A 60,883-nucleotide genomic window follows, 5' to 3' on the forward strand; every position below is an offset into this window, starting at 1 on the left:
ATTTCAACTTTCTTTAGAAAATTTGCTAATATTTCTTGCCAGGAATTTCATGAAAAAAATTAAACAACAATAACAGGATTATGTTTCCCATTATAATGAAAAATATCAGTCTTAACTTAGTAGTAAGCACTCGTAAATAACATTAACAAGGAACAAAATAACACTTTGCAAGACTAAATAAAACTAATATTGTTAAAGTTAGTCTGTCCAGCATGAAATCCATAATTACAACATGAAATTTAGAAATTGACTTGAGAGTTATTAAATAAATCAAGACTTATCCAAAAAAAATCAAGAAAGGATATTTTTGTTTCTTGATAACCGACTTAATAACTGCCACAACTAACATTTGCAAGTAACAAAATAAAAAATACTGTTATAAATAGCAATCCGTTGTAAATCATTTGTTAGTTCCAAGAATTCTCTGTTTAATGTCCTACAAAATCATCACTTCATTATTAAATCATTTGATCCAAGAATTCTGAAATAGCAATCATCCTTTCAAGGGGAGGAAGCCCCAGTTTCTCACCGTGAGAAACGAATTCGTTTCTCATGGGGGCATTTTTGTGAATAAATCAACGACTTTTTCAACTTTATTCAACTGTGGAGCCCATAATATTGAAAAAGTTGTTGATTTATTCACGAAAATGCCCTCATGAAAAACAAATTTTGTTTCTCACCATGAGAAACAGGGAATTTCCCCTTTCAAGTGTTCTGTTTTTACTAAACTACTTTCATCAATTTTAATCGTAAGAGATCTTTCTTGGGTTCTTCAACTCTTTGTTCTCTCAAAAAAAAAAAAAAAAAACTCTTTGTTGCTGTTAATAATAATGGCTTCCAGTTCACGAATAATAGAAACTAAAGGTCCGATTTCACTGGGAAAGAATCCTGATATTATTGAAGTGGGTTCGAGTTCACGAGCCAATTCACGTACAGTTAAGGAGAGAAGTCCGTCAAGGCAATTCATAAGGTACAATGTAATCATAGGAAAAGGGACCTCGAAGGTAGTTTTCGAGGGATTGGATACATTCAATGGTGTACTAGTTGCTTGGAACAAGATTATGGTGACAAATGCAGACTTAAAGAAAAATGGAAGCGTTGAAAATTGTTGTGGAGAACCTAAATTGTTGCAAACGTTACACCACGAGAATATAATCAAGTGTTATTGTTACTGAATCAGTAAAGATCGAAGATTCATTAACATGATTACTGATCTTGCTTCTTCTAAGAGTCTTAGTAATTACAGAAGGTCACATGAAATTGTTGGTAATGTTACTGCAATGAGTGCAATCAAGGGTTGGTGCAGGCAGATTCTAAGCGCGTTAGAGTATCTTCACAACCGTACTCCCATGATTATACACCGCGATGTTAAGGGTGAAAACATCTTAATTGATGGGGTCTCGGGCAAGATTAAGCTAGCAGATTTTGGTGTCGCGGTACCTTATGAAGGCGAAACTGATAATGTTGCTGGTACACTATCGTACATGTCAGCAGAGGATTTGGACGGTGAACAGAGTGAGAAGAGTGATATATACTCGTTCGGGATGTGCGTGCTACAGATGATGACTAAGGAAGCTGTGTACAGCGAATACAGATCAGAATATGAACTTTTTGCAAAGATTAAGTCGGGTGTTAAGCCGGCTGCTCTGTACTTTGTGCAAGACAAAATGGTTAAGAAGTTCATTGAAAAGTGTCTGGCTAAGGCGTCTAAGAGGCCCTCGGCAACTGATCTCTTGAAGCACCCTTTTCTTGCAGAGATGATGAAACCAGCATGGTTGAGGTCCTTACGGAGGCTGTCATTGACTCGAAGGAGCAGTTCCTAATAGGTTCAATGATTCGATACTTTACATTAGTATGAACTTAAGAATTTAGTCTTGATTTTCTTTTGTTTATGTCTAGATTACAAATTGTGTCTTTAATTCAAGGTATGTTAGTGAAGATTCTTAGTATTAAGTATTGATTGTGCCAGTGTGTATTAATTTGCATTACTTAATTAGCTTGTTATAAGTGTGTGTAAGTGATTGTTGTTCTAAGCATTTATTGCTTAGTTATCTTGTTATATGTGTTTGAATGAAAGAACAGTGCTGAGTTTTAGTTGATTATAAATATGGAGTAATTGATTTTCATCATTTGTTTCACATTTTTTTCTCTCGTGTTATAATTGCAAAAAAAGCAAGATTTTTTTCCCCTAGATTAATACAATTGAAACAAATTGATGGCATTGTAACAAATTCATAGGAGACATAAGGATTTTACTAGTAGATAATTAGAGCACTCAAACTTGTACAGCTTATGAGCAAATATATATAATCGCAATTAGGACCTAAATCTAAGTAGTAAACGCCAAATATTCCTTAAGTGTAAGTGTGTAACTGCTAGTCTTCCAAAAAAGAAAACAAATTAAAATACTAATCAAGTATATTATTATTTCCTTCAAAAAAAAAAAAAAAAAAGCAGCAAATTATATTAGTCTAGTTGCCACCTTCACATTAATATTATTAATGTTATTATGTGGTGATTGTGTCATCTTGATTAAGTAAAGCCTAGTAATATATTTTCCTTCCATTTAAAATAGTATCAATGTTATGATATGAACTAATTTTAAGGTAAAATTTTAACGTGAGGTCTACTTATGTTTTAAGGTAAAATGATTGTATCATTAACTCACAAGAGTAAACCTAAGGCACAATTCGATTAAATTATCCCTAAAGTTTACCTTTCAATCTATAACTTAAATACAGTAAATTAAAGTTACTCTAAAGTAGGTTCAAAGTTACCATAAACTCTTTAAAAGGTATCCTACAATTTATATACGGCCGATGTAAAGTAAAATTAGTATAAACGGTATACTGAAAAGCTTTTATATTTTTTTTTTAAAAATAATTGTTTTCATCCATGAATAAAATCTTTGACTTTTAAATAAATGGTTAATGCTAATATTATTTATAACAATATTTTAATACTACCTTAGTTTAGAACTTGTTATATACATCCGGGTGTACAATTAAGCTCTCACCTCAATTACTCTCACTCACTTACCTTTTATTAACTTATTATATAAATTAAAGTCAACTAAACTACCTAAAATTGTATATATATGACACTTAAAATGTAACCCAAAAAAGGGAGTAATGTTAATAGTTACTATGTATAATTTTTTTAAAAAAATAAATGTATAAAAATATTATATAAACATATTATAATTGATTTTCACATGAAAGATAATTGGCTTCGTGTCAAAGGAAAAAAAAAAAAAAAAAGTAATCGGCTTAAATTGTTCTAAGAATGGATGAAGTCATTTGATATTTTCCAAAACATTTTCAAGAAATTAATAATAAAAAAAATTGTATAAAATAAAAAATAAAAAAAATAAAAATCAAGAAAGGGTATTTATGTTTCTTGAACCGACTTACTTTAACTACAACTAACCAAATAAATCCGTTAGGATAGAACTACAAGTAACAGCCAAAAACTACTAGTGACCCTTATATAAGTAACAACCATACCATTCTCCATTTATTCCAAGAATTCTCTGTTTTTTCATCAACAAATAAAATCATTCTCTGATTTTTTCTACAAAACCATTTCTTCATCATCATACCATTAGAAAAATTAAACAACCTTAGTCATCATCTATTCAATCCCGATTCTTTTGTTTGTTTAACTAATCAGTAATGGCTGCTTCGAGTTCATCAGAACCACTACCAACAGACGAATACAGAGTTGAGGAGGTGTGTCCAGAAGGGCGATACGTAAGGTACAACAAAATCATAGCAAGAAGTGGCACCAGAACAGTTTATCTTGGGTTCGATAAGTTTGATGGTAAGGAGATTGCTTGGTGTAAGACGACTGAGTTGACAGACGAATTTAATCGAATAGCATCTCTGTTGATTTTAGATACTTCTCAAGATGAAAATATACTCAAATTCTACCATTCTTGGACACCCAATGAATCCCCTGAAATCCGAAACACGATTACAGAGCTTTTTACTTCAGGGAATCTATTAGAGTTTGGTTTGATTTGTTATATTTATGTTAATATTGTATATTTGGCAAGTCTATCTTGTTAGGAGTTTTAGGCAAGTTAGGTATTCCTTTGTATTCAGTATATATTTGTGATTAATGGAATATACAAGGCTAAGCCGTTTTCTCCCATCGTTCTTGAGTTTATCATGGTATCAGAGCCTCTCTAATTTCTAAAGATTTTTTTCGATCCTTGGTTTAGTGGACCAACTCAACCAAAAGCTTAAGCTGATGGTTGAAGCCCAGGAATATGTTTTATAAACTATCACTCCCCCTCACATGAAAGGCCCTTTGGGCTTGAAATGTGGATGCAACACAGGCCCACCCATACCTGGTGCAAATTAATTCCACTTTGAAGGAGGGGCGGATGAGATTCGAACCCGTGACCTTTGTATCACGCTGGCTCCGATACCATGTTAGTGGACCAACTCAACCAAAAGCTTAAGCTGATGGTTGAAGCCCAGGAATATGTTTTATACTCTATCAAAGTTGCCTAAGTATTTTTGCGGAGAGTGTGTTATGACAGCTGTTCATTTGATTAACAGGACTCCGACTCCTGTACTCAAGGGTAAGACCCCCCATGAATTATTGTTTGGTCAAGTTCCATCTTTTGATAGTCTGCGTGTATTTGGTTGTCTTGCTTATGCCGCAAATCGTCCTCGGATTAAAGACAAGTTTAATTCGCGTTCCCGAAAGTGTATTTTTGTGGGGTATCCTCACGGAAAAAAAGGGTTGGCGTCTTTATGATTTAGAGACGAATGAATTTTTTGTGAGTAGAGATGTTCAGTTTTTCGAAGATAAGTTTCCGTATCTTGAGTCGCTTCCCGATGAGCGAAGATTATTGTGGGAAAAATATTTTTCAAATCCCCCGGTGTGGGATGATGATGACGATGTGCTCGGGACGCAAATTGGTGTACAAGGAGGGGGGAATGCGCCCGAAACAGTCCACCCCGCAACCGGGTTGCGGGAGCAGCTGCCCAGCCACAACCAGGATGCGGAGCAGCCTGCTCACCTCGGTTCTACCCCCCTGGCAGACCTGCCCGCAGGCAGGCTGCGGCAGCCAGCCCCCAGCCGCGACCAGGCTGCGGAACATGCTGGTAAAACAGCAGCCCCGCAGCAGCAGGCCGCGGGTAGGCTGCGGCAGCAAGTCCTCCAGCCACGGGGAGGTCGTGGAGGTTGCTGCCCCCTCTTCTTCTTCGCCGGCTTCTTCTTCTTCTTCGCCTCATGACGCAGATTGCCTTCAAGCTTCGGGTTGTGTGCCTCATACACAAAGTACTCTAGTTTGTTCTAGTAGTGTTCCGGAGCGTGAGATAGTTGATGAAAATATTTTAAATAATCCGGACTTGAGGGGGAGTTTGTCGGATAATTTGGGTCGTGGTCATCGTGAAAAACGGCCTCCTTCGTGGCATCGGAACTATGTCACTCATACTATCATCTCTGAAACTATAGACCCCTCTACATCAACTGTCGACCCTCCTCAATCACATTCCTCATGTAAACCTTTCCCTATAGCTTGTCATGTTGAATATAATCGTTTTTCTAACAGACACAGGTGTTTTTTGGCGACGATCACTAAGGGAAAGAAACTGTCTTCATTCAAAGAGGCGGTTAAAGACGTCGGTTGGCGTAAGGCTATGCAAGATGAGATTGATGCTCTAGAACGCAATGGCACATGGACCATTGTGGATCTTCCTCCAGGCAAGAGGGCCATTAGTTGTGGTTGGGTGTACAAAATCAAGTACACAGACAAGTCAAAGGTCGAACGTCTCAAGGCTCGTTTGGTTGTTCGTGGCAACCGTTAGGTTGAAGGTGTTGATTATAATAAGACGTTCACTCCAGTTGCAAAGATGACTACGGTACGTGTTTTGTTGTCTGTTGCAGTTTCTTTGAATTGGGAGTTACATCAGATGGATGTTCATAATGCTTTTCTTCATGGTGATTTGGAAGAAGAAGTATATATGCAATTACCTCCAGCGTACGGTACTTCGACACCTGGCAAAGTTTGCAGGTTGGATAAATCTTTATACGGCTTGAAACAAGCCCCGAGACAGTGGTTTGCTAAACTGTCAAGTGCTCTGCGAGGTTTTGGGTTTAAAAACTCATATGCTGATTACTCTCTATTTAGCTATGTACAGGGCAGTGTCTCTTTACATGTTCTTGTCTATGTCGATGATTTGATTATTGCAGGCAACTCTCATGATGCCATTGTTCGTTTTAAAGCCTATTTGAGCAAATGCTTCTATATGAAGGATTTGGGTTTGCTTAAGTATTTCTTAGGCATTGAGGTTTCTCGGAGTCCCGATGGCATCTTTCTTTCACAACGAAAATATGCTCTTGATATTTTGAGTGAGGCAGGAATGTTGGGTTGTAAACCCATTGATGCTCCGATGGAGCAGAATCATCGTCTTGCACATGCTTCCGGTGAGCCGTTTGCTCATCCGGAACAGTATCGTCGTTTGGTTGGTCGTTTGGTTTACTTATCGGTCACTCGACCGGAGTTGAGTTATTCAGTGCATGTTTTGGCACAATTTTTGAGTGTTCCACAGGTTTCTCATTGGGATGCGGCCATTCGTGTCTTGCACTATCTTAAGGGTAGTTCGGGACAAGGTATTTTGTTGCGACCTACGACAGATTTACGCTTGACGGTGTTTTGTGATAGTGATTGGGCGGCATGCCCGTTGAGTCGGCGTTCCTTGTTAGGTTATTTTGTTTTCTTAGGTCGCTCCCCTGTTTCGTGGAAGACTAAGAAACAGCCCACTGTAGCCACATCCTCATCTGAAGCCGAATACAGGTCTATGTCACTCACTTCTCGTGAGTTAAAATGGTTGAAAATGTTGTTGTTTATTCTTGGTGTTAAGCATTCAAAGCCTATGCAGTTATTTTGTGATAATCAGTCGGCTTTGCATATAGCCAAGAATCCGGTATTTCATGAGCGTACGAAGCATATAGAGGTAGATTGTCATTTTGTTCGTGATGAGTTGATAAACGGTAATATTTCTACCTCATATGTTCCGACAGGTCATCAGTTGGCAGATATTCTCACCAAGGCTCTTGGACGGCAACAGTTTGGTTTCCTTTTACGCAAGTTGGGTATTCGTGATTTACATGCTCCAACTTGAGGGGGAGTATTAGAGTTTGGTTTGATTTGTTATAGTTATGTTAATATTGTATATTTGGCAAGTCTATCTTGTTAGGAGTTTTAGGCAAGTTAGGTATTCCTTTGTATTCGGTATATATTTGTGATTAATGGAATATACAAGGCTAAGCCGTTTTCTCCCATCGTTCTTGAGTTTATCAGAATCTGAGAGAATACATCAGCTAACATACTCTTGGTAGAAGAAGTACCGCGATCAAGAAATGGTGTCGACAGATTCTAAGGGCGTTGCATTATCTTCACAAGCAGCATGACATATCAGTAATTCAAGGGATACCGGTAATTCATCGTGATGTGAAGATTGAAAACATCTTTGTTAATGGAAATATGGGCATAGTTAAGCTCGGATATTTTGGTTTCGTTTTGCAACTTAAAGATGGAAGAAGGTATACTGGCTATGATGGTATTCCAGAAACACTGTCGAAGGAAATTATAGAGGACGAAGATTATGATGAGAAGGTTGGTATATTCTCTTTTGGGCTGACCCTATTACAGCTAGTGTCTAAGGAAGTGCTGTACAGCGAATACAAAAACAAGGAGCTCATTATCGAAAGTATTCAGAACTGTCAACTGCCTAATGTGCTACACAGAGGGAAAAAGTCCAAGATTAAGAAATTCATTGAGAGGTGTCTGCTTCCTGAATCAGAAAGACCTTCGGCAATTGAGCTTCTGAATGATCCGTTTCTTGCAGTCGACGATGTTCCTGAAATATCGACAGCAGGTAGTAGTACTAGTGCTGCTAGTATTCAGACTCTGAGAGAGACTGTGCGTGGTATGAGAGTCAATAATAAATTTCACAAGATGTACATCAATCCTACGCGCACAATTAATTTTAATTAAACAACAAGCCGTGAAATTTAACATGTATGGTATGAGAGTCGTAGACTCGTAGTCAATAATAAAGTTGTGAAAAGTGATTGTTCAACATGTCGCGTCTAAAATGATTGTACATTACTAGCTATTTCGACTCTATACAATTCTCAAGTTCATTTAAGAGGGGAATCTATTGGATAATTTACGAATGAATTGGACTTGATCCCTTTTTATTTCTTCCTATCTAATTTACGCATCTCCAAAAGTATTCCTCAATATGTATTCTACAGTCTTCAAATCAAATTACAATTGTATTAATGTGTAATCATGATACAAAAATATACACCTTCCGTTTCTAGATATCTTATACACTTTGATTTTTATTACATCTTTGATTTTATTAAATTTAGTTTTGTATTAATAAAAATTATAAAAATTTGATGTACCACATACTTTGTCAAAAAAAAAAAAGAAAAATTATATACCATATACATCCAATATCATCAAAAACTATAGGGCTTATTGTGTATAATTGGTTGAATTTCGCAACATTATTTCTCCTACAAAACCTCCATCCAATTAACCCTCATCTATCTAACAATGATGGAACTATAAATGGAAGTGTTAATCTCGAGTTTTAATACTACATATTTTTTTCATAATTTTTCATTTTGTTTTAGGTTTAATTTGATATCTAAGGGAATGAGGAACCATAGATTAGGAAAAAAAATGTTGGTTTATGATCAGGAATTTAAAAAAGAGGAAATACACGTTAATCTTTATGATTAACATAATATGTTAATTATAAGGGTAAATTTGACACTTTAATGAATTAATTGGGATATGTTTGTAATTTTGCTAAGCTAGGATGTATGTTAGTTTAGCTTCTTCCTTCCTTTTCCTCTTTTCTATTATTTCTCTCTCCTCGCTCCTCTAACTCACATCAACAATGGTACTTCAACTCCAAAATTTACTTCCTCATTTCTTCACCACCACAACCACCATCACAACCACTGACATTTGCTATCTCATCTCCTTTTATCGCTGACATCGCTTTTTTCTACATTTTCAAAAATCAAGCTCAATTGATGGTTCTTCAATGAAGGACATATTCACCCCTACTCTTTGGGGTTGACCATGCCCTTAATTTCACATTTCATTCATAGTGTTTTCGTCTGAAATCGGGGAAGGTGGGTGGAGATTGGGGAAGCTTCAATGGTGGTCGAGGTCGGGGAAGCTTTAATTTAATGGTGGTTAAGGCCGGGAATCTTCAATGGTGGTCGAGGTCGGGGAAGCTTTAATGGAGGAAGAATCAGGAAGCTTTTCAATGGAGGGAATTTAATGGTGGTGTTGGTGAAGTAACGACAAACGGTCATTAAATCAGCATTATCTTCACTCATGAGGTGGCATGGAAATTACTCTTTAATATTACAATTATGCCATTAGATTGACGAATTTCGTCAATCATAAAGATTAACCGGGGCTGGCTCTTTAAAGTATATATTCAAATTTATTTCTCTGTATTGTAAGAAAAAAAATAAAATTATGGCTTTAATTTATGAATGAACAAATTTAATTTGCTCATTTGCCAAAAAAAAATCCTGTATGCAAATTCACTTTGTGAGGGGGGCTAAGTAATTTTTACCCCCATTTTTAGGGGAACATATTACCCTCTAAAAATATTACTCCCTGTCTTAACAATTTAATATAAAAATCTTAATTTTGTCTCCCATAGCTTTTATAATTTTTTTTTTCTCATTAAGGTTAAGTGGCTAACCACTATAGTATCTTTATCGATTAATCTATTTTGTCATTTGAGTTAAGGGTGACATATTAGCTAGTCCCATCTCATTCCATCTTTTTTTTTTTTTTTTGAAACATTTTATTCCATCTTAAATTAAAACAATCTTTTAATTAAAAGTTTAACAAAAAAATCAAGAAAGCGTTTTCCATTTTAAAAAAAATAATAAAAAAATAAAATAAATCAAGAAAGCTTATTTCCGTTTCTTGATAACCGTCATAACTAACTAAAACTAACGGGCCCAGTAAGAAGGATAAATCTGTATTAACCAACTAACTACTTATAATTACACCTATAAATATGGATGTACCGTTACATAAATCATTTTATACTCCAAAACTACTTTCACAAGTATTCTGTTTTTTCATAATCTTAGGAGCAGTCAATTCTAAAAATACTAGTTCCTCAACACTAATCATAAGCAATCTTTCTCTGGTTCATCTTTCCTTTTGAATTACCAATGGCGGCTTCTTCGTGTTCACAGGGAGGTAACAACAATGATCATAGGATTGTCGAGAGTGATTCGAGTGAACGATACGTTAGGTACGATGAGATGATTGGAGAAGGTACACCCATTCTTGATTTTGGTGGGCGATACTCAAGGGTCAATAAGATCATTGCCGTAGAAGGTAGTTCGAGTTTTGACTCTATTGACACGGGTGGCACACACGTATGGTTCAATGGAAAATCGAAATGTAGTACGCAGAAAGTATACAAGGGATTCGATAGCATAGCTGGTATCGAAATTAATTGGACTAAGACAGAGCTAACAGAGAATTTGTTAAAGAATGACGAAATTCTTGAGATGTTATGTGCAGAAGCTGGTCTAATGAAGTTTTTAGATCATGAAAATATAGTGAAATGCTACGATTCTTGGATTAATTACAAGGCGAAAACCATAAACATGATTACTGAGTATTTTCCTTCAGGAAACTTGTTACAGTATCTCAGAAATCATAAGATATCAGGTCATAATGCAATCAAGAAATGGTCAAGACAGATTCTGAGTGGAATTGCTTATCTTCACAGTCAAACACCGCTGTTGAGCAATTAGGTTTTGATGATTATAAACTAATGATGATTATCTATCTAACGTGTATGTTAAGTTGTGCATAGAAAGAACAAGTTATGCTTGGAACAGGATACAAGGAACCTGAGTAATGACAGGTATATATGTAAGGAACTTGAACAATATAGGATAAGCAATAGAGGAACAAGAACAACGATAAGTATTATGGTTGATAAGCATGATGATGGCTAAGGAACCATGAAGGTAACTATGTAAACATGTGTTTGCATATGTTAGCTTCATAAGGTAAGTATCCTATACATATATAGGTCATGTATGTGTAGGAGTCTTTTAATTTAGTTTAGTTTTCTTTATTGTTTTTATAAATGAAAAAAAACTAACCTTCTGAGTTACTTTGTTATCCTCAGAAGTTTGCTCGGTTTGTCATCATTAAAAAGGGGCAACTTGTTGACCCTTATGAGGTTTTGATGATGATGTTAAGAATTGAGCAAACTTCCATTTAATAAAGATTTTCTAGTGTTGTGATGTTTGCAGGTTCAGTAAGCGTTGAGGGCTGAAGTAGGAACTGAAACAGAGGAACTTTAGAAGATCCATGAGGATACAAGTAAAGTTAGAAGAAGAGTTCCAGAAAAGGAACTTCCAGAAGTTTCTTAACAGGAACTTCGAAACGGGTTGTAACGACCTGGTTCCGGTGTAATGCTGGGGCAAACCCTAAGATCCATAATATATCAAGACTACAAGATTCCAGAACAAGAGTTTTAGAGAAGCAACATGAAGACAGAGAAATAGAAGTATATTGCTCTAGGATTCATGTAAGTATGTTGGACATAAAAGTCGATCTGGAACAAGTCTATATAAAACCAAGGTGAACTCCAAACAGTTAATGAAATTAGAGTGACTGACTTGTCAGGAACTCAGAGACTGTCAGAGTTCAGGAACCTAATAGGAACTTAAGTATGCACGTCGTTAAAAGTCGGTTTTAATGATATATATATTTATCTAATACGTGCATATCTTTTAGGGATTTGGTTTTACTGAATAAAGATATTTATCTTCTAATAAATCCCTTTTGGAAAAAGATAAAATTTGTTTAAAAAGTATTTTTAAACTAAAAGATAAGATTGGAATAAAATCTGATTTTATGTTAAGTTTATCTTATTATTATTGACAGATTTTATTCTTAACAAAAAGATATATTTTCGGAAAACTTGTTTTTAGAAAATATCTTTTAAACTTATCTTTTCAGAAAATCTATCTTTTTCAAGATGAAATGAATAATTCGAGTGTACTATAAATATGCTCATATGTATTCATTCAAAGTTGAGGCTGACGAAGTGTAGTGGTCGTGCTTAATGGTTTTATCCTTCACCACGAAGCTAAGTCAGTTCTCCTGGTCAAAGTCCCTATCAGGTTTTGGTTACAGTACGTCCAGTGAGTTCCAGACAGGTCTCAAGTGTCCAACATATTAGTTTTATCTCTTTTATTCATAGATATGTATTTAGGGATATTCAATGAGATCTTGTAATGGAAAAAAGGGTTTTGAGTGTTTTGTATTTTGGGGTGAGATTGTGAATTCTCTTAAATTCACGTTTGTGATGAGTTTGAAATCTCGTAAAATTCGAGTGGTAGTTAGTCACCCCGAGTGTGTCTTGGGTCGCACAGTGAGTGAAAGGAACCTGAGAGGTGTCTTGGGTCACCTAGGAAGTGTCCTGGGTTAAGGGAGAAAAAGGGTCCTGAGAGGTGTCTTAGGTCTGGTAGGAGGTGTCCTATCATAGAGTCAAGTGTCCGTGGTGGAACTTGCAAAGCAAAGGTCTGTGTAATAGGTTGTACTAGGAGAGTTGCCTATTATAGTGGAATTGTTTATAAGTCCCAATAGGGCCGAGGTTTTACTTCCAGTTGGGCACTGGATGGTTTCCTCGTAAAACTTGCTGTGTGCTTTAACTTCCTTTACGTTTTGTTTTTAATTTCCGCATAAGTTCCGCGATTGGAACCTACTGCCATTCACCCCCCCTCTTGTAGTAGTTCATCTTAACTAACAACCGCGAATTATACACCGTGACATAATTTGTGAGAACATTTTTGTGAATGGAGAGACAGGAGATGTAAAAATCGGAGGTTTCGGGTTTCCGTTGATTCTTGAACAGGGGATCTGTAATCATCAGACAGATGTTGGATCACGTCACAAGCCATCAGACTTTGTAAAATTACGTTACAGTGAGTTGATTGGCATTTATTCTTTCGGAATGTGCGTGTTAGAGATGGTCTGGGCAAACAAATGCAGTACAAGTACGACGATGGAATTACCGAAACAACTGAAATTAGGCGGCCTTGATTTTGTTGAGATAAGCAAAATGGCACACAGCAATGTTGATGTTTCCCGGTTTACTAGTAGGTGTAAAGATCTAAGACCCTCGGCGAATGAGCTTTTGAATGACCCGTTTATTGCACTGGAACCGCCAAGTGATACTGATTCGAGTACGCTAAGAGCAAGATTACATAGGGTGTTACAAATGGTATGTCCCTGCTTATCTTGAATTGAAAGTGCTCTCCAAATGTCCCACGTGTGATATTTGCTACTCTATTATCGATCAAACTGTTATTAGTTCGTTCTTTTATTTTTGTTTTTTCTACATTCTTACTCAGATTTTAGATTAATACTTTGCGTTTCAAAAATATAATGTATGATTACTCAGTTTTTAGATTAATGCTGAGGTTTCAATCATGCATGGGGTGTGTCAGTGTGTGTAAGGGAGGGGGTTGATTCTTTGGTTTGTTAATTGATTTTCATCACTTGTAATAAGTGTTTGATTTGATTAAATAATGATTTTAACATTGTTGAGCTAGTTAATTGTTTGAATTATGCATCTTAATTTGTTTTTCTCCTTTAATTAATTTGGTTTTCAAGTCTCTTATCTCTAATAGATTTCATGACTACTATAACTTGATTGAAGCATAAAGTCTTAGAAAATGTCAAATTAAATAAGATGTTTGAGTCCGATCATGTTACGAAGTTAGGAACTTTCTTCATTTATTTTTTTGTCAAGAGTATAAATTATGTTTTTGATTCGAGCTATGTTACTAATAAATAAATATTCGATTAACAGAACAGGGGGATTTTGCATATATTTATGGGCTAGATGTTTCTGATTGAGTTGTATTTGTGTGATTAGACATTTAGATAGAGTCAATATAGGGTCTGATATCGATTGACATTATATAAAAATAAATAAATTAATTAAAAAAAAAATATCATATTCACTTTTATTAACTTCTAGCAGCTCTGGTAAAGAAATTTTCCAATTTAAATCGATTTTAGACAATCTAATTTAATTTGATAAATATGAATCTTGATTGAGGCTATGTTTTCTTAAGCTCGTATATGATGTTCTAAAATATATTCTAATGAATTTATCTAAATTTCAATCTTTGTTGTTCGTTAACAAATATGAAGTATTAATTAATAAAATATTTTGGAGTATCAATTATGATCGTGTTACATCTATAGTGTGGAAAATTAAACAAATAACTTCACAAAGTTTTTATTCATTCGAAAAAAATATACTTTGTACACGGGGTACGTATATGGCAGTAACCATTAACCAATACATCTCTATTAATTATAAGCTTTAATCATTAGATGTGCATACTCAACAAGTGAATATAACATAGCATAAAAGAAAATTTAGGGCTTGTTCAGTATATCATTGATTTTTTCATGTTTTTGGTGTTTAGAGAGTCATAAAGACGGACGTGATAAGAATCTATCACAGGATCTCCTGAAATTGAGAGCTTTAACCACTTGAGCTATCTCTTACTCTCATCATTGATCTTTCTTAAACCCCTAAAAACTTATTTCAATTTTAGTTTATTAGTCTAATGAAACGAGACAACCAAAACATACTAGTACTTAGACCTGGCAAATGGGTCATTCGGGTCGGGTATGGGTCGGGTCATTTCGTGTCGGGTCAAGTTCGGGTCAAAAAGTTATCGGGTCATGTTCGGGTCAGGTCGAGTCATTTCGGGTTTCGAGTTGATTTCGGGTCGACTGATAATCGGGTCGGGTATCGGGTCAACACTTCGGGTCGAGTTTGGGTCGGGTCAAGTTTGGGTCAAGTCAGTTCGGGTCGGATCAATTTCGGGTCAGGTCAGTTCGGGTCGGGTCAATTTTCGGGTCCAATTTTTGGGTCAACTTCAGGTCGGATCAACTTCGAGTCGAGTCAATGCATTGGGTTAAATTCAACTCAGTATATATATTTATTTATTTTTAGACGAAAAACTCACTACATTTATTAAGGCTACTTTTTTCATGAAATATAGTAATTGTTTGACATTTATTGACTTTGTTATTTTTTTATTTTTTTATTTTTATTTTTTATCTTTTTTGTGTTTAGATTGAGAATCAATTTCAGGATCTCCTGAAACTAAGAGGGATGCTCTAACAAATTGAGTTATACGACTTATACCTCATAATTAGGTTTTTCTTGTTCAAGTTTTTTCAAACGAAACTCATAATAAGGTTTTTCTTATTCAAGGTAATTTGATCTCAAATTCAAACTTGATAGGATTAGATTAAACTTTTTCTGGGCTACTTAATAGTTCAGTCTCCGACTCTCCGGTTTAAATTACTTCATAGGATTTCTCATCACTATTAGTATATAATGAACTAATGAATTATGAACTATTGCAGTTATGTAACTATGCTTGTATCTATCTACCAGTCTACTATCCAATTCAAGAACTCAAGATCCTACATGACTATATTTTTCATTACATATAAAACACAAAATACGGTCAAAGAGAAGTGTGTGAATAAAATCAAAATGGTCAACTAAAAAAAACGGAGGTATTATTAATTAAGCGAAATATTCTCATATTCAGATGTAAGATTACGGACACACTTGTTGATCAATTAAAAATTTTCAAAATTTCAATTTTAACAAAGTTACAACTTAAAAGTGAAAATTCAAGAGGGAAACAAAATAAAACTTTTAACTTGGTTAAAATTGTGGGAAATTCTTCCCCCCAAATGGCTAAAACTCCAAAAGTATTTCATTATGAGGACAAGAGGTAAATTATGAACGGGAATACTCCCTCCAAATTTCCATAAGTAAAAGGTAAAGTGACTAAATTCTAAAATACAGAAAAACAAAAATAAAAGTAAAAAAATAGGAAGATAAAAAAAAATCCTTTAGCTTAAATAGATTTGGGTCAATTAATTCAATTTAATTGCGGTTTTTTTCTATTTCAGTTTGCTAAGGTCAAGTCTTTAACTTAAATAGATTTCGATCATTTCAGGTATAAGATAATTTTGGTTTAGGTCACTTTGGGTTTCGAGTCTATTTGGGTCAATTAATTCAAGTTAAAGGTCGGCTCAACTTCGGGTCTCGGGTCACTTCGGATCTCGGGTCAACTTCAGGTCGGGTCGTTTCGGGTCTCGGGTCAACTTCGGGTCGGGTCGTTTCGGGTCGGGTCGTTTCGGGTTTCGAGTCTAGTTCGGGTCATTTCCACTTTGGGTCGGGTATGGATCGGGTCGGGTTGATTCGGGTTTTGGGTCAATTTCGGGTCACTGATTTTGGGTCATGGGTCGGGTCATTCGGGTCGGGTCATCGGGTCTGGGTCAGGATTGCCAGGTCTACTAGTACTACTATGATGAGAATGACAGCATCCATTTAAATTTGCTAAATTGAAAAAATTATACTTATAATGATAAAAAAAAATCACTTGAACCAACAAGTAAGCGACGGGAAGGGGATTTATTTTGTTAATTTGATTAATTGAGTGTGAATTTGTAAGTGTTTGATTTGGATTATAGAACATAATTTTTTTTTTTTTTTGAGGAATTAAAGAACATAATTGAGATAACTAGTATTATCATCTTTTTCCAAGTTGCAATGGATTTGTTTCTTTATAATACTTTGAAGGGAATTAGGTTCATAAAGAATGAAAGGAGCAACACCAAACCTAGCATGTAGAAGAAAATGATTATATAAACTACTGGTTGTCTACGACTTAACAAAGACACCCCCTTTAAAAAAAGACTTAACAAAGATACCCTTAAAAAAAATTGAGAAATTATATCACAAAAATGTCGCCCTCATTTTACCTCATTAGAGTAACTCTCATAAAATATATATACATAATTTTTGCTTAAATTATACAAGTATTAAAGTAGTATGTACAAATATATATGTATAAAAATATTCGTATATTTGCAGTAAAATCAATCATCAATAACTATCTATCTATAACTAATACTAAAGTAGCAACCGCTTACATCATCCTTTTCTAAAACTAGACGCATGTCAGATTGTCATTAAAAATTTTCCCTACAAAACTATAAATGATGTCATCATGATTTTTTATTTTATTTAATTAAAATTCCGATAAGCTATTTTATTATTAGTATCAATTTTCGAAAATAGTCTATCCATCTAATAATAATAATTTAATTTTTCTTCCTCGCGTAGCCCTTTTATTATTCAAATTTTATATGAACTCTAAATTTTATTTTTAATATTTGATGCATTATTTATTTTGGGAATTTTTTTTTGTTTTTAATTTTGGTATGAAAAAATTAAAAAAAAATTTAAAAATTTATTTGTTCCAATCATGCATCGCACGAGACTAATCTAGTATATTTTAAAAGACACACCAGCCATGAGACGTGTCATCTCCTTGTGTTCTTAGTATATTTTTGTTTTTTAAAAATTTATTAACAAATATTTTGCATAAATATAAATAAATATAGATCTTACTGTATATTGAGAAATTATATCACAAAGATACAATAATGTCAAAGATATGAATAAATATTCCCACAATCAATTATCTCCTAGAATTAAGGAAACAATAATAATCACAAAGAAAATATTTACTAAATATACCATGATTATCCTAACATTAATATTAAGGTGATATATAACTATGCAGTCTTCCCTAAAATAATGTATATATGTATATATGTAAAACATTCTTTGACTTAACAAAAATAAGGAAAATCAATTTAAATTTGCAATCTTTTTTGACAAAAGTCACAAGACAAGACAGGGAAAAATTTGCATTCTTAAACTTAACAAAGAAAACCTTCAAAAAAAAGACTTAACAAAGATAAGAAAGGTCCGTTATTATAAATATAAATTATGCAATATTATACTTAACTTTATAGTTGACTCACTTTCGATAACAAACAATAATTAGTAAGTTCGGTTATATACTATTCAATATGTATTTTATTTTACTATAGATGATGACTATATAATTACCTTAGAGAAAGTGAAATACTATTATATTGTTATTGATGGAAACATATAAATATCATTTCAACCAATAACCATCAATTAATCAATCAATCAATGACTATATACTAAAAGACACACCGGTAATGACACGTGTCATCTTCTGGTGTGTCTTCAACTTTTATTTATTTTTATTTTTTTTAATATAAAATTCTATTAAAACAAATCTTATACAATATAATTGCTTAAAATTAAAAAGATTTGACATATTTATAACATAAATATTCTTATATAACTTTAAAAAAACATTCTTAACATAATTTTGATACTTTTCTACATCATTTTATATCTAACATATCTTTTGCAATTCTTTATTTGATCAAAATTTGAAAACTACATTTTTAGAATTTAATTTGTTTATAAAAAAAATTATTATAATGGTAATTTAATACTACCTCTATTTCATATTATTTGCAACGATTTGGCATAAAATATAGAAGAAAAATGTCTAATCAGTGCAAATAATATGAAACGGAGGTAGTAATGGTTATTGATAATTACCGTAAATGACACCTGAACTAATGAGTATAATTATAAATTTCACAAAATTGTGGGGATTACCTAATGTTTGTTTTATTATTCTATAAAATGCTTCAAATATAAAGGGGGAAATCGATTATATAGATGCCAAACAATTTTCAACCACAATTTCAACATAGATGTCGGATGAGTGGATGACTTTTTATCAATGATTTTTGTTAAAAAAAAAATAAAAAAATAAAAAAAAAGGAAAAATTGTCAAAAAAAAAAAAAATACAAACTTTAATCCATCGGCTAAAAACAAGTCAAACTTTTGATTTTTTCTGAATAATACAAACTTTTGGGGATATGCTTCAAACAAGGTATGATTGGTAATTGACTTGATTAATAGGTTTATGAGACACTTGTCATTGTTTTATTGGTTTGACAATTTAATTAGATTTTTAAAAATTTATTTAATATTTTTATTGTTAAAAATATAATTTTTTATTATAATTACTTTTTATTTAAAAATAAACCTTCCTAACAGCCACACCCATCCCCTCCCTGCCCATCCTCCTCCCCCACACCGGTGACCTCATTTCCCGGCATCCCCACGCAAGCAGCCCAACCATCTCCACCTTCCCTCAGCCACCGCAACAACATAACATCCCACAATAGCTCGCATCACAGCGACACCTCAATCCGCACCAGCAACAGCAACGGCCCTTGGACCAGAAGCCGCCTTAAACAGAGTACCGGTAGCAAGCTAGCAACCACACTAATAATAAAATAGCTTATTAAATCTCGTCGCAACGCCCAAAAGCAAACCCAATTTCTATTCAATCTCGTCGCGAAAGGGATTTCGATGGGGAGGGAGAGGGATTTCGGGGGAGGGGGAGGGCGACGACAAGGCAGGGCGTCTGGGTTGGTGTCGCCGGGGGTGGAAGTGGGGAAGGGAGGTGTGGCTGGTCGTGGGAAGGAGTGGTTTTTTTTTTTTTAATTTTTATTAATTATGGTTTAAGTATTAATTATGTGTTAATCAAATTGTTAAATGAATTTTTTTATATAAAAAACTAAGTTTACCGGTCATTTAGGTTGTAGGTGAAATGTCTCGTTTAAAGCAGAAATCCTATAAAGCTTGTATTATTTTAAAAAAAAATACAAAAGTTCCACTTATTTTAGCAGATGGGTGAAAGTTTGTATTATTTTTGTTTTTTTAGAAAGTCAGTTGTTTCAACAATTTCTAGTAGATGCATACACAATGATTGAAGCGGAGAGGTTGTCAACTTGTCATTCATTCAAACAAATCAGAACAAATTAAGATCAGAAATAAACATGAAGTAATAATTTAGGTGAAGCTCCACATAGAGAAAACACTAAATTCTTACAAGTATGTGTTATAGTTTTATTTTTGTTTGAATTAATAAAGTGTAAAATATATATCTGCTCGTGTTTTTCTCACAAGTATGTGTTATAGTTTTATTAGAAGACCTGTTCGTACAACTTTTGTCGTGTATTATTATTTATAATATCATGATTTAAAAATTTGATATTAAAATGTCATTCTTATAAAATAAATTATTTTCACATCAATTTATTAATTAAAATTATAGTATTAATTTGTTATTTATAAGAACAACCATTATTAATTGGGATAATATTATCATTTTTTTTATTGAAGTAATACTAATATTATCATTTTCATAAATTTAATTTAGTTAATAAGAAAATAAGTATATATTACCTCCGTTATTTTGGTTGACACATATTGCATTTTGGAAAGTTTTTTTTTTAATTTGACGTGTATTTCTTTTTTGAAATTTTTTTTTAGTTGATCAACCCCACTACAAATCCGATTAAATTGAATTGATAACACATTGTCTATCTCACTTACTCTAACATTCTCTCCCCTGCCCTCTCCTTAATTAGAGTATGTGTGTATATTAAATGGGTCATCTAAAAAGATTTAGAGGAAGTATGGCATTAATCAAACAAAAATAATAATGTTTAGTCTTATAAGATGTTATTGGCGGTCAAAGTAAAATGTGGAGACGTTATTTTATTTTATTTTTTTCCTTTTTTGACAAGGAGATGTTATTATGCCTAACCCGTGATAATAATTGCTAATTCCATTATACTGAAAGTTAGATAATACACAAGGGTGCACCATGCTCATGGTGCACCTGATGAGTTGGCAAGAGTAATTCAAGGAATTTTGAATTACACGAATTAAAAAAAATAAAAAAAAGACAGTTTAATCACATAAAATTTGCCGATTTTTCAGCTTTCAGTTTTTGGTAATTATCATTATCTGATATTTTTCAAAAATGATTTAGAGAGAGAAAATTATAAAGATCCTAAACAATTTAGGGAGAGAAAATTACAGAGAAAAGATTACAGAGAGAAATTTGACGATTGATCAATCGAATTCCTTGTAGAAGAAGTTAATAATGGTTTATCAATCCAAATTTCACCATGATTCTAATGCTAGATTTGTTGATGATGCAAATGATGATGATATCAACAATGAAGGTGAAGTCGAGGGTATCGTAAACCTCAATACAGGTGAATTGTTTAATCTATTATATTTTTCAGTTGTTAATCCTTAATTTTGATTGTTAAATTTAGTTATTATTATTAATTTTAATTTTATTATCGATTCAGGTGATTATTTTAATTTTATAGTAATTTGTGTAAGGTTGAAGATGAAGTTCTTTTAGTATTTAGATATGTTCTTTTATTTTTCTTATTATATGTTATTGTTGCTGAAATCAATGTTGATTTTATATGATAAACGCATGTGCAATTGTTAATTATATATGTACTTTGTAGTACTCTGTATGTACTTTTCTGAAAATGGAATGTACTTTTCTGAAAACGGCATGTACTTGTCTAAAAATGGCATGTACAGTTGTTAAATATATATACGTATGTACTTTGTTTTACTCTGTTTTGTATTTTTCTGAAATCAATGTGGCGTGATCAATGTGCATTAAATAGAGAACATTACAAATATATTGAAGAACATACTATATATAAAAGAGAACATCATGTTTCTATATAAGAACATCATCTTAATATATATGTATTTTGATTTACTATTTCAGGTTTTACCGAGGCAACTGAATCAGAATTATTTGAAAGAAAAGTAAAGTCTGATGAAGAGGCTTATGATTTGTATAATAGTTATACATTTAAACATGATTTTAATATACGTAAAGATAGGTTGAATCGTAGAGAAGACAAAGTTACACCTAGGCAACGCTTTTTGGAGTGTTCTTTTGCTGGCTTTAAGCAAGAGAATAAGCCTGGTGAACAACCAAAAGTTTACCAAAAGAGGAATTTCCGCACAGGTTGCAAGGCTCATATACAATTTGATGTTGATAAGGATTCTGGTTTGTATGTCGTGGTCAACACTACCACATAAACGAACAAATGCAACGGTCTAATGCAACAGTTATATCTACTGCAACAGTCTAATGCAACAGCTATATCTACTGCAATGGTTAATGCAATGGCTATGCCTAATGCAACGGTCTAGCGCAACGTCTTTAAAGAACCGTTGCATTAGAATGTCATATGCAACACACTTTTTAGCTATTGCAACGGTGTAGTATTGCTGTTGCATTTGGTCTTAACACGTGATTCATATATATTCAAGTGGGCGCCTAAATATTTCACCTCCAAATTTTCCCCAATTTTGAAACCCTTGTAATTTCCGCCACCAAAATTTTATTTTCTCTCTCCTTCCTCTCTATCTCTCTCTCTCTCAACTTTCTTTCTTTCTTTCTCTAGAATCTAAAACAAGATCTACCATCAAACATTACGTAAATATTCATCTACTTGTTCCTTCAAAAAAAAAATTTCATCTACTTGTGACAAAGATGGTAATGGTGATTGGGTTTGTGGACTTGGTGGTCGTGATTGGTGATGATGACGACGACGACGATGGGTGAAGAGCTTCACTTCTAGGGTTTTCGTAGTTTTCTATTGCAGCATTTTCCTCCTTCCATTGATGGTGAAGGTAACACTCGATCTCTGTTTCTCTCATATTGTTTTTCAGGTATGTATTTATATTTTTAATTTTCCCAATTACAGTCGAGTATCTTCCTAATTTTGATGTAATTTTTTTAATTGATAAATTATTTATATATTGATTGTGATGTATATTGTAATTTAACAACACATTTTGTTATCTATCGAATTTATTGTTCGTGTAATTATATTAGAATTGTTATGTATATGCATGTTTGTCACTTTCAGTTCTTTATGTACAATTTTTATTGTTTTTTAATATGCAATTTTTTCATATAAGATTTGTGACGTTTTAGTTTTATTCTTAACTGTACAAGCCTTATAAAATCTATGAATATTGCTCAGATTATGTGAAAGTGTAGAATTCAAACTAGTGAATATTGAATTTTAAATGACAATTGTAGTGGTGGTGTTTAAGTTAAAATTGTATGATTGGAGCACAATTTTATGATACTCATACATTCATATTACTTTAGTATTGTACATGTGTATTTTTTGTATGAACATAGTATTTTGGTGGTTAAAGAGGCGAGGAAAATGATGAAAATATAGGACATTGCGATTTAGAAGTTTTATCCCTTGTATGTTGTATTGGAGTGATAAGAGCTGAAATTACAGATCGTATGAAATGAGTTCAGTGTAAATGGAAATTAATCCTTTATTGGCTTGGCTTGGCTTGGCTTCAACATGAATACAAGATAGTTGACTACTTGAACTCTTTTTGGTGACTTTCTTGTTATTGTTGCAACTCTGTTTTATGCATTGAGTAATGTTGGACTGTTGGTGAGGTAATTTCAATGGTTGATGTTTTTCTAATGTTGGTGAGCATATGTCAGATGTATCCTTGTATATATAGCTTTTGCTAAATACTCTTTTATTTATTAATTTTCATGACTTAAGAATTATGATGCATAACAATAATTTTATTAAATTATATTGTCCAATCCAATCCATAACTTTATATCAGGAAACTATTCGAACGACACAATTTGAAAGCAATTGAGTGGTAAATAACGGATATTGCAAGTTTGACTTGTTTCATAATCAGAGCAATATATTCATAGATTTTATTAGCTTTTATGACTTGTTGCATAATCAGAGCAATGTTCATAAAATCTATGAATAAGATATTCCGTCGATTATGTCATTCTACCATTTATTTTAGGTAGAGTTGTGCGTCCTTTTATAGTTTAACATAGTGTTCATGGTAAAGGTTCAAACATCATCATAGGAGCAATGCTTAGTTAGATTACTCAAATACACTCAACACAGTCTTTCTTTGTGATTGTTCTACTCTAATCTTACCATTGGAAATGGCTCCTCTTAAATTGTGACTATGCTATGTACAGAGCTAATTTTTTAGGAAAGAAGTGAAAATAATCAATAGCTAGGATAATATATGATTTGGAGAGCACTTTTTTTTTTTGTTAAATTGACTTTAATTTTGTTGTTCTACAAATTACCTAGTGTTTAGATAGTAACATGTGTGCTGATAATGGGAACAAGTATACTATCCATTTAATATAAATCTACTTAGTCTTTCTTGTTCTAATCATACTTTATTTGTCATCTAGGAGCTTGAGGAAGAGGTTGAAAGTTGGTGTGAAGATAAGCACAAGGTTGATGAGTCGATAACATCACGTTCAAATGCAATTATTAAGTTAATGTTGGTGCAGGGGGGTTTGTAAGGCATGTCATGATTTTCAAGATAATATGTTCTCTAATATCATTTCATTTTATTGTTTGTTTGTATAGGTACATGATAAACCACATTGAGTAGAGGAGGAAGAATGATATGATTATTGTTGGGACAATCTTGGTCGACGATTGTCCAAACTCATAACATTATAAATGTACTTAATGTCCTTATATAGGATTTAATATTATTAGAATGTGATGTGAACTATTTAGATATGTATTTTGGTATGGATCGTAGTTGTTTAGGTATTCATTGTTTGTATTTCTTTCAAGCAAAAATAAAATGGTTGTTATATAATTTTGCTTATATTTATTGTATGTACTTTGTAGTTTTTTAATTTTCTTATTTATTGCGAGCAAATAGTAATAGTAATAGTAGTAGTAATATTAATAGTAATAGTAATAGTAATAGTAATATAATATAATAATAATAATAATAACAATAATAATAATAATAATAATATAATAATAATAATAAAATAAAAATAATGCAACGGTTCTATAGGAAGTCATGAGTGTTGCACTAAATCTAAAAGACCATTACATTAGCTCTGCTGCAACGGTCCATGGGAGTTGTAAAGAACTGTTGCATTAGGCTATAATGACCGTTGCATTAGGCCCTGATGCAACGGTCCATGGTTGGTAGCATAGGACCGTTTGCAATAGTTAAAATGGACCGTTGCATTAAATCTAGTGCAACGGCCGCAAATGCTACGGTTCTCTAACCGTAGCAATAGGCTTATAGCAACGGTTTTTTGCCCTAATGTAATGGTTTTTAGGGGTTGCATTTGGTCGTTTATGTAGTAGTGCAATCACACTATGGATCATAATCATAGTAGGGTTCCTGTTTCAAAGAGACATTTGATTAGGCCTCATAGGAAGGTAATGGTACATTTTTAAAATTATTGAACATTATTGTACTCTGTTTTTAAAACATGTTCTTTAATGCGCATCATATGTTCTTTTCTAAATACATGATGTTTTTTGTTTCAAGAAATGTGTTTTTTGTATACAAGTTACTAATGAACAAGTTGTGATGCTTAGTAGCTTGACTGAGAGTAGTATACCTGTTGCTGATGCAGTGCGTGTTTTAAAGCATCAAGCTGGTGGAGAGGCAAATCTTTCATTTCTCTGTAGGAATGCGTATGGTGCTTTATCTGAACATAAGAAAATGAAGTTTGATGGTTGTGATGCAAAGCGGTTTCTTAGCTATTTTAAGGAGAGGAAAACCAGTGAGTATGACTTTTATTATGACTTTGATGTTGATGAAAAAGGTCATTTGCAATCTTTCTTCTTTCGTGATAATAGAATGATATTAGAAATTCTTTAGTGTAAAACCCTCAACTGATCACTTAAGAATCTTTGGTTGCCTTTGCTATATGTCAACTGTCAAACAAGGCAGAAAAAAGTTTGATCCCAGGGAAAATCCTTGTGTCTTTCTTAGTTATCCTGCTGCTCAGAAAGGATATAGTGTTCTTGATCTCACTAATAACAAAATACAAATATCTAGAAACATAGTTTTTTATGAAAAGAATTTCCCATACACCTTACCTTCCCATGAACCAGATTCTGTTTCAAACCTACCTTTTAAAATTTTTCTACCTGTTTCCACTCCTATATCAGACTTTATATTTGATGATTTACCAGATATATTACAACCTCAACCTTGCAATCCTACTCCAATCTCACAAATCCAGCCAATTTCACATTTCCAAACACAACCTGTATTTAGAGTTGTCAAAAGCTGACCCGACCCGAAATACCAACTCGAAACCGATTAAAAACCGACCCATCTAAACCCGAAAAAATGGAAACCCAAACCCGACCTGATCTAACCCTAGACCCGAGTTGACCCGAGTATGTGAGACCCGAACCCGAAAGTGAACCGACCTACAGATGACCCGACCCGAATGTAACCCGTAAATTATTGACCTGAACCAAACCCGACTTGAACCGAAATTGACCCAAACTCGTTTTAACCCGTCAAAACCCGAATCCAACCCAACTTGTTACTAACCCGACCCGAATTTAACCCGACCTATCACAAACCCGACTTGTTATTGACCCAACCCAAATTCAACCCGACTTGAATTTTGCTCGACCTATTACTAACCCGACCCAAAAATTCAACCCGATCTGTTACTAACCCGACTCGAAATCAACACGACTTGTTATTAACCCGACCTAAATTCAACCCAAATTGATCCTGACCCGATTTCAAATCAACTTAAATGCAATTTAGACCACCTTATTATTGTTGATAAAAGCATTTTGTCTAGGGAGACCAAGTCGCCCGATCCAGGCCAGCAAAAGAAAGGAGCATCATCCCCAAATTTAAGAGTTAAATATATAGTACTTCCTCCGTTTTTATTTAGTTGCAACACACCCCTTTGGCATGCATGTTAAGGAAGATATTAGGCTAGGTAAACGGAAAAATTAATTTACAAAATTTTAACACCTATAAGAAGAAAGGGATAAGTTGCTACAATTTAAATTTCATAGCTTAATTCATTCATTTACCTAGTTTAATCACTTCATCGATAAGCGTGATAAAAGTTGTGTTGCAAGTATAAAAAATAACAGAGGAAGTATATATATGTTGTATGGTCAAAGGAGATAATTATCTTCCTAAATTATAGACTATAGTCAAACAAAATAATTAGCTTGATAAAAATGATAATTATCTATTTATAGTTAGTTGAACCCGAATATGACCCGACTTGGAAATAACCCGACCTGATTGTAACCCGCAAATTATTGACTTAAACATAACCCGACTTGAACCCAAGAATGACCCGACTTGGAAATGACCCAACCTGATAATAACCCGCAAATTATTGACTTGAACTGAACCCGACTTGAACCCGAGAATGACCCGACTTGAAAATGATCCGACCTGATTATAACCCGCAAATTATTGACTTGAACCAAACCCGACTCAAACCCAAGAATGACCCGACTTGATTCTAACCCACAAATTATTGACTTGAACCGAACCCGACTCGAACCCAAGGATTACCCTAACCCGTTTTAACCCGTGAAAACCCGAATTAAACTCGACCTATTGTTCACCCGACCCAAATGTAACCCGACTAGTTATTAACCCGACCCAAACCCGATAAGATGTATGACCCGACGTGACCCGAATCAAGCATGAGCCAACCCGAACCCGGCCCGCATAGGTTATGGCATTAACCCGAATTGACCCGATGTAACACCCTAGAAATTCCTTTCTTTTAAAATACCTGTTTTGCTCTTTTAAAAACTCAAAATAGGAAAATCTAAGATATTACTGCCACCGTGAAAACGGCTAAGGCAAGTATCAAAGATACACAGCGGAAGACTAATTTCAAAACCATTCAGAACAAGTCAACTCGAAAAGTCAACCAACGAAAGTAAAGTCAAACCCAAGTCAAGCGAAGTAAAATAAAATCAACCTACAACTTGGAACCATTATAGGCCCTTATTAAAACCAAACCGAACTCAAAACCTTTTTGTTAGTCACGCATAATAATAATGTCATAAATAAATAAAGCAATAAACACATCATATACTCATAGAAACTAGCATGATTAGCTCTTCACTCATGCCCATTCATGAATATGCTTCATCACCTGAAAAGCTTCTCTCTACTTGTTTCCACTACTCTCCATTAAAAATGGGTCATCATAGGGCCAATATGAAGACAAGGCCAACAAACACACAAAATACACAATCAGCAAAGCTGAGTACATAAGTGTAATTAACACACTAGCATACAATTCCCTATCACCACACAACTTACCTCGTTGCACCTGTTTTTCAAGCATACAACATTCAATAAAAGTACTCACTAGACACTACGTAATTTATTTAATATTGACTACGCATCGAACAGGTTTCCCACTAACCTCCCCCAATAAATTGAGGTTACTGACACGGGAGCTAACCGTGCCAGTATCAATAACCACTCATAGGTGGCGGAATTCCTGTGCATAATAATAATAAAAGGAATGTACAGCGTCCTGTACTCTAGTAAAAGTTATGGTTAAATATAAAACCCCATAACTCCCCCCATATGTTCATACTCAAGGTATATACGTTCCAAGAGTTTTGGTGCGTAATCTCTTTCACTTTATGTTATTTACGTATTATTAAACTTGGTGATGACTCTCAAACCATAATCATTCAATCAACAATAATTATTCAAACAATCAAATATACCAATTTAATTCTTGAATAATTAGTGACCACATAATATTTAATGTTGAACCCTTTATAATTCTACCTCGGTGCCAATGACACCTTAAACGCATAAAGCGCCACAAATCCTATCCCTCGGTGTTAAAAACACCTTAAGTGCACTAAGGAACCAAAATATAATTTACTCCTCGTGTACAAAGACACTTAAATAGCTCCTTCCTCATGCTTATAGCATCAATAAAAATTATATGAACCATAATAAAATTCCTTTTCAATATCCCAAACCAAATTAAACATTTAGTTTAACTAAACATGCTCTCTAACATGCTACAAATAAATATGTGGTTCATAAGCAATATTCCAAACTATAATTTTCCATCCAATAATCCATCATAAATAAATCATGCTTCATAATCCAATCACCAATAACATCCAAATCATAATTTTCATTCCAAATCTGGCATGATACTACTTATAATCAATTTAACACGTTTAGCATGCTACTAAATCAATAAAATTATGCTAAGTACGCGAACGTACCTCAAATAAGCTATTAAAATAGCCGAGTACACTACAACAATTCCTGAACCAAGTCTCCTACATAAAGGGACAATAATACTATATTACATCTCCTTGTATACACAATTTCCAGCAACTTAAATTCACTTTAGACTAGTTAGAATAATTTGAAAATTATAGTAAACCCCTTAATCAAACTCCTCTTTAATGGGTAATTAAACCCTTTTCATAAAACCATCAAAAGTAGTACTTTGGGCAAAATTCCAGCATTATAATTTAATCAAAAACTCATTAAAACTTCATCAAAACTCCATAAAGATACAATCTTTAATCTTTATTATCACTTACAATCAATGGGTATATAAACCCCCAAATCAATTGTAAGTTAGACACCTAAAAATCAACACTTTAATAATAAAAACCCTAACTTTTAATACTTTGTAAAATCCGAAAATTAAACACTTTATAATCTAAAATTTACAATCTTTAATCATCAAAACACAATATAAAATATATTAATCATGTTCAAACAATTAAAATTAAAAACCCAAATTATAAAAATTATAGGATAATAATTAAAACAAGATAAAGGAGGAAAGAGAGAACCACCGAGGGGCGGTGGCCGCGGCTGGGCGCCAGCGAAAGGTGGTGCAGGTGGTGACGTGGCGGCAAGGTGGGTCTTCAAGCAAGCCAACTTGCTGCCATGCGTGGGATGGTTCACGCATGTGAACTCCCAAAAACAAGGAAAAAAGAAAGAAAAAAAAAATAAGAAAAAGAGAAATAGGGGAAACAGAAGGAAAGAAAGAAAAATAAGGAAAAAGAAAAGAAAGGAAAACTTACATGAGAACATCTGATTTCTTTAAGCCTCTTTGTGTGGGAAAATTTTGGGGTTTTGAGAGGTATTTATGGACTAGAGAGTAGGGTTTAATTTTGGGCTAAATGAATAAATGGGCTTGAATTATAAAACATTTTACCCACAAGGGTTCAAATGAAGGGTTGGGCTTATTTAAATGAAATGGGTTATTCCAATAAGAGTATGTAGGAATAATTTACATACAATATTTTAAACAAGGCCTAATAAGTAATAAACGTTTGACCCAAAACATATATTTTACTTTTATAAAACCTTATAATTAAAATACTTTAACCCTTTAAAATATTTAATTAAAATACTTGAGCCCTTAAAATATACTTTATAAATACTTAAATACTCTATAAAAATACGGAGTATTAAACCCGACCCGAGTTGACCCGACCCACTCTTACCCGACCCAAACCCGACCCTTTTATCCAAATTGACAAACTCTCCCTGTATTTCTTGTTCCCCTTTGTGATGAGAATACAAATTCTAATTTTGTTGAACTCAGAAGATCATCAAGACCTAAACAACCTCCTAAACATCATAAAGATTATATACCTACCATTTCTACCAGAAACAAACCTAGTGTTAATGATCAGCAACAGCATTGGTGTAACATGGTGTTTTTTGAAGAGTTGACTTCTGAGCATAGAGCTTTTGTTGGTTCTTTGGATCACATTATTGAGCCTAGTACTTACAAGGAAGCTACTAAAGATCCTAATTGGGTATAAGCTATGGAAAAGGAAATCCCGGCCTTGTAGTCAAACAAAACTTGGGTTTTGGTTGACTTGCCCAAGGATAAGAAAGCCATTGGTTCTAAGTGGGTTTTTAAGGTCAAATTAAAAGCTGATGGTACTATAGAAATGTATAAGGCTCGTTTGGTGGGAAAAGGTTACAATCAGAAACTTGGGATTGACGATCAGGAAACAAATTCACCTGTTGTGAAGATGGCTACAGTCAGAACTTTGATTTCTATTGCAGCTGGTAAATCTTGGGATTTGTTTTAGCTTGATGTCAATAATGCTTTCCTGCATGGAGATTTAGATGAAGTGGTATATATGAAAGTTCTCAAAGGCATGCCAAATCCCAAGAATAAAGTATGCTTACTTCAGAAATCCTTGTACGGCCTTAAGCAGGCTTCCAGGCAATGGTTTTCCAAATTATTGACTGAACTTAGGGTGCTTGGTTTTGTTCAGTCTTAGTATGATAGTAGCCTTTTCATTTTGAAGAAAAATGGTTTAATGACCTTAGCTGCAGTGTATGTAGATGATATAATCATCACTGGTGATGATTCAACTTCAATCAGTTCCCTCAAAGCTCATTTGCATCACACCTTCACTATTAAGGATTTGAAAACTTTCCTATTTTCTTGGCATTGAAGTTAGGTATATTCCTTCAGGGATTTCTCTAACTCAGAAGAAATAAACTACTGAGCTATTAAGGGATTCTAGTCTCACAGATTTCAAGTCTATAGTGACACCATTACCAATTAATCTAAAGTTGAATGTTGATGATGGAGCCTTGATTAGTGATCCTGAGTACTATAGGAAGATACTTGGGAAGCTGAATTTTTTATGTAACACTAGACCTGATCTGTCTTATACAATTCAAACTCTCGGCCAATTTCTGTACTCTCCAAGAGAACCTCATCTGCAAGCTCTAAGACATGTTCTGAGGTATATTTCTAGTAGCTCAAGAAAGGGTATTCTGCTCAATAGTTCTGTTTCTCCAGTTTTACAGGCATATTCAAATTCGGATTGGGTTGCTTGCCCTGATAGCAAGAGGTCTATAACTGGTTGGGTTCTGATGCTAGGATCTTCACCTATTAGCTGGAAATCCAAGAAACAAAATACTGTGTCTAAATCTTCAAGTAAGTCAGAATACAGGGCACTTGCTTTTGCTGCAAATGAGGTTACTTTGATGGTTCGTTTGCTTGAAGAGCTTGACTTGGATAAACAAAGGCCAATGACTCTCCACTATGATAATCAGAGTTCAATTTACATTGCAAAGAACCCTGTGTTCCATGAAAGGACTAAGCTCATCGAGATTGATTGTCACTTTACTAGAGAAAAGGTTTTGGAAGGTCTGATTCAGTTAGCCTATGTCCCTACTAGTGAGCAATTGGCTGATGTGTTCACTAAAATTTTGCCTTTAGCTCAGCATGAAAAGCTGCTTAACAAACTTGGCATGATTGATATCATGCCTAGTTTGAGGGGGGGATGTTAAATATACAAGCTGCATTGAAGAGTGTTCATCAAATCACAGCAACTATCCTACAGCACAAGTTTTTATAACCGAATTGCCAAGTCAATAAAAGTTTGTTACAACAAACTTCCAGCTTAGCTAAGTTCTAGAAGCTTCTAAAGACTGTTTTCAGCTTATTTCTATTGTAATAGAATCTAGTATAAATAGTTGTAATTAGATATTCTTACATATCATTCACTCATAATATCAAACACAAGTTTAGCATGATGTATTTTTCTCTCTAGAATTTTCTTTCTTCCTCTTCAAATAATTGAATACAAAGGCTGATTTCTTCAAATTTGCCTTTGTAACAAAAATGTAGTGAAACATCATGGAGTTCCGAAAAGTATTGTTTCTAATCATGATACGAATCTTATTTCAAACTTTTGGAATATACTGCAAACAAATTTGGGAACCAAGTTGTTCATGAGTATATCGTTTCATCCTGCGACTAACTGTCTAACAGAGAGTATTATACAAACTTTGGAGGACATATTGAGGTCTTGTGCGTTGGAATTTCAAGGATCGTGGGAACCTTGATTTGATTGAGTTTTCATACAACAATAACTACCATAGTATTAGCATGGCACCATTGGAGGCTTTGTACTGATGACGCAAATGTCGTAGCCCTTTGTGTTGGTCTGACATAAGTGAAATTGTTGTTCTTGGTCTTGAAATGATTCGATAAACGGTTGACAAGCCGGATTATTCAAGGGAAAATTAAAATTAGGGCTGGTAAAAAGATGACACGACCCGAAAACCCGACCTGAAAATAATGGGTTTGGGTTGAGGTTTTTGACCCGAAAACTTGAATGGGTTGACATGAACCCGAACTGATAATTAAATGGGTTAGGTTAAGATTGAAAATTTCAACCCGAAAACAACCCATAAAACCCGAAAAAAAAATCATGGGTCAAAATCAAGTGTAAAACTAATCCAACCTGCCAACAAATTCAGCCCAAAATAAACTCTCAACGTAACCCTAAGTATATATAACTTTTCCTTTTTTCCAGTGTTCTCACTTCCTCAAATTTCAAATGTTGTGGCTGCCTCAAATCCCATCTCCTTTTTACATTTCATCTCTAAACTGTTTGCTCCATACTCCATAAAAAACACCGGCCACCACAAATTTACCTCCACTTCCGTCTGCTTGGTGAAAAGTCAGTCAATTCCAAGTCTCAACCTAGTCGCCGTCTATGAATCTAACAAAATATTAATTCTTTTTTTCTTTTATTAATTGGTTGTGTGTTGTTATTTGCCAATGATTCTTGAATCAATGATTATATATAAACATCGCTAACTTTATATTCTAATTAATATGTTTGGGTTGACCCACTTTACACCCAAAGCAACAAAATAAACTGGGTTACACAAATCATTTGAAAAAAAAAGTTAAATAGGTCATTTCAGGTTGACCCGAAAACTAAGCAAATCAGGTCGACTCATACTTTTCAACCCAAAAAATTAAATGGATTAGGTTAGGGTTGGGGGTTTCTGACCCAAAACCGAAATGACCCGAACATGAAAGTGACCCGACCTGATCTGTTTGCCAGCCCTAACTAGAATTGCCCAACATTGACAAAAGCGCTATCCGATTTGAAGAAGGGAGATGAGGAATACAAATTTAGTGGCAAGCAATTATAAGTTTTAAGGTCATATTAAAAGTTTTTTTTTTTTTTTTGGGAGGTCACATTATAAGTTGCATAAAAAAAATAAAATAAAATAAAATAAAATAAAAACTATTCTATTCCAATAAGTAAATTAATCAAAATATTATATAGTTTAATTAAGAAAACTATAATTTCATACTCTAATGTTTTAAGCCTTGCGCGAGTAGTTATTTTATATGTTTTTCGCATCTTTTTAAATAGAGACCTTTATATTCCATTTATTTATTTGAGAGAAAATAATGCTCTCGTAGAATTTGTCAAAATATAAAAATAAAATAAATTGTTGATTTTTTTTTTTTTTGAACAAATCAAAGGGCAGAATATATTTAGATATTTAAAAATTGTAAGTCAAAAGAAATTTAATTTTGAACAAATCCAAGGGCAGAATTATTTAAATATTTATTTAGTGTGTAGTACTCCGTATCAATTTCCTATTTATCTCCGCAAATATTTATCATTAAGCATCTTAAAAGTCAACATTATAACTATAACAAAACTAACATCTGAAGAGTCGAAACCAACCTATAACCCTAACACAACTTAACTACATCTCTGCTTTATATATATTTTCCAGCATTATCACGCAAAAAAGTTAATTAAATTCTTTTTTCTATTTCTTAACTGCAGAATTAAAAAAAATAAAATAAAATAAAAAAAAGGGGGAAATTCGCTCTGCTAATCACAAACTTTTATTTTTTCTCAGCGGTAAAGCCTAAAACTTTTGATTATCAATGGTAATCACATATTAATATTATTAAGCTAATGATAACTTAAGTTAAACAATTTGTTAAAATCTTTACCATGGTTTAGCTATTGGAAAGTAAAAAGACATAAATACCCTTATGTCTTTCCTCCTCCATCTTCTTCCTTTCTCTTTCCTCCTCCATCTTCTTCCATTAGAGCCACCACCACCATTGTTAAATTGCTGTTAAGGTCGGAAAGGGAGTGCAACGGCAGCACCAAAAGCGGCGGCACCAGCGAATTCAACAAATTAGACCCCGAATTCAACAAAATCCCGACAAATTTGACCCAAAACCAACAAATTAAATCCCAAATCAACAAAATCGACCACAAATTCGACCCCAAATCACATATTTGACCAATTTGACTCCAAAAATTAACAAATTCGACCCTTAAAGTAGCAATTCGACCCCAAAATCAACAAATTTGACCTCAAAATCGACAAAGTCGACTCCAAAAATCGACAAATTCGACTCCAAATCAACAAATTCAACCACAAAACCAACAAATTTGACCCCAAAAACCAACAAATTCGAACCCAAAACCAACAAATTCGACCCCAAAAATCAACGATTTCGATAAATTCGACCCCCAAAATCAACAAATTCGACCCCAGAATCACCAAAAAAACGTAGAAATTTCAACCCAAATTCGGGGAACGAGAGGGAATCGGGGAAGAGAGGAGGGTGGTTGATTCCGGCTAGGGAGGATGGCTGATTTCGGCGTTCCGACAAGCGGTTTTAATTTGGTGGTTATGAAAGGAGAGAGAGGGTGGGTCAAGAACAAGGGAGGGGTGCTCGTTTTGGGATTGGGGTGTTGGTGGTGGGGGTCTCCGGCGGGGTAGAGGGTTGAGACGCCGTCAGCCGCACCGAGCTGAGCTCCGACAAGGAAAGGAGGGCTGGTGGTTGGGGAGGGGTTTGGATTTTTTGTTTTTTTTTAAAAAAAATAATTTGAAGGGTATTAATGTAAATCTATTGTTACTTAACCTAAGATTAACCCTGGTTAATCGTTTAATGATGTTTCAATATCATTAATGTTACCATTAGCTTAGTTTTATTAATTCGTGATTACCATTGATAATCAAAAGTTTCAGGCTTTACCATTGAGGAAAAAAAAAAAAAAAAGTTTGTGGTTAACAAAGATAATTTCCCAAAAAAAAAGAAAAAAAAAATCCTGTTTCTCTATCAGTAGTCTAGTGATGATGGCCATCACTGGATCGGTGGACGTGAATGGTCTGAAGGTGGTCGAAAGAGATCCAACAGGACGATACGATCGTAGGCAAAATGGACTCAACAACAGTATATAAAGGTTATGATGAGATTGAAGGAATAGAAATTAGTTGGAGTAAGTCATCCTCACTAGAAACAGCCCTTATTACTTATACAGGATTTGATATGAATTTGATTTCTGAAGCGGGACTGTTAAAGTCATTAGATCATGAGAATATTGTTAAGTGCTATCATTATTGGACGGATGGTAATTGTAGAATAAGTAACATGAGTACTGAACCTTTAACATTAGGAAATTTGGAAAACTACTTGAACAACAAACACCATCATTTCGATGTGGAAGAAATCAGGGAATTTGCTAGACAGATTCTCAAAGGGTTACATTATTTACACAGTCAAGATCCCCCGATAATGCATCGAGATATCAACTGCAAGCACTTCTACATTAGTTAAAAAAAAAAAAGGGCGGGTGATGATAGGAGACTTGTGTTACGCGGTCGTTCTTAAGAGAACACACGGTGTAGTAATTGGACCAGAATTTAAACCGATATACCATAATCAGCTCACTGACATATACTCTTTCGGCTTGTGCTTTCTTCAAATGCTTACTGGTGAACAACCATACAAAGAATGCCGTACTTTCAATAAGCTTTGGGAAACCAAAAGAAAGTATATTGTGCCAAAACTTGTAACAAAAGTCACAGATTATCAAGTTAGACTCTTGATTATACTCTGTATAAGTCCTGCTTCTTACAGACCCTCAGCGATTGACATTCTCAATCACCCGTTGTTTGCATCAAATGCTTCCATTCAACAATCAAGGGTGGGAAGGGGACGACCATTTTCTACCATTAAAAAGGCTCTCTACAAGTTTCTCTTTTCTTCGGTGGTTCACCCAATTCACCCTTTTGGCTAATCCAGATTCGGGATCAATTCTGGGTGGTTAGGTTCCAGTGCCCTCCCAATTGTTGCTGCGGAGGATCGAACACGGGTCCACCCTACCAAGTCAGTCTCAATCACCAATATACCGACAATCAATTGGTACGAGTTTCTCTTAAATACTAGTATGTGTTTAGTGAGGTTATTTTTCTTTTTTAAATGATATTTACGATTTTTAGGCCTTGTTCGTTTTTTTTTTTTTTTTTCGGTTGGCCTTGCTTAGCGTGTAATTATCACTTGTCTCGGTAGTGGTAAGTCGTGCGAATAAATGTTAATAGTTGTTTTGGAAAACTTGTCAAATGCGGCCATTTTAAGTATGGAGTATTCCCTTTGCAAATTGTAGTCTTTATTATAAACAAAAATAATCGCAAATTTTAGCCTAATTGTGTATTCATGAACGTCGAAGAGATTCAACCCAATACTTCCACCGAAATTATTTCATTTTCCTCTAATCAAAGCTTAAGAAAATGGATTGGAGGTAGTAAAACCATAAAAGGGTTGATTTATCATTTACGGTTGTGAATAAAAAGTGAACAGTGTACTAGTGTGTAGTCAGTAATGCACTAGAGTTTTAATAAAAGGGAGGAGAAAGAAAAAAAAAAAAAAAAAAAATTGACGTTATTTTTAGGCAATTTCATCCGGAAATATGAAGCGGGTGTCAACAAACAAGTTTGTAATGCTTTTTAGGCAACAATTTGCAATTTTCATATTACAGGATTGTAATTGCTAAATTTGGTACTAACAAGCACGACCTGCATTGTACGAACAAAGCTAAATTTGGTACCAACAAGCTTCGCCTGCATAACAAGCTAAACCAACTATCATGCATTGTACTAACAAGCACGACCTGCACAAGTTGCAGCAGCACAACGCCAATTAGTACTTTTTACTACGACCTCAACAGCCAACATAGTTGTTTTTTCGGTAACTAACTGTTTCCGAATCCAAGGACTAAACCTGAGGATATTGCATCTGGCCTATGGGCTAGTTGGAACTTGGAACTAATGCTATGCTACATGTAAATTTTGCATCATTCTAGGAAACCTCTTCTACAAAACAGACTCCATGAAGACTCGGTTAAGCTGATGAATTGTAGTGCTCTATTCTTAGCTTGCTCTGACTTGGTTAACCGGTCAGCCACAATATGATGCTTGAACCAGCACCGTCCTCACACCTTGGAAGCCTAGGACTCTTTCTAGCATATTCACCTTCGCACACTCAAACTCTGAAATCATTGGCATCTTTACATATTATAATTGAGATTATCTTTGTTCAACTGGTGATAGTTTGGAGTAGTTAGGTTCAAATTTTCGTATAACCAAACAAGGAGAAAACATAAACAAGAAAAGATATGAATAAGTAATTTATACTATGAAAATAAAATTTTAAAAAAAAAAAAAAAAAATTGTTGTAATTTGAACCTCATAGGTATTGTGAGCTCAAAAATGCAGAATCCAAGTACATAAATACAGGTGATAGTAACAAACAGTTGAATTAAATGGTCACATCACACAAAAGAAGGGGAAATTTCTGGATTTTGATGAGAGAAATCACAAAGGGGTGTATAAACTGTAAAAAGTAGAAAATGAAATTAAAGATATGGTGTTATTTAGCTCATTCTAAATCTACAATCCCCAAATTGGAGAGAATGAGTTTTACTTGATCCACAAAGTCAGATCCGGTTGCATACTCAGTCAGCATCCCAACAGCAAATCCAAACATAGCCCATCTGTTGATAGTAGCACGTCAGAAAGGCAAAGTTTATGGTTTACTTATCATATCACAAACATCATAGCATTACCACATACTTACCAAATTTAACACATCAGAGAAGCTTATTTTATAAGTGAAATGAAGTTTATTCAACATAGAACAGGCATCAAGAATCAAAAAACCATATATAAGACCATCTATTCCATAGTTGATGTCTTTTATATGCTACACAGAAAATCGAAATTTTGTATCAAAATGCTAACAGTTAGTCCTTGTAATCTTAAAGCATAGTCACATTGACAAACTAAACATGCATCAAATTCTACACGCTCTTTTTCATTGACAAACAAGGAGAATCTGTTATTATGTGTTTGGAAAAAAATTGTTCAATTCATATAACCCACGCCAATATGAGTTACAAAGACTGAAGTGAACAAACAGTATCGAAAAGTGGAAGTACGAGTTATAAAGTAAATGTTACACGTGTTTCTTCAAGCGCCACCATAGCATACTAATATACTATAAACATGTTTTTCTTCAACCGCCACCATAGCTTACTATAAATTTGTTTTAATTGTAATCTTAAACAATGAAAGAATCATGATCCTCGTGATCAAAGCCCTTCTATATGGTCCTCCACAATTTCCTTTAGTTTATATAATCAAAGAGATAGAGTGATGGGAAGCACAATGTCAATTACTCTGTCTCTCATATCTAAGTGTGAGTCGAATAGTTTTAACAATTCTGAAGGTCCAAGTAAAACACATTATAAAAACATGTTACATTTTCACATCTTAACTTTCAATTGAATAAGCCTACCAAGCAAATTAACAAAAATCACTTTCAAATTAGCAACTTTCCTATTAGAACATCAACATTTGAGTCATCCGTTAAGTAATTCACCGATACAATAGTCACATTGCGACACATTTAATAATAATCATCAGCTTATAGATCTTACATTTATTTTGGTACAAGGTCACCATTGGATGATTGACAATAACTTCATGTGAAAATTTTCATTTGCTCCTATATTGAACTACTATGTTCCTGATTAATTATTTTTCAAGGCTATGCACTAGTAAGTAAGTGTTATGAAAGTATTAGTCAATACATTGGTATTCAAAACTGACAAGTAATAGTGAATTGAAATAAAGCGAGTACTTCAATATCGAAAATTACATGTGATTGATGTGAATGTTCATGAATCATGATGGCAGAGAAATTGAAAATAAAATTTACGAAGAAAAACACATATTCCAATTAATTAATTTAACAATAAAAATGTGTTACCAAACATACCTGCCATTGCCAATCTCATTTTTAGGAACAAAACCAAAAGCAGGGCCTTGATCAGCTTCTTCAAGCTTCTTCTGCTTAAAATAATCCTGCAGCTCTTTAGCCTTAGCCCTCTGAAACTCCAATGTGATCGCACTCTTATCCTCAACCACTTTAGAAGCCGAGGCCGGCTTCGGAGGCGATGGAGGAGGAGATGAAGAAGGCGGCGAAGGCGGCTGCAGAGGAGGAGCAGGAGAAGGAGCAGTAGGTCTTCTGATAGGACCTTCAGTCTGTGAACTCCTGACAGTAAATGACATACAAGGCTTAGTTTGTGACAGCCTTAAACTCAAGGTAGTTGATGAGGAAGAAGAACATGATGATGTTGAAGAAGATGATGATGTTGTTGTTGGTAGTCTGATACTTGGGATTGAAGCTGCTACTGACATATTTCTCTGAATCCAAGTGTTTTTGTCTGAATTGGGGAGGAGAGAGAAAGAGAGGAGAAGGCAGAGGATGGAATTTGAAGTGTTATCAGAATCAGAGGAAATTTGCTAATGGGTAGATGAAATGTGGCTATGATTTATTGGGTGTTGAGGATTTTGATTGTTTATGTGCAAGTGGATAATGCCTACTTGCAGGGAGAGGCGCGTGTGAGTCGCGCCGCTTTCGAGTCTGAGGCTGAGTCTTACTCCACTTGGCTGTATGGAACCCAGAATATTAAGTACTTTTCTGAGAACAGGAATTTGAAACTATAGATAAGAGTCATTAGGGGGACGGATTAAGAGTAAGATTAAATGGCTATTAACGAAGACGCTAATAAGTAACGATTATTTGGAAGTAAGATATCTATGGCTCCTTAAAATGAAGTAAAATGGATTCCAACTGCGTGAAATTAAGACTTGTTCGTGATCATTCTCTGTTTACAGATAATTAAGAAAACTGAACAGTAAAGGTTTCAATTTTTTTATTTTTCTACCTAATTAAGCAATAAGAATCAACATGATTAGTATAGATTTGACTAGTTTTAAGTTCGCCACACAACCTCTTCAATTGCTACAGATATCCGACTAAATACATCAATCAAACCGGAACTAAATCAAACGACTCATCTGCTCGGATCTGCATATGAATTGTGACTGAATATAACTAGGGGCCAGGGTGACTTAATTGCTAAATACAAAGGCTTGTAAGCAGCATAAATATGATTGAATGCAAGAACACTTTGATTACGGCAATAAATACACACTCAGTTATGAAAAAGAAAAAGGACATGATCTAGTAACCCAAACAAAAAAGAATGGGTAATGGGGGGAGAAGCAGTAGAGGTGAAGAGGGAAGAAAAAATGATTGAAAGAGATGACTAAAAATTCAATCTGACGGTCCACTCAATGAAACAAAATTGACAAGATATTAACAAAGTGAATCAGCCAGTAGAGGCATCCGAATGCCGGATCTTAGCAGATGGCTGTACTCATATCAAAACACACTCGAAACCTCAAGCACCTCGCTCTAGTTTTCCACTCACTCAGCAGGAGAAGAATGGGCAACAGCACTCAGTAAATCCAAATATGATTGATTCACAGCAGCTAAGCACACAAAAATAGCCCAATCTAATGCCCTTCCACAATGCTTGATTTTGATTCAATCAAGTGGCTTTTACAAGCCCAAATTACATTATCCTGCAAGAACAAGTCTTCCCATTTCCATTGACAAACTCGTCATCTGATTCGCCATGTTCACTGCAATTTAATTTGGTAGATGTAAGTAGAAAGCAATGGGATAGGACATTATTGTGCACACAACAGAAGTTAGTAACATTGATGAAGATATGTTTCCATTGTCAGTCCATAAAACAGATGCATTACAGGATAAATGGAAACTCCACAAAAGTATACTCGTTATAAAATAAATAATTTTAATTGGGATTAAAAAAAATGCAATATCAACAGGGTGCAAGAAAAGATAAAGTTTGATAAAGAGAGACAAATATATTGCTGCTGTCAGTAAGACATACATGATCAAAAGCAAAATCAAGCCAATCAAATCTATTCAGTATCCACACATCACCGTCCAATAAGGCACTCCCATTGGTGCTAAATGTTACAACAAAAGCCATCTAGACTGCCAAAACTAATACTTCTAGAAAAGGAAGATGCAATTCCTGATGAGTACCATTTACTAGTATGGCAAGTGATAGCCTTAAAGGGCTTAGACAATGGTTATGCAAGTTAATGGGGCATAGAAGTGCTCAAGCTCCAGCACAGCAAGCATGTAGCAGTTATAATTGAAAGAAATGACCATCAGCAGATTGTGTAATCCTCATATTCAAAGCTCTCAAGGAAGCTCTGCATCAACAGCTTCATGAGTCTCTTTTTATGAAGTGAATTTAGGTTGTAATATCATTGAAAGAAGAAAAAAGTGAACAAATCATATTAATTTGAGACTTCTGAATTAAATCTAGAAAAGGTGTCCATTGTTTGGGCTTGATTCTTTTTTGTACAAAATGCTTAGACTAACACAACACCCCCAACCCCACGGCCCCAAAGAGAGAAAGAGAGAGAATGCACAGGGAGAAAAAAAAAATGGAAGAAGAAGAAGGAAAAGAACTAAAAAAGATAGATTAATTAAAAGAGTCACAAGGAATTAGCTCATATATTTCACTAAACTCTGCCTCGACAAAAATTGTAAGTACTTCACACAAACTAGAAGTAAGCAATCCTTGCATGAATCTCTATCCAATAAATGTTAGTTATTCTTTTCTCCTTTTCAATTAGTAGGCTTGAACAGGTGAATGTAATAAGCTAATGGTTATCGAATTCTTTACAACTGTTCTGAAACAGAGATAACACAAGCACAGTAATTTCAGTTTTAGAAATATAGATGGCCACTTTTGAACACACATGAACAATCTGTGAGATTTTCAAGGTGGGAAAAATACTGTTCAACTTCTTCAAAGAGTCAATTGGGATCCAAACAAAGGGGTTGTGGGTTTGATTATCAAGTCTCCCAACCTCATGGTTCGGTGCCAGTGTTGTGGTTTCTTTTTGATAAATTCTCAGTTTCTTTGTGGATTGGGATATCTATGTTTCCCCTATCAGAATATCACTGTTCTTCCAGAGACAGTTTCCAGTGACAGTTGAGATATCTTACAAGCTGCATAAACGTAAAAGCTGACTGTCTAAGTGATCCCATACTCCCATGCCTTATGGTCTTTTATCTAAAGAAGAAAGGCTGTCTTATTAAGTAGTCATGAGATGAAATACTTCAAAGATAGGTTTCACCTGTTTCCTAATAAAAAATCTCCAAGAAGAATATGGCACAGACAGGCACACTGATGATACAATCTATATGACCACTTTGTATAGGGTATTGCCAGAAAGGTAAAGTAAGGAAGATAAAATCTATACTTAAAGCACATTTCAAATCAGCTGCATTAGCATGAAAACCAAAGCAAGTATTGAGGAGGTCTTTGAGATTAGCTGGAAAGAGACAAATTCTTATTGATGATGGCTGCGAATTCTGACCAGCTTTACAAATCTAAAACTTTGCAAGGATGTGTGTGACATTTTTATCCACCCATGTTTGTCTTTATAAAGGGGTAGAACCCATTTTTATATCATAAATCATATTTAGAATCAAATTGGGTCATGCAAATTCCCAGAATGAAACCATAGATTCTCCTTATCAGAAAGTAATCAAACGTAGTGCATAATCAATACTATGCCAACTTATTCCTTAAGCATTACAAAGGATATCTACAAAGAAATCAGACACTAGTCATCACTGTTTTGCCCACAATCCTCCCAAGTCCATAGCCAGTATGAACACTAGCAACTTATTACAATTTTTTCAAATTACTAATGCTAAAATAGCATTTGCAGTATTATGTTAAAAATTATTTTCCACGGATAATCAAACTTGTTCACATGCACTTATAAGGCATCCCTGAATCAAGACAAAGAGTTTCCTAAGCATCACAGATGACAGATTTATATCCTGTCTGAAATATAAGATGTTAAACAGAAAACATTCAATGTAATAATAGGTTTTACTATATCAACTAAGCATAAATTTTCCAAGCTCTGCTTAAATTTGACTACATAAATGTATTACTTAACTATGCTTATCTTCCTACAAGACTGTAAGCCAGTAGGTCTTTGTGATCAAGAGGAACAACTCTTTTGCTGTACTAGGCTAAAGGAGCCTCAAACTCATACAGGTTAGACTCCCAGCATCCAAACACCAACCCTCCCTTACAATAAATTAATAAACACAAATACAATAAGAATTGTTCAATAATGAATACTACTACGTCCTACAAAGGTTGGCAGCAAGTAAATGCAGATATAACTTTGGCTACCACATTTACAACTCATATATACATTACTTGCTATAGGATTGATGCCAATGCAACTTTTATCAGATACTGAGACAGTATATGATATATAATTTCACTAACTGGATGGGATAGAGGGAGCACACATTGAGCTTAATAGCACTTCTGTTGACTTCATGCAGAGAGAGAACCAAGCATAGGATTAAATATGTTCAATGCCAAATGTTGGTCTGTACATGTCACCAGAAGTTTCATCAATCAACCAATACCATCCTAAGAAATTCTATTAAACACATTGCAGGACACAAAACATCAGTTATTGTGAACATTTATGATTTTAGCTGGAACATTTAAGGGGGAACGGTATTAGTTAGGTAACAACCAATGTAAAGCTAAGAACTATCAAACATGGATTCAGCTCTTAAATATTTGGGAGATGAGACAGAGTCCATGAACCTGATTCCCTCCAATCAAACTAAGCTAAAATTACTCCATTTTGACTTATGATACAATGATAACTCATTAAGTTGAAAAAACCTATCTGAATCAGGATTTGATAAAATAGTTGAAGCTCATGCTAAAATACAAAAAGAATGTCTTTTGTTAATAAAACTATAAACTAAAGTCCTTATGCTGCATTGCCAGAGGACCATAAGGACTCTGTTCAAGTTTAACTTCGAGTACAATTTCCAACTTCGTCAAAGAAGTATGTTAGCTTAAGTTAATATCAAATCCAGCTTCATAATTTCCAAGTCTTTGATGAAGTAGGACTAATAGGTAGTATAGTACTATATTTCAGTACACGCAGCAATAATCACCACATAGACACAAGTAACAGTGCCTAGCATTGTCTCTGCGTGAAGTCAGTATAATGGTCCTTATAAAATTACATCATATTATAATCACTTAAGGCACCAATAAATGAGACCAGGACAAATGCCAAACCAAAAATTTCTTGTTGCAGGATACTCTTAAATATTGTAAGAACATAGAAGACAGTGATAGCAAGAAAGTAACATTCTATATCCAGCATTTCTACACAACACAAAATTAGTAAGAGACATCAAATTTAATAGCCTTTACAGTTATATACCTGAGCTCAAATTCCCTGATCTCTGCAAGCTCTTTCCCACATGCATCTGTCCACTGCACTTTTCTCGTTTCTGTGTGTCCAGAGAGATCACTATCCTCTTCAGCCAGGGGCTTCTGCTCATCATCGTTTTTAGTAGTTTGTGAAGTATTATGCAATGGCTTCTTCAGGCTACTCTTGAGGGTGATATTTCTAGCATTGTTATCATCGTCAACAACAGTGCTCTGTTGAGTCTGTTCCTTTTCCCTATCGTTTGCCAGACCACTCGGCAAAATATCCTGTGGCTGGGTAGGACCTACTTTAAGAGGCGACTGCCCATCAAGTCCTGCGGAAGCGCGACCAAAACAGACAAAGGTAGCGCACCCGCGGGAAAGTCTATTCTTTCCAGAAGCCAGCTGGAGGTTACTATCAGTTTCCTGGTCCACCAACTGGTATTGATTCCAAGGTGCAACTTTCATGTGCTTATCATCACTCTTCTGACCCAAGAGTAAAAGGGTCAGACCCTTGCTATACCCAGTAGCTGAAGAAGAGAAAAACCCCCCTCCTTCGACTGCTAATAACATCAGTTCTTCTCATCTGGGCACCAGAACTATTTACAGTTTTAGTTCCAGACCCATCAAAGTCTGATTCTGCAAATTTCCGATCCAAATTGTCACCCAATCAGCTGAAAAGTGTAGTAAAAAGGTATCAGGGAAAAAGAACTACAGTTTGTAAATTCTCAAAATTGAAAAAGTCCTTATAGCTATCGAAGCAGAAGCTTCAAAACACTAATTACGAGCTTAAATGTCCAGATTGTGACTATTATAAGCTTGACTAATTAACTGCCTAGTTATCAGCATGAAGTCGTATACTTTACAATTCTAAGCCTTTATATCTCTTTGGTAGATTTTGTCTAGCTCCCTAGTGGCCTAGTCCACACGAACAAAATTTCAGCAACAAGCAGCAGGCCCTTCCTATGATTTAGGATTGCTTTAAACCCACTACAATTGACAAAAACAGATCATCCCCGCCTCCACACAATCGAAGGGCTTCTATGCCAATAAGTGTATGGTCATACATATACCTTTAAGTGTAAAATACAACTTCAAATGTAAAGTGCTCCTTTAATTTTTTCCGAAGTCTAATACTCAGCAAAAATTGGCATAAATCACTAAACAAACTCATTGTAAACCGACCGATAAGCATGTTCTTATCCAAAATTATAGCAATCCATCAATGCAACTAACCCTAAACTGAAAATTATAGTCTCAGTCCAGTAAACTTATATCACAACACTCTTCACTAATTTAAAAATCAAAAAAGCACAAAAGCTTACTCTAAACAAATCATAAGTATAAAAGAAAAAGAACCCCCAAAAAAAAAAGTGATATTCTCATTTTGGGAAACAAATACAAGAGATCGTACACTTAATTTTAATTACAGAAAAAGTAATCCAACACAAAAATCATGAACCTTTTTGGGTTGATCACAGAAAAAATTACAATCAACTATAAAATGAGAAATTTAGCAAACAAACTAAACGATAAATAAGTTCAAAAAATTTAAAAATAATAATCAGAAATAAATCAAAAAAATTGAGAACATGCAGCGATTCAAGTTCAAGTAAAATAACATTAAAAACCCAAAAATGGGTTTAGTACCCATTACCGAAGATTAAAATCCCAAGTTGATTAAATTGTCAAAAGTTCAAAAGAAATGCAGATGAATACTAATTAAAAAATCAAATAAAAAACCCAGAATTAGCAAATAGAAATTGAAAGTGTAATGAGTCAAAATGGAGTAGAGAAATTAAGGATACCTGAGGAGAGAGAATAAAGTAGATCTGAAGCAGAGAGATCTCCGGCGAGTAAATTGATGGAGGATTTGTGAAGAGATTTGAGTTGAAAGAGAAAAGGGGGAAAAAAGAGAGAGAGAGATATGAAGAAAAAGAGGAGAGAGAAAGAAAGATGGAGATTGATGAACACTCTAAAAAACGAGACACAGCTATACTACGATTGATTATAATCAAAGTGGAGTGTGGGGGAGACTCGGTGTGCCTGTGGGGGCTGCTGCTTTTTATATATATATATATAATCTTTTTCGGGTTTCATTTCTTAACATTTCTATAAAAAAAAAAAAAAAAGAAAAAAGAAAAATTTGATATTTATTATCATCGAAAAAACTTTGTGTCATATTTGCCGCAAGCGAAAGAAGTTAGTGTTACATTTATTACCTATTAGGAAATTCTCATTGGTGAACTCCAACTTATTTAAATTACAAGTGGTGAACAATCTTAAATTTAATTATCTTTGGTGAACCTTAATTAGAATGACTAAGTCATTGGTAACCTTAATTATAATATAATCTGATTATTTAACCATGGTTAACACTTAAAACCTTTTTTTTTAAAAAAAAAACCTGGACTTCCTAATTTGCCCTTATTTACTTCCCTCAACCAACTGTGTCTAATCAAAGAAGACTGATCCCTTCTTCTCCTTCATTTCATCGTCGTCTCCCTCATTTCATCATCGTCTCCCTCATTTCATCATCGTCTGCGAAATTACACAAACAAATTTCTAGGGTTACAAAATTCGTATAATAGCAAAATTATTTGGTGGTTAGAGAAATTATTGGAGCGAATATTTTAGGGGAATTTGAAGGTAATTGGGGGAAATCAAGTGCGAAAAATTGTGCAAGTGTAGGGAGATAATCTTGCTTGTTAACCATAGTGGTGGAGTAAAAGTGCGATCTTTGCTGCAATTTTATCAAATAGAGCGTGAATCGAAGTGAGGTATGTATTTTTATGCTTTCATTTGTAGTATGCCCCTGTTTTTGTTGTTTGAAATGGATGTTGACTGCAAGCTTGTTTAGCGTACATGTTATATGTGAAATCGATGTTGTTTGAAGTGAAATACGTATTTTTCATGGTTTATATGTGTGAATTGTATGCTATTGTTGTCAAATTTGTTGGGTTGTTCAATTTTTATCCTGTATGTATCTTATACTGTTGTTGTTTTTTGTCTTTGTGATTGATGCAGAATGGGTGATAATATAGTGTTAAGGTTTCAATATAATGGAATTGATGTGATTATTTTGGTTGAGGATGTTGATAAGGTTAATCTAATAGACCTAATTGTAGAGTATTGGGAGAAGGCAAAGGAAAACAATGTTGAAACCCCTAGTCACCCCACATTCCAATATGTGTACAAGATGAAGCATGTTTCACTTCTAAATGATAATGATGTGATGAAAATGTTTACAAATTTGCCAGAAAAAAAAGAGATTTACATATGGGTAGGGTGTGGAGCAAAAGACAGCAAAGTAGTAGCTGATGCTAGGTCTTTAGTTAAAGGAAAGCATCAAATGGGTGCAGCTGAGGTTGGGGAGCAAATAGTGCCACCTGTAGTAGCCAAGCCTATAGTAATTGAACCTCGAAAGAAACTAACACCTAGGAAGAGAAAGAATAGAGAGGTGGAAGTAAATGTAGAAGCAGAAGTTGTAAGTAAGGCAAAGTTTGATAAGCATGTGAGTGCATTGGGCAAGCAACCAGTTCAGGTGGAAACTGTAGTGCTTAATTATGATCCAGAGGAAACATGGATTGAAATGGAGCAGATATTGGCAGAAGAGGGTGTGGGAGAAGGTAGTGCTAAAGGAAGGGGAAGGGGTAGAGGGAGAGGGAGGAATAGTGTGAGAGGGAGGGGGGAATACTGTGAGAGGGAGGGGCAGTGTGAGAGGGAGAGGGAGAGGGAGAGGGAGGGGAAGAGGGAGAGGGAATTCCCTAGATTATTGGTTCAATATTTCCCCAACCCCTTGGGAAGGTGAACAAACTGAGCAACCAGTTAACACCCAAGAACCAGAACCTCAGTACATTGTACCTAATGAGTTGACTATACAAGACACACAAACTAACCCATCTTCCCAACACATTGTACCTCCTTTGCAAAATGTGGGAGCATTTGGTGTCAGTAACAACTCAGGGGTGAATGAATCTTCAAAGTCTTCAAGGGTATCAACTTATTTTCATAGGAGGGTGCCTAGAACTAGTGCTAGAAGAAAGGGTATTGTGATTAGTACTAGTACTAGTGGTGGTGAGAGTGATGTCAACACTGCCAGTCAATTGGGTGAGGGAGTACCAAGGTCTGAGAGTGAGAATGTCATCACAGAGGTTAGTTTAGGTGATGACACTGTTGATACTACTTTGACAGTGTATGAAGCACAGGATGATGACCCTGATGATGATGGGTATACTGCAGATGAGGGTGAGGGTGAGTCTGAGGATGATGGTGAGGGTGATAAGAGTGATACTATGAGTGATGAGGATGGTGAAGATGAATATGGGCCTGTGATATAGGATTCTTTTGATCCATTTGAGGAAGCAGACTTTGAATGTGAGGATGAGCATGATAACTATTTGAGTAAGCTATATAATAATGGGGAAGTATACAAGGATGAGGGGTTTGGCAAAATAGTGTTGAAGGAATGGCAACTTTTTGTGGACAAACAACATCTCAGAGATGTTGTTAGGGATTATTGTATACAGTGTGGGTTTGCCATTGTTGTTGATTATGCTAGTACCAAGAGATATGCAGCAAGATGCTCAGACATACACTGTAACTGGAGGCTGCATGCATCCATTTTGCCAGACAACACAACATGGGCAATTAAAAAGATAAGCAATCCAGAGCACACATGCCAAGGACTTGAGATGAGAAATCCAATGGTGAATGTGAGGTGGGCTAGAAGGGTGTTGATGGATGATATTAGGGCTAACAATGACATTCCAGCCAAGTGTTTGAATGAATTGCTGTGGAAAAGATTTGGTGTTGACATGGCACAGAGCACTTTGTATAGAGTTAGGTCAAAAGCTCTAGAAGAAATACATGGGGGTCATGATGAGTCATACAAACACTAGCCCATGTACTGTGATGTTATCAGAGAAACCAACCCAAATTCTGTAGCTCATGTTGTTTGGTCAAGACCTGAACCTGAAAGACCTTTACAATTCAGCAGCATATTCATTGCATTCCAAGCTGCATTAGATGGCTTGAAAGCAGGTTGCAGGAGCTTGATTGGAGTAGATGGGGCCCACCTTAAGGGCAATTATGGTGGTGTGTTACTGTCTGCAGTAGCCATGGATGGAAATAATGAAATATTTCCAGTTGCATGGGCAATTGTGGGGACAGAGACTGCTGACAGCTAGAAATTCTTCCTTTGGCATTTGAAGACAGCTCTACAAGACTCAGGGAGGGGAGATGAATGGTGCATACTTTCTGACAGGCAAAAGGTCAATTGTGTTTGCTTATATTTGTCAATCTTTGTCTTTGCTTTACTGTGTGGTTATGACACTAATAATATTGTTGTTGTTATTTTTTTAGGGTATTGATCCAGCCTTAACTGAAATTTGGCCAAAGGTTGGTAGGAGATACTGCTGCAAGCACCTTGTTAAAAATTTCAAGGGTCAATTTCCTGGGTTGCTTATGTTCCAACTTTTCTGGAAAGCTGCTGGGGCATACAATCCCTTCACTTTCAAGAAAGCTATGGAAGCTTTAAAGAAAGCCAATCCTCTGGCATTGGTGTGGCTTGCAGAAGTGGGCCCACAATCAACTTGGACTAAGCATGCTTTCAACCCAGCCATCAAGAATGATATCAACAAATCCAACTTTGTTGAAAGCTTTAATTCAACTTTGGGAATAGATAGGTGCAGACCAGTCTTGACCTTGCTTGAAGGTAATAACAAAAAACAAGCTAATATGTGTACATTTGAATTTGAAAAATGAAATGTGTAAGCTAACACATTAATCTCACTTTGATTGCAGGTATAAGAAGGTTGACCATGGTTAGGATGGCTACAAGAAGAGAAGCTTGTGAAAGTTGGAGAGATGATTTCTGCCCTAACATAATGAGAAGAGTGCAAGTAATAAGGCTCGAGTCTAGGTCTTGTAAGTGCCTTAAATCTGGTGATGGGTTATTTGAAGTGTTAGATGGCAGATCTGTTCTTGCTGTCAACCTCAAGGACAAAACATGTATGTGTAATGCATGGCAATTATCTGTATTGCCATGTAAACATGCTATGAGGGCAATTCTGCACTCACATGATGACCCAAGAAAGTACATCAGTGAGTGGTACTCAGTCCAGAGGTACAAGCTCACCTATGCACACAGTATCAAAGTGATACCAGACCCAGAGCAATGGCCTGACAGCACATATGAAGAAATAGGCCCACCACCAATGAAGAGAGGGATAGGGAGGCCTGCTAGGAACAGAAGGAGAGAGGAAGGTGAGCAAGCTAAGGGTAAAAGGTCTAAGACAGTCAAATGTAGCAAGTGCCAACAATTTGGACACAATGCTCAAACCTGCCAAAGTGGACTGACTAAGAAACAAAAAGCCAAAGCTGGAGCTGCACCAAAGAAGGCACCAAAGCAAACCCCAAAGCAACCTCCAAAGCAAGCCCCAAAGCAAGCTCCAAATTCAAGGAAAGGGACAAGCCAAAGCCAACCAGATCCTGCTACACTAGCATCTTCACCTCAACCAACAAGACAGAGTCCAAGAACCAGGGCAAAAAAAGGACTTTCAGCATCCCAACCTTGTTAGTTTATGCATTTCATACTTTGAATTAAACAATGTATGCCTTTTAAGGATGTCAAACATGTTTTATGCTGTTTTTTGCACCAATTTAATTGGTATAATTATAAGACAATGAATTTGTCCTGTTAACACTATGTCTTTTTTTTGAAATATTAACTCTGGCATTTTGCTTCATTGTGAGTATCCCAACAATTTATGTATCAATAATATAGGCAAAAATTTGAATAAGACAGTAAATTGCAAAAAATCATAAAAAGGACAATTCTTTTATTCATCAAAATCCAGTGCATAATTTCAACATAAGTAGTCCATTACACGACCCTAATAATCCATACTACATAGCACAAACATCATCACTTAGCAATTACAAGTAATAGCACAAAATACATTATCAATGCCACCCTAACAACTACTTTCACAAATTTAAATAACTCATCAACCCTATCAATAACACCATGAACACTTCCACCTTGCTCAACCTCCATTTCGTCACCAACCCTAATTATATCCCCTTCTTTCAACCACGCAAAGAAATCGCAACTTCTACACTTGAAGAACAGCCTTCGAGGGTTTCTGGTTGTCTCTGAAATCATCACAGCGGCAAGTTGAGGAGGGGAACAGTCGCATCGAGTATGCTTCACCCACGCTATGCCATCATCCATGGTGATACCCTTCACAGTCGTAGACGCACGAGAATTTCTCATCGAAAACAGTAGAACCTGAGGATAATCGTTGGACAGAGAAAGAGAATTGAACAGAGCACGAAATTAGGGTTCATATGATTTGGGGGAAATTGGGGATACTGATTATATAGAGAAATTGGGGGATACGTTTAGGAGGGAATTAGGGAAATAGTTTTGGAGGGAAAACTTATTTTTTAGGGGCAAATTAGTAATTACACCAAAAGTTAACCATAGTTGTTAAATAATCAGATTATATTGTAATTAAGGTTACCAATGACTTAGTCATTCTAATTAAGGTTCACCAAAGATAATTAAATTTAAAATTGTTCACCACTTGTAATTTAAATAAGTTGGAGTTCACCAATGAGAATTTCCCTTACCTATTTAATATTTTATTTTACTTTATTACCACCTAAATCCCAAAAATATATATTTCACTACTAGATGACTTTTTCCGTTACTGTTTTCGTTAGTGGGGTCTAACCACTGTCCGGCCACCCCTCCACCCCCAGCCACCTCACTGCCACCTTCTAGCCACCTGCCTTTCCCTATCAATACTGCCCCGAAGGCCGAAACCTCACTACCACCCTCTCCCCTCACCGGCCAGCCCATACCCCTCGCCGGCGACTGGCTCTCCTAGCCCCTAGACCACAATCCCCTACTTGAAGCCCCTTTCCTTCCCACGAAACCCTAGAAAAACCCATCTTCTACCCTTGAAACTCCCAAAACGTTCCTCCTCCACCCTCGAAAACCCTGGTCACTAGGGTTTCGAGGCTGGGCGAGGAGCGGTTGGGAGGTTTAAGGGGAGGGCATAGGAGGGAAAGGGGTTTCAGGGTGGGGGATCGTGGTTAGGGGCTAGGGGAGAAGGGCGATGTCACGCGAAGGAGTTCAGGTGGTGCACCGACAACGGGAAGAGATATGGGACGTCGCCAGGGTCAGGGGTGGTTGGCAGGGGGGTTAAATGGAGGTTAAAGTTTTAGTACTTGATCCCCCCCCCCCCCCGAGTGAGCAACTAACGTCCATTGCTGCCACTCTCCATCTTCTTTCCCTCCAATTCCTCCATAGCAATAACGGCTCCCCTACTAGCAAAGCAGCAGTGGAGCTGTGGAGGTTAGAGTATTCACAACCATAAGGTTACCTTTAATTTTGGTTTTTAAATTTATGTACGATCGTATATATAAAATTGCTAATTGAATCTATTTAGAAATTTCAGTTGATCAAAATTAATATTATACTGTTTTACAACAAAGGATTTCAAAGAGATCAAAAGAAAGCTTTTAGATACTCCGATAATTGTTGTGTTGTATTTCCTTCAGATTATGCGGGGATTTATAGTACCCTTGCATGAACAGTGTTTACTCGATATGTTAAACACGCAGTGAAATGTCTAATCGAGCATGAGGTTCTGAGCGGTGATATTTACTTTTGCATGGGAAGCTAAACGGTGATGTTTGGCGGTATTCTTAATCCGTTCATATTACGCAATACGGTGCGTATTACAACACTCCCCCTTGAACGGATTTCTATAGGGTGACTTCTAATTTACATGTATGTAAAAATAAATATTACCGTTATTGTACCTATATGTTTATCTGCCTCATCAAAACCTTGCCAAGAAAAACCCTGTGGGATAAAAACTTGGACGAAGGAAAAAGAGTACAGCACATATAGGGCTCCCCCTAAGTTAGCACAAATCACAAAGACGACGCATGCCGGTCATATGCACGAGTTCTTGAAATTTGTTTGGTGGTAATGCCTTCGTGAATAGATCGGCTAAGTTGTTGCATGACTGGATCTGCTTGACATCGATCTTGCCTTCTTTTTCTAAGTCATGAGTAGAAAAAAACTTGGGGTCGATGTGTTTTGTTCTATCACCTTTGATGTAGCCTCCTTTAATTTGTGCGATGCAAGCAGTGTTGTCTTCAAATATTGTAGTTGGGTCTTCTTCGACTGTTTTGATGCCGCTTTCTTTTAGTATATGTTGGGTCACAGATCGCAACCATATACATTCCCTACCGGCTTCATAAAGGGCAATCAATTCAGCTTGGTTTGATGAAGTTGCTGTTAGTGTCTGCTTGGTTGACTTCCAAGAGATTGCTGTATTGCCATAACTGAAAAGATAACCAGTTTGTGATTTTGATTTTGCTGGATCTGATAGGTAACCTGCATCAGCATATCCCACGAGAGTAGGATCTCCATTTCTTGGATAGAAGAGTCCTAAATCAATTGTTCCACGTATATAGCGAAGTAGGTGCTTTACTCCATTCCAGTGTCTGTTTGTAGGTTCAGAGCTATACCTTGCTAATAAGTTTACCGAAAAAGCAATGTCTGGCCTAGTGTTGATGGCCAGGTACATCAAAGCTCCTATTGCACTTAGGTATGGTACCTCTGGACCAAGTACAACTTCTCCTTCTTGTCGGGGTCTAAATGGATCTTCTTTGATGTTTAGAGCACGAACAATCATTGGTGAATTCAATGGGTGTGCTTTGTCCATATAAAACCTTTTTAATACTTTCTCGGCATAATTGGATTGATGAATTAAGATACCATCTCTTAGATGTTCAATTTGTAATCCGAGATAAAATTTTGTTCTTCCAAGGTCTTTCATTTCAAATTCTTTCATCATACATTTAGCGGTTTCTTCGATTTCCTTATGTGTTCCGATGATATTTAAATCATCAACATACACCGCTATTATGACAAAACCTTTTTCGGACCTTTTGATGAATACACATGGACAAATTTGGTCGTTCTTATAACCTCCTTTGAGTAGGTACTCACTTAAACGGTTAAACCACATCCTCCCAGATTGCTTTAAACCGTAGAGTGATTTTTTCAATTTGATGGAATGTAGCTTTCGAGGTTGTGACCTTAAAGGTTCAGGTAGTTCAAGTCCTTCGGGGACTTTCATATAGATGTTGGTATCAAGTGACCCATAAAGGTATGCAGTCACAACATCCATCAAACGCATTTGTAGTCCTTTGCATGCTGATACACTTATGAGGAACCTTAGTGTCGTGGCATCTACCACAGGTGAATAGGTTTCCTCATAGTCGATTCCCGGCCTTTGAGAGAAACCTTGGGCTACAAGTCTAGCCTTGTATCTTACAATTTCGTCCTTTTCATTTCTTTTTCGTATGAACACCCATCTATATCCGACGGGTTTCACTCCTTTTGGAGTCAGGACTGCAGGACTGAAAACTTCGCGTTTTGCGAGAGATTTTAATTCAACCTGAATGGCTTCTTTCCATTTTGGCCAATCACTCCTTCGTCGACATTCATCTACAGATGATGGCTCAGTGTCCTCAACATCAGTGATGATTTCTGTGGCAATTGAGTATGCGAATACATCATTGACATATGTTTTTACTCTATCCCACTGTTTTCTAGTGTGGACGTAATTTATCGAAATTTCATGATTGTCGACGATTTCATTTTCACGCTCCCCCTCAGATGTACCATCTGACTCTTTAGATTCATCTTGGGGGTTGATTGTTTTTTCATCATTTTTGATTTGATCCACTTTATTTGAGGGGTTTTCACTCCTTTTATTCCTCATTTTCACTCTTTTGGATTTTCTTGGTTTTAGGTCTTTAGCTCCGAGGGGTCTGCCACGTCTTTTGCGTGCTGCAATTTTATCTGAAAGTGGATCATCCATTTTCTTTGCTGGGATTTCAATCCTAGCAGGGGCATTTACTGAAGGTATATGTGACTTTGTTACTCCTTTTGTATCAGTGAATGCGTCTGGCAATTGATTTGCGATGTTTTGCAAATGTATTATTTTCTGCACTTCTTGTTCGCACGCATTTGTCCTTGGATCAAGGTATGATAGATTTTGGGCATTCCATGATATTTCTTTCCAGCATGGGCCCTTTTTATCTCCCCCTAAGGTTGGGAAGAATGTCTCATTAAAGTGACAATCTGCGAACCGAGCTGTGAAAAGATCACCAGTCAATGGTTCGAGATATCTTGTGATGGAAGGTGATTCATAGCCAACATAGATTCCCAACCTTCTCTGTGGGCCCATTTTAGTACGTTGGGGCGGTGCTATGGGAACATAGACTGCACATCCGAATGTTTTTAGATGTGCCAAGCTAGGTTCCTTTCCAACTACTAGTTGTATTGGAGATAACTTATGTGTCGCGCTCGGTCTTAGTCGTAGCAGAGCAGCGGCATGTATTATTGCATGTCCCCATGCAGAAGATGGGAGTCTTGATTTCATGAGTAATGGCCTAGCGACTAATTGTAATCGCTTTATTAATGATTCGGCAAGGCCATTTTGTGTATGAACATGGGCTACTGGGTGTTCCACGTCTATCCCAATTGACATACAATAGTCATTAAATGTTCGGGATGTAAATTCTCCAGCATTATCTAGCCTAATCCTTTTGATCGGATAATCTGGGAATTGAGCCCTTAAACGTGTGATTTGCGCGAGCAGTTTTGCAAATGCAACATTCCTGGTGGAGAGAAGACTAACATGTGACCAACGTGTTGAGGCATCAACTAACACGAGGAAATATCTAAATGGTCCACATGTCGGGTGTATTGGCCCGCAAATGTCTCCTTGTATTCTTTCTAGGAATGCAAGATTTTCACCTTCAAGTTTACCTTTTGAAGGTCTAATGATCAGTTTTCCAAGTGAACAAGCTTTACAATTGAGTTCATTTGATTGTGGGATCCGTATATTATTTAACGGATGTCCATTTGAACTTTTGATGATTTTTATCATCATGCTTGTTCCAGGATGACCTAAGCGGTCATGCCATATATTAAACATTTCCTGGTTGTCTACCTTGTGGTTAGACACCAAATATGTTTCAATTGGGCTGATATAAGTAAAGTACAATCCTGAGGAGTATGCTTCTAATTTTTCAAGAGTCTCGTTATTGCCAGATTTTCTTTTAACGAGATACAGATACTCCTTTTTGTTTTCATTAACGGTTTCCATGTGATAACCATTCAGACGTAAATCTTTGAAGCTCAATAGATTACGTCGTGTTTTGCTAGAATATAATGCGTTTTTTATTGTTACTTTTGTACCTTTTGGTAATACTACGCAAGCTTTTCCTGAGCCCTCAACCATATTGACAGTGCCGGCAATTGTGTTGAGATTGGTATTTATTGGCTTGATATGAGTAAAGTATGACTTGTTGCTCAAAATGCTGTGTGTGGTTGCGCTATCAATCAGGCATTTTTCATCATTTGTGTTGTTATTTTCCATTGTCTTCACATGAATAAAGAAAGGATTAGTAAAACTAGCATCATAAAAACACGTATGAGAGGAAAAAAAAAAACATCTTTATTATAACATATTTTACAATATTAAAACACACTTGATACTAGGAAAACATGTTTAAAGAAAACTTAGGATTCTGGATGAAAAGGAATAACAAATACAACTCGAAAAATATATGACAATGTCGATGAAGCAAACACCACAGGACAAGCACATGATCGATGTAGTCTAGACATTTTCTATGTCATCAACAAGATAATCGGCTACATCGAGCTCTGGGTTAGGGGAACTTTGTGTGACAAAATTAGTTTCAGCTTGTTTCCCTTGGCCTTCCCTTGAGGCAACATATAGGTCCACAAGGTGTTTTGCCGTACGACAATCCTTAGCCCAATGACCTTGTATTCCACATTTAAAACACTTTTCTTGTGGCCTTCCTTGGTTTTGAAAATTTCCCCTTCCTCTACCGCCTCTACCTCTACCTCTACCTCTCAGGGTGGGAGTATTGGAAGTATTTTGACGCCAGTTTTGACGTCCTCTACCCCTTCCTCTACCCCTATTGGGGTACTGACCTCTGCCCTGAAAACCTCCTCGTACAATATTGTTATTCCAGCGCCTGCCTATTTTTGTGGCATTTGTTTCTGGTATTGCACTAGTACCTGTTGGTCTCTGATTATGATTGGACAACAGGATTTGACTGTTTTGTTCTGCGACTAATAGTATGGAAATTAAGTCACAAAACCTTTCACAACGCCTCTCTCGGTACTGTTCTTGTTGTACCATATTATTCGCGTGCATTGTAGTGAGAGTTTTCTCAATCATGGCTCTTTCAGAGATTGGTTCTCCACATAATCTCAATTGTGAAGTTATGCGGAGTACAGCGGAGTTATATTCACGTACTGAGCTGAAATCTTGAAGTCTCAAGGTAGACCATTCATGTTGGGCCCTTGGCCCAATTATTCTCTGTAAGTGTTCGAATCTATCTTGGAGGCAAACCCAAAGTTCTCTAGGATCCTCAATGAGAATGTACTCAGTTTTTAACTCGTCATGAATGTGGTGTTTGATATACACCAAAGCTTTAGCTTGTTCTAGAGGAGTAGGGTTTCCTTCTTCGGCGATAGTGTGTTCTAGGCTTTGTGCCCTTAGGTAGGCTTTTGCGTCCACCCGCCATTCCAGGTATCTTCCTCCGGAAATGTCTAAAATTTCAAAGTCCCGATTTGCAATTCGGGCCATTTCTGATTACACGAAAAATTTTTTAGAAATTAGTAAAAAAAACAAGGGAAGTTAAATATTTTTTTTTTTTGTACATATAAGGTTTTAAAGATTAGAAAATATCACTATGGAATGCGAGCCGTGGTGGTCCGAGTACCCAACTTACAAATAAGAGGTTGGGGGTTCGAAACTTGGTAAAAGCATAAACCCCGCAAAATTAATAAAGGCTGCATATTTTTAATTTATTTTAATTGTTATTACTAAAACTTTAATTATCAACTTTAATTGTTATTACTAAAACTTTAATTATCAAATTGATAATTAAAGAATTTTATACTACCTAGTGTAAAACAAAGTAGGTAGTATAAAATTGTACCGTTGGGAGTTATACACTAGGTAGTATAAATTGATAATTAAAGAATCTTATACTACCTAGTGTAAAACAAAGTAGGTAGTATAAAATTATCAGATTTGCTATATTAAAGAATTTTAAAACAAAGTTTTAAATTGTACCGTTGGGAGTTCCAACACAATGGACATTAAATAATTGTTGTATGCTAATAAAACAAAGTAGGTTGTATGCTAATATAATTGCATGTACATTACAACAACAAAGAAAAACAATGCAACTCTTCCAAGAAATGCATGCACATGCATACATGCTTCCAAGACATTTGTATTAATGCATGTACTGCCAGACAAACTTTTATGTGTAATATATATCCGATTAGGGGACACATGCAGTTGAAAAGTACATATATTTGTAACAGTTTTATTTCCTCTCTTCATGCATTCTTATCCTTTCTCTTTATTCATATTCATTCTTACTCTCTTCCTTCCTTTTTTAAAGAAATATTCATACAAAAATAATTAGGAGAAGAAAATTGCTTGTAGTCAAAAAAATAAATTTGCTTCATAAAATAATAGGCAAGATTCATGTAATAAACGGAAGTTTTGTCTTCGTAATTCCGGCCATAAATTGCCTACCATTTTAGGTGGCCTTGTTCTCAAAATGAAACATAAGCCGACCATCAAGGCGGCATTTTGAGAGTTTGGCCCGTCCATATAGGCGGCTTAAAATGCAAATCTTGCCCTCCATAAAGGTGGCTAATTTGCTTAAAGTGGCCTATTGGTCGCCTTGGCGACGTTTACTACGAGTAGTAGCGGTTGTGGCGGTATCTGTTTCATCTCTTCCTCTCTTATTTGTATTTGGAGGAGGGGGTTCGGTGTCAGTTGGTGGTATTGGGGGATTTTCATTGAGGTTAGGGACAACTTGTGGAATTTCGACGGCTTCGGCGGCATTAGTGTTTCGGGCTTGATTTGTATTTCCTCGGGCTGGTTGTATTGTACCACAAGGTATGGCATTACGCTCTACTACGAAATATATATGTGAAAGTGATATATTATTCAAAAATGTATTGACGCCATTATATTGGTGTTCCATTTTTGAATGATTTGATAGTTAAATTCAAAATTTGAAAAAGCAAAACTACCTTTTGAGTAATTTGAGCAAATTGGTGCTGATAACGTGTTTTACAACAAAGGATTTCAAAGAGATCAAAAGAAAGCTTTTAGATACTCCGATAATTGTTGTGTTGTATTTCCTTCAGATTATGCGGGGATTTATAGTACCCTTGCATGAACAGTGTTTACTCGATATGTTAAACACGCAGTGAAATGTCTAATCGAGCATGAGGTTCTGAGCGGTGATATTTACTTTTGCATGGGAAGCTAAACGGTGATGTTTGGCGGTATTCTTAATCCGTTCATATTACGCAATACGGTGCGTATTACAACATATACATCCTGAATGTTATGATATTATAGTTATGGTTTATTTATTGATTCTAGTCAAGTCCCTAATTAAGTTAGGGATATCACTTTTCATAAAAATTTCAATTCAATTAACGGATCGGAGTTGATCCATTAATAAAATTTACTGTGTAAGTCCCCTACTAATATGGACAAAATGCAAGAAACTTATTGCAAAAGGAGTATAATTTGAGGTATTTGGCATCTTTGGGCACTTTGTGTGTTAATAGTTCTTGAGTTTGGAATTTTTTTTTTTAAAATAAA

At 35.3% G+C, this 60,883-nt stretch overlaps 5 protein-coding genes and 1 pseudogene across 5 annotated transcripts; 3 read left to right on the forward strand and 3 right to left on the reverse strand.

The window, feature by feature from the left end:
- Positions 1–1,202: 1,202 nt before the first annotated feature.
- Positions 1,203–1,823, forward strand: LOC145584103 (putative serine/threonine-protein kinase WNK9 pseudogene; annotated as a pseudogene).
- Positions 1,824–3,674: 1,851 nt separating this feature from the next.
- LOC145584104 (putative serine/threonine-protein kinase WNK6) lies at positions 3,675–4,770 on the forward strand. The gene is made up of 2 exons (XM_081641030.1): positions 3,675–4,009; positions 4,569–4,770. The coding sequence occupies exons 1-2, from the start codon at positions 3,675–3,677 to the stop codon at positions 4,768–4,770; spliced, it is 537 nt and encodes a 178-aa protein (XP_081497156.1).
- A 33,276-nt stretch (positions 4,771–38,046) lies between these two features.
- Positions 38,047–40,237, reverse strand: LOC145586393 (light-harvesting complex-like protein OHP2, chloroplastic). The gene is made up of 2 exons (XM_081643227.1): positions 39,710–40,237; positions 38,047–38,423 (listed from the first exon to the last, which is right to left on the reverse strand). Exons 1-2 carry the CDS (start codon positions 40,129–40,131, stop codon positions 38,309–38,311), a joined length of 537 nt encoding a protein of 178 aa, XP_081499353.1. The 5' UTR covers positions 40,132–40,237; the 3' UTR covers positions 38,047–38,308.
- A 585-nt stretch (positions 40,238–40,822) lies between these two features.
- LOC145586392 (uncharacterized) lies at positions 40,823–47,111 on the reverse strand. The gene is made up of 3 exons (XM_081643226.1): positions 46,910–47,111; positions 45,115–45,775; positions 40,823–41,424 (listed from the first exon to the last, which is right to left on the reverse strand). The coding sequence occupies exons 2-3, from the start codon at positions 45,672–45,674 to the stop codon at positions 41,355–41,357; spliced, it is 630 nt and encodes a 209-aa protein (XP_081499352.1). The 5' UTR covers positions 45,675–45,775; positions 46,910–47,111; the 3' UTR covers positions 40,823–41,354.
- Positions 47,112–50,005: 2,894 nt separating this feature from the next.
- Positions 50,006–51,682, forward strand: LOC145584105 (uncharacterized). Its single transcript, XM_081641031.1, has 3 exons — positions 50,006–50,257; positions 50,466–50,817; positions 50,907–51,682. Exons 1-3 carry the CDS (start codon positions 50,006–50,008, stop codon positions 51,680–51,682), a joined length of 1,380 nt encoding a protein of 459 aa, XP_081497157.1.
- A 6,144-nt stretch (positions 51,683–57,826) lies between these two features.
- LOC145584107 (uncharacterized) lies at positions 57,827–58,828 on the reverse strand. Its single transcript, XM_081641032.1, has one exon. It carries the CDS (start codon positions 58,826–58,828, stop codon positions 57,827–57,829), a length of 1,002 nt encoding a protein of 333 aa, XP_081497158.1.
- Positions 58,829–60,883: the final 2,055 nt, after the last annotated feature.

Source organism: Chenopodium album, chromosome 16 (assembly GCF_948465745.1).
Source record: "Chenopodium album chromosome 16, dcCheAlbu1.1, whole genome shotgun sequence".
In the NCBI taxonomy this organism is placed as follows: Eukaryota; Viridiplantae; Streptophyta; class Magnoliopsida; order Caryophyllales; family Amaranthaceae; genus Chenopodium; species Chenopodium album.

What these genes read in the sequence shown, in the direction of transcription:
- LOC145584104 (XM_081641030.1), top strand. Translation starts at nt 3,675, where the DNA reads ATGGCTGCTTCGAGTTCATCAGAACCACTACCAACAGACGAATACAGA. An exon ending in ACTTCAGGGAATCTATTAGA is followed by an intron (nt 4,010 to 4,568) that starts GTTTGGTTTGAT and finishes TTTGATTAACAG; the next exon opens with GACTCCGACTCCTGTACTCA.
- LOC145586393 (XM_081643227.1), bottom strand. Translation starts at nt 40,131, where the DNA reads ATGTCAGTAGCAGCTTCAATCCCAAGTATCAGACTACCAACAACAACA. An exon ending in AATGAGATTGGCAATGGCAG is followed by an intron (nt 38,424 to 39,709) that starts GTATGTTTGGTA and finishes TACTATCAACAG; the next exon opens with ATGGGCTATGTTTGGATTTG.
- LOC145586392 (XM_081643226.1), bottom strand. Translation starts at nt 45,674, where the DNA reads ATGTTATTAGCAGTCGAAGGAGGGGGGTTTTTCTCTTCTTCAGCTACT. An exon ending in ATCAGGGAATTTGAGCTCAG is followed by an intron (nt 41,425 to 45,114) that starts GTATATAACTGT and finishes ATTAAATTGCAG; the next exon opens with TGAACATGGCGAATCAGATG.
- LOC145584105 (XM_081641031.1), top strand. Translation starts at nt 50,006, where the DNA reads ATGTACTGTGATGTTATCAGAGAAACCAACCCAAATTCTGTAGCTCAT. An exon ending in AAATATTTCCAGTTGCATGG is followed by an intron (nt 50,258 to 50,465) that starts GCAATTGTGGGG and finishes TTATTTTTTTAG; the next exon opens with GGTATTGATCCAGCCTTAAC. An exon ending in AGTCTTGACCTTGCTTGAAG is followed by an intron (nt 50,818 to 50,906) that starts GTAATAACAAAA and finishes CTTTGATTGCAG; the next exon opens with GTATAAGAAGGTTGACCATG.
- LOC145584107 (XM_081641032.1), bottom strand. Translation starts at nt 58,828, where the DNA reads ATGGCCCGAATTGCAAATCGGGACTTTGAAATTTTAGACATTTCCGGA.